This window comes from Glycine soja, chromosome 20 (genome assembly GCF_004193775.1).
Source record: "Glycine soja cultivar W05 chromosome 20, ASM419377v2, whole genome shotgun sequence".
In the NCBI taxonomy this organism is placed as follows: domain Eukaryota; kingdom Viridiplantae; phylum Streptophyta; class Magnoliopsida; order Fabales; family Fabaceae; genus Glycine; species Glycine soja.
Window position 1 is genome coordinate 42,666,344 of NC_041021.1, and position 60,948 is coordinate 42,727,291.

General features: G+C 32.1%; 9 protein-coding genes and 1 pseudogene across 20 annotated transcripts; 1 reads left to right on the forward strand and 9 right to left on the reverse strand.

The window, feature by feature from the left end:
- Positions 1-1,918: 1,918 nt before the first annotated feature.
- On the reverse strand, positions 1,919-3,948 carry LOC114403641. The gene has a single exon (XM_028366735.1). It carries the CDS (start codon positions 3,865-3,867, stop codon positions 2,485-2,487), a length of 1,383 nt encoding a protein of 460 aa, XP_028222536.1. The 5' UTR covers positions 3,868-3,948; the 3' UTR covers positions 1,919-2,484.
- A 5,921-nt stretch (positions 3,949-9,869) lies between these two features.
- LOC114402662 lies at positions 9,870-11,032 on the reverse strand (annotated as a pseudogene).
- Positions 11,033-12,410: 1,378 nt separating this feature from the next.
- Positions 12,411-13,274, reverse strand: LOC114402318 (3-hexulose-6-phosphate isomerase-like). Its single transcript, XM_028364836.1, has one exon. The coding sequence runs from the start codon at positions 13,241-13,243 to the stop codon at positions 12,629-12,631; it is 615 nt and encodes a 204-aa protein (XP_028220637.1). The 5' UTR covers positions 13,244-13,274; the 3' UTR covers positions 12,411-12,628.
- Positions 13,275-13,652: 378 nt separating this feature from the next.
- On the reverse strand, positions 13,653-17,382 carry LOC114402343 (protein phosphatase inhibitor 2-like). 3 transcript variants are annotated; one of them, XM_028364869.1, is made up of 5 exons: positions 17,321-17,382; positions 15,739-15,810; positions 15,438-15,550; positions 14,883-15,062; positions 13,653-14,176 (listed from the first exon to the last, which is right to left on the reverse strand). In XM_028364869.1, the coding sequence occupies exons 2-5, from the start codon at positions 15,741-15,743 to the stop codon at positions 14,004-14,006; spliced, it is 471 nt and encodes a 156-aa protein (XP_028220670.1). In that variant the 5' UTR covers positions 15,744-15,810; positions 17,321-17,382; the 3' UTR covers positions 13,653-14,003. The 3 variants fall into 3 exon arrangements, with proteins under 3 accessions (XP_028220670.1, XP_028220671.1, XP_028220672.1); XM_028364870.1 differs by lacking the exon at positions 17,321-17,382 and adding an exon at positions 17,160-17,299; XM_028364871.1 differs by lacking the exon at positions 17,321-17,382 and adding an exon at positions 17,120-17,217.
- A 1,144-nt stretch (positions 17,383-18,526) lies between these two features.
- On the reverse strand, positions 18,527-21,282 carry LOC114402859. Of its 2 annotated transcripts, none has more exons than XM_028365542.1 (3): positions 20,988-21,282; positions 19,478-19,614; positions 18,527-19,156 (listed from the first exon to the last, which is right to left on the reverse strand). In XM_028365542.1, exons 1-3 carry the CDS (start codon positions 21,077-21,079, stop codon positions 18,930-18,932), a joined length of 456 nt encoding a protein of 151 aa, XP_028221343.1. In that variant the 5' UTR covers positions 21,080-21,282; the 3' UTR covers positions 18,527-18,929. The 2 variants fall into 2 exon arrangements, with proteins under 2 accessions (XP_028221343.1, XP_028221344.1); XM_028365543.1 differs by having other exon boundaries at positions 18,527-19,141; positions 20,988-21,276.
- Positions 21,283-25,857: 4,575 nt separating this feature from the next.
- Positions 25,858-28,665, reverse strand: LOC114403086 (membrane steroid-binding protein 1-like). The gene is made up of 2 exons (XM_028365814.1): positions 28,292-28,665; positions 25,858-26,597 (listed from the first exon to the last, which is right to left on the reverse strand). The coding sequence occupies exons 1-2, from the start codon at positions 28,603-28,605 to the stop codon at positions 26,234-26,236; spliced, it is 678 nt and encodes a 225-aa protein (XP_028221615.1). The 5' UTR covers positions 28,606-28,665; the 3' UTR covers positions 25,858-26,233.
- A 3,101-nt stretch (positions 28,666-31,766) lies between these two features.
- On the reverse strand, positions 31,767-36,704 carry LOC114401173 (F-box/LRR-repeat protein At3g48880-like). Of its 5 annotated transcripts, XM_028363611.1 has the most exons (6): positions 36,570-36,696; positions 35,742-35,809; positions 35,463-35,566; positions 35,180-35,392; positions 32,986-33,390; positions 31,767-32,610 (listed from the first exon to the last, which is right to left on the reverse strand). In XM_028363611.1, exons 5-6 carry the CDS (start codon positions 33,342-33,344, stop codon positions 32,052-32,054), a joined length of 918 nt encoding a protein of 305 aa, XP_028219412.1. In that variant the 5' UTR covers positions 33,345-33,390; positions 35,180-35,392; positions 35,463-35,566; positions 35,742-35,809; positions 36,570-36,696; the 3' UTR covers positions 31,767-32,051. The 5 variants fall into 5 exon arrangements, with proteins under 5 accessions (XP_028219412.1, XP_028219414.1, XP_028219415.1 ...); XM_028363613.1 differs by having other exon boundaries at positions 35,180-35,566; XM_028363614.1 differs by lacking the exons at positions 35,180-35,392; positions 35,463-35,566.
- Positions 36,705-41,829: 5,125 nt separating this feature from the next.
- Positions 41,830-50,622, reverse strand: LOC114403787 (DNA mismatch repair protein MSH3). Of its 3 annotated transcripts, XM_028366943.1 has the most exons (13): positions 49,653-50,622; positions 48,520-48,708; positions 47,990-48,154; positions 47,303-47,401; positions 46,943-47,191; positions 45,831-46,067; positions 45,605-45,736; positions 44,793-45,053; positions 44,642-44,713; positions 44,066-44,215; positions 43,306-43,770; positions 42,672-42,964; positions 41,830-42,150 (listed from the first exon to the last, which is right to left on the reverse strand). In XM_028366943.1, the coding sequence occupies exons 1-13, from the start codon at positions 50,532-50,534 to the stop codon at positions 42,132-42,134; spliced, it is 3,213 nt and encodes a 1,070-aa protein (XP_028222744.1). In that variant the 5' UTR covers positions 50,535-50,622; the 3' UTR covers positions 41,830-42,131. The 3 variants fall into 3 exon arrangements, with proteins under 3 accessions (XP_028222744.1, XP_028222745.1, XP_028222746.1); XM_028366944.1 differs by lacking the exon at positions 45,831-46,067; XM_028366945.1 differs by lacking the exons at positions 41,830-42,150; positions 42,672-42,964 and having other exon boundaries at positions 43,399-43,751.
- A 1,192-nt stretch (positions 50,623-51,814) lies between these two features.
- On the reverse strand, positions 51,815-55,410 carry LOC114402810 (DNA-directed RNA polymerase III subunit rpc3-like). 3 transcript variants are annotated; one of them, XR_003664520.1, is made up of 7 exons: positions 55,182-55,410; positions 54,961-55,114; positions 54,623-54,741; positions 54,458-54,539; positions 53,310-53,393; positions 53,177-53,213; positions 51,815-52,089 (listed from the first exon to the last, which is right to left on the reverse strand). XR_003664520.1 is itself a non-coding variant. In XM_028365491.1 (6 exons), the coding sequence occupies exons 1-5, from the start codon at positions 55,248-55,250 to the stop codon at positions 53,326-53,328; spliced, it is 492 nt and encodes a 163-aa protein (XP_028221292.1). In that variant the 5' UTR covers positions 55,251-55,409; the 3' UTR covers positions 52,710-53,213; positions 53,310-53,325. The 3 variants fall into 3 exon arrangements, 1 of the variants encoding a protein (XP_028221292.1); XR_003664519.1 differs by having other exon boundaries at positions 53,067-53,213; positions 55,182-55,409; XM_028365491.1 differs by lacking the exon at positions 51,815-52,089 and having other exon boundaries at positions 52,710-53,213; positions 55,182-55,409.
- A 1,643-nt stretch (positions 55,411-57,053) lies between these two features.
- Positions 57,054-60,574, forward strand: LOC114401706 (pre-mRNA cleavage factor Im 25 kDa subunit 2). The gene is made up of 7 exons (XM_028364282.1): positions 57,054-57,332; positions 57,659-57,704; positions 59,220-59,313; positions 59,412-59,485; positions 59,598-59,684; positions 59,785-59,895; positions 60,086-60,574. Exons 1-7 carry the CDS (start codon positions 57,214-57,216, stop codon positions 60,155-60,157), a joined length of 603 nt encoding a protein of 200 aa, XP_028220083.1. The 5' UTR covers positions 57,054-57,213; the 3' UTR covers positions 60,158-60,574.
- The last annotated feature ends 374 nt before the right edge of the window (positions 60,575-60,948 follow it).

A 60,948-nucleotide genomic window follows, 5' to 3' on the forward strand; every position in this document is an offset into this window, starting at 1 on the left:
TGTTTTTGGTTTTCAAAATTTTATACAATACAGTGAAAAACAACTTCATTATTTTCTGTTTTCAATTTCAATTTTCGCTTCTCTAACACAAACTTAAATTATAAAATGAAAACCTTTGTTTATCTCAAAAAATACGTTCGGGAACCAATTGCGTGGTTATGAATAAAAATTATGTTTGATTGTTTTCCATTAAAATAAAGTTTACTTAAAATCACATTTTATTAGAAGTAAAAATAAATTAATATTTTTTTCATTAAGAATTTCACACCAAATTTCAACACACTTTCTTTTGATACAAAAGTTTTGACCACAAATCTACACTTCCAACCAACTTTTAACTAAACAATTTTACACAGGACCAAGATTATCCAAGATTTGCAAATGCTAATCCAAACGCAGCTTTCAAACTTTTTCTGTGCACTATAAACATGCTCCCGCATGCATAAAAGTGATGGTTAAACAACGATTAAGAAATTCCGTGTGTATCTATGGGAATATCTACCTAATTTTGAAACAATGAATATATTATTGTCAATAGATGGCTACATAAAATCAGTAAGAATCTTAGGTTCATATTAACCTATAATATTCAGATTTCATACCTCCTATAGGCATCTGCAAAGTATCAATTTCCATGAGTACAGTGGGTACCCCAGATCTAGATTAGGAAGAATGATAGAAAAGCGCATGCCAATATAATAAAAGTAGAAACAGACTCCTCAAATCAAACAGAATATATCACTGAACAAGAAAACTATCTCATAAATCCCACAGGCATTCTTTCATCAGAGAAGCTGGCAAAGAAATTATAAAACCATTGCCATAGCAAAAGTTCCAATCTCAACATAAAGGTGCTTCCTACTCTTGAAAATAGAAATTGGCTTAGGCATAATGGAGCTAAAACTGCTACAGATAAAAGCATTGTGGACTAATGGTTCAGTGTATCAAGTGAAAACAAGATAAATAAGATCAGCTCATTTTTTGAACAAACAATAATACATGAATTGTAAAGATTAGTTATTCTTCTCATTTTCTCATCTCAGCAAATGTGATCCATGTCTCACCCCATCTTGTATAAATGCCAATACTATAACAAGTGAAGACAGCCTCTTAACCATAATTTTAAATGAGTTAATTTGAGCATTTCAATGGTATCGAATACACAAGACAAAAGCAGCGTATCATTTGTAATGTGTACATGTACACTCCCAAAAAAGTGCATGTCATGCCAAGAGCATGACATTGACATATGATTAACTTAGTATGTATCTTCAAAGACTAAATTAGCATCATTTTGTTTATCTTGAAACACTTGATTGAACAGGAGTTTTAATATTTTACAACCAGAATTCCAATTGTCATACATCATTTCAGTTTCCTATGCAGTTGTTATGAGGAGAAAAGAAGGCTCATGCTGTAGTTTCTAGACATAGTAAATGTAGTGAAGCTCTTATTGGGGGAGAGAAACAGATATAGCAAATCCAAGCCAAGCTGCATTTCTAGTCAAAGTACAAAACATTTATGAACAGAAAGCATATTGCCAAGACCTAAAAATGTTTACATTTCTAGTCTCTGTTTACAACTGGACATTCTTATGGCAGAGAATGATGAGCCAATAAATTTATGCCAAGGCATAGCTGTGATTTATTTCTTCATTCATTTAACTCGATTCCAAAAACTAAATATAATGTCACATACACTTTACATGTTCATAATTATAGATAAATGCACCACAATTACACCAAATACAAGTGATACTAAGCATAGATCTTGAAATACTAAAGGGAGTTTGAAATTATTTTAACATACAATACTTGTACTTTGTTTCATCATTTTATGTTCATACACTGTCATCATGGAGGGAAAGAAAGAAAGCACCTGATGGTACAAATATAACAATGATATATAAATGTTACCATTAGGCAGAAAAAACAATTAAAAAAATGTTTATAAATGTTTCCAGCTAGAGTTTGAAGCACAGACAACAAAACAAAAAGTCAAAAGGATGATGAACAAACATGATAAGGCTCACCTTAAAGGTAAAATACACAGATGGCTAATCCAGTGCTAGACTTTACCATTGCATAGAATGTATCTGTCAAGATGTTTCAGCTGTAGATATACCTCTAATTGTCAAGATGTTTCAGATGGCTAATCCAGTGCTAGACTTTACCATTACAAACTACAACACATGTAAGTCTGCATGATATTTTGAAGGGAATGTGAACTTTCATATGACTTTGGCCTTTCTATAGTCAGTTTATTGTGTATGGTTCTTACGTCAAAAGCTTCAAAAGCAACATAAAACACAGTTGTACTTGAAAATCTGATATCTCCTAAAAGAATGATACCGTGTCAACTAACCTGCAAAACTTGTGTTACAAGTCCAACACAACACTCCTCCCAAAATGAAAGTATTCAAGTTACGATAACAGGCTCACTGAAACGCCCGATAAAATAGCACTCGGGAAAACAAAGGCTCAATCAAGAAACATATAAAACACAATGGCGATGTAGCATAAGGATCACCGAAGAGAACAATGCCCAGAGAAAGGTTGCCCACCAAGCCAAAAAGAAAGCCACCTCCTTGAAGAAAGCAAAGCCGGGCAGTAAATCATTCAACATCGTAAAATTTCCAAAGGAAACACCATCATCAATCTGAGACAATCCAAGAAAGAGAAGCACCAGCACAGGAGGGCCAAGGAATTGCAAAACCACAAGGCACAAGTAGTGATTATGCAGAAACATCTTCGCCCTACTGTAATCCAAGTCAGGAACCTTGCTAGCATGAAGCCTTTGGTACCAAGACAACAAAGCTTCATTCAGATACATCTGCAGGTTAGGCCTCAAAGCCACAATCTGCAACAAACCAGACCCCAACAAGCACCACTTCCTGAAGCTACCAAAATCAGAAGGCAAGAACCCCACATTCCCCACCAATTTCTCGGCATTACCAAATCCACTCTTTGCCGCACCATTTCCCTTATTTACAAAAATCTCAGCCAAAGGGGTGATCCACAACAAAGCCACAAATATAACAAGCATCTGATTTACATAAAGAATCGCACAAGTAAACCTCCCGCAAGTTATCATCGACAAATTGCAACGAATCTGATCAGTCCCAAGCCAAAAGCAACGTGCACTTCTAGAAGCAGGGATGAACAAAAACCCAGAAAGGCAACCCATCAATGCAGCAACGAAAACCCTCCAAAACCCATCAAACTGAACCCCAAAACGAAACTCCAAAACCAAAGCCAAACCCTCAGGAACAAACAAAAGCCCTAAAAAAAAACCCAAACCCCCCAAAACAACACTCAATTGCTTCTCGAACCTCCTGGACGCGGATCTCTCGAACGTGGTCTTGGCGAGCAGCGAGCCCCACGAGTAAAGACTCAAAATTGATAACAGAACGGGAACGAAAACGCCGTTGGAGAAGAACCCACGATTCTGGGGGGAATCGAGGAAGGTGTGGAGGAAAAGGGTGGAAAGGGCAGCGAAGGAGAGAGTGAAAGCGACGCAGTACTGATCGATGAAGAGACGGGACTGGAGGTGGGCGTGGTCGAGCGTGATTCTGAAGATCTGAGCATTGTTTTCATCGAAATCGGACTTGTTGTTGGACTTGTTCCGCTTTTTCAGTTCGGCGGCGGTTTTGGAAGACAAGGGTTGGTAGCTGTCGATGCTGCCGGGGCGGCGGATGGCGGCTCGGAGGCCATTGTTGGATTGGGGTTGGGAGTCGGGGTGGATGTAGGTCTGGAGGCCGTGGAGGAAGAAGAGGGGGATCTTGAAGAAGGCGAAGGTGAAAGCGAGGATTAGGGTTAGGGATGTGTGGAGCAATGGGTTCTTGTACAACAACACCAACTCCAGCATCGTCGTTACTGAGTTGCTCTTTCTTCTTCTTCTCTAACTCACTCTTGTTGATGTAAGCTCGCAGGTTGTTTTTTAGAATGAAGGGTAATATTGGAGTTTCATGCTTAACATTAGTTTTTTTTTTTTTTTTACCAAAGCATTTTATTATGCCTCGCCATTTTCGAGTTTCGTTAATATGTTTATTTATTCATACGAGTAATTTTTTTTTCTATTTTTTTCTACACATATTCTTCATTTTTGGGAGAAAATTTTGCATAAATAATAAAAATTTTCCTATAAATATTTAATACACCGAGAATCATATTCATATGAATAATAAAAATAAGTGACTTAACACAAATAATTAATATATGAAAAATAAAATTAAATTATTTAAGTAAAATTTTAAGTTCAATCTACTAAAATAATTTTTCATTAAATTTTATTTACTTATTGATTAAACTTTAAATTAGTAAGATCTTTTCATTCGTGAATCGAAGGATTAAAAAATATAAATAACAAACTCTACATGAAATTAATATATTAATTAAAAAATTATTTGTTTGTATAATTTTATTTTTACAATATGTTAATTAAAAAATTTACACCATCATGTGTAGCGGTTTGATATAATAAGAAAGGAATTTACTAACATATACATCATTAAAATATCTGTTCATTAATAAAACTTTCTAGTATTTGTTAACATATACCTTTAATTTTTAGTATTAGTATGTTAGCAAATTACATGTATTTTAAGATAATCTCTAATTATAACATGATAATGTAGTTATAAAAAAAAATAGTGTGCATATGTTAGCAAAATTTTTTAATAAATGATGTTAATATATCATAATGAAATTATCTATTTTTAAACTTAACTCGTTTTATAGCGAAAAAAGTAAGACATTTTTTTGAAAAATATTTCTTTTACATGGAAATTAAACTCAGTGGCAGATGTGTTAAAATAAATTCTCTACGGGCTAGTATTAGTTAGTTCTGCTCAATTACTTTACATGGTTATTCAAACAATAGATTATATCCAAAGTGCAATAGTTGCAATAAGGTTTCTCACACACTAATTATAAATTACGGTCTATAATATCTACGTTCTTCCCCTTGCAGACATGAAAAGATTATGATATATGTGTTAAAATTACTAATATAAACATAGGCTTAGTAAAAAATTCTAAAGTAGTTTAATTATTACACATTATATATCTGCATTCATGATAATGCGATTGTGTGTTTGTTTACTTTTTTTGCTTAAGAAAATGGTAAGTACTATTTTTAAGAGTTTTCATTTAAAAATATATAAAATGTAATATTTAATATTATTGGTATATGTTAACAAAAAAATTTAACAATTTTATTTATTTATTACAGTCTCTACTCTAGTATATTAAGTTGCACCGGTCTTACTCTCCTCTAGAGGTTACATTTGGGCCACAAAAAGTAACCCAGCCCAAGTGGGCATGCACAGTCAATGAGTCAAATGAGTAGCATTAAATAGCAATGCTCCATAGTCCATCGTACCAAAAAATTGATTACAGATAAAAACTTATTGAACAAGTAAATTTAATCTCTAAATATTATTATTATTATTATTTTATATAAATAAAGATAAAAAGGATAATAATTTAATATAATTAATTGTTTTTTTTTAACTAGTCATCAGAATAATGCACGAAATATATGTAAAGAAATAATATTATATTGTAATTTATAGTATTAGAATATATTTGTTTTACAAACATACTTTAAGCTGAGGTGACAGTCCAATAATTCTTGCAGATGGTGATGGAGTTCCAATGGGGGAAATGTGAATATGTGATTGGTCTGGTAGGAATGGATAAGAATTATGTCCATCAAACTGGATCCCACTGCATCCAGTGGAACAGAATAGGTCAGACATTGAGTTATTACTTAAATCATGTTAAATAAAATAAAAATGCATTTTTCGAAGAAGTTTATTTGAAGAAAAAAATATGTATGCCCATTGAAATTTATTTTATTTAATACTTTTACAAACATTAAATTTCATCAATCTCATCATAAAATTAAAATTCTTATTAACTAGGCCAAGTTTATAAATTGTTTAATACTTAGTTAATCAACTTACTCTTAAAAAATTGGTGAATCTCTTTTTATATATAAATGAAAATCCACTCATTTCAAGAATAAAAATCTATCAAAAGTATCATATAATTTAACAATTAGATTGATAACGTTTAATTTTTACAAAATTACATCATAGTATAGTTTTATTTTGTCATATTTAATTCGGACGTTAATTAATATTCTTTACGAGTTTATAAATTGTATTGTATGTATGAATTTTCATTTTTAAATATAAATATTTTCTATTAAATTCTTATGGTTTATTGAAAGACAAAATTTCATAAATCTATGTGAGCTGTGACATTAGCAAAGAAGGAAAAAGAAAGAAAATCACACTGATGACTTTATTATTATTTATATATTTTTAAAATTTTAAATTATTAATTAATTTGCTTTAATTGGTCACCATCCAATTGAAACCTACATAAACAGACCCTACGATTTTCTTTTAATAGGCAATACACCACCCTTTGAATTAAGGAGCATTAAACAACACAGTTGGCTTCGTAGGGCATTAATTTAAGCTCTATATTGACTTTACGTTCTTATGTTTGAATACCATTTTCTCTGTGAATTCGTTGGGTTTGTGACAGAATTTTCTTACGTCGTATCATATATTTTTAATGCAAAACTTTATATTTTAAGATTAATTTGAGTTCATATTTTAATCATATTTAATAATTAAAATGAACTTTATTAAAATTTTAAAAACAAACGAACACTTCCGTCCATTTTTTTATCTTCACATTTTGGTATTTCACTCAATTCACTCCTCGCGGTTCCCCAGATTTGAAGCAAGAAGGGAAGGAACCGTTGCTCCTAACATTTTTTGTGACTTCATCATTATAAGGAGTTTCTACAAAGAAGATGGAATATCTGGCACATGGAGGACGAAACACAATCAACATTGGAAGATCTTGATGAATATGGAGAATGTATTATTCCAATATAAAGCTTAACCCTTTGTCACTGTCATAAAGTACTTGGTCTTAAATTTTCCTTTTTTCGTCAAATTGAGATACCCTAATTTTCCCTCTGTAATAATCTTTTATGACCTGAAAAGTATATAAATGTTTCTATTTGACTTACTTTATTATTTTAAATGCTTTGATTGTTGTATGTCATAGTAAGTTGTTCAAATACGCGTGTGTAATAATTTATGATCTCACTCCCCCCCTTCCTTTTACAATGAAAACCCAGTTGTAACTTTGATACTTAATTTTCTATAAATAACACTTTTATATACTACTCATTTTGTAATATCAGATTTATACATAAATTAATTATCTTACATAAGAACTTTTTTCTACAATTGCACAGATCCATGTAAAATTATTCGTATATGATATATTTGTGTGGTAGTTTACTATTTACGGATAATTTAATCATATTCACAAAAATATACTCTCCATGTTGTACGAAATGTGTGCATGAACAATAATAATTGTTTTTTAAATCATCAAGTGGCAGCATCCATATGCTTGGAATTAGATTAACTAATGTTTCTTTTAATTACCTTTTCATTTTTCTAAAAAAATATAAAATAAAAATACAAAAAGGAAATAATTTTACTAAAAATAAATTAAATATCTTTAAATAATCATTCCAAAATAAATAAAAAGATATTACCCTTGAATCAAAATTATTTGAGTCTTTTAAGAGATGAGAGTACTCTAAATAAAGTAAGATGTAATATATATATATATATATATATATATATATATATATATATATTTTATCTTTTCTCCTTTAAGTGGCATATACTCAAATAAATATTTTCTATTCTTACATTTATATATGTACATATTGTATCATCCTATAATCACATAATAATATCTCAATGCAAAATTTTCAAGATATAATAACTCTTATAAATTATCTTTTTTTCATTTACTTTTCACATCATTTCTTTTTTAAAAATTCACATTTTACACTATACTTTAATTTAATTTATTTTTTTAATTTAATTTATTTTTTTAATTTTCATCTTCTTTATTTTTATCCTCCAAACCATACATAACATTCCTCTATTTTTTTTTCTTATTTCAATGCACAATACATCCCAAAAGTCACCTAATGTAGAAAAGGGCTTCACATCAAAGAGCGAGCAATGGTGTAGAGTTGGGGGGGTGGGGGTGGACTCACATTGAATTTCCAAATGAAGATAAGAGTGCATACAGTGTATTGCCAAACTTGGATTTCAAAGATTAGCCCTCCAACTACCTCTATGATCATAGGCAAGAGATTCATAACCCTTTACCTCCCTGTCTTTCTATTTAATCCTATTCGTCCTATAGCGTGCTATATGTTGATTGACATTAATGATAACATCATATCATATCATTTTTTTTTTGTACAGACATCAAATCATATACGCAACTATGAAAATATCACAAAAAGTTACTTTATCTAGTCTTCGCCTATTATTCTACGTATCCAGGCCACCATCATATAATCTTTGTGAGATCTTATCCAGAACTTGCATAAAATATCTTTCTTTTAATTTAATCCCTAGTAAAGTTTGCTAAGAAAACTTTCGCAGCACTTTAATGTAACGTCAAAAATAAAATCATCAAGCATCTAGCTAGCTAAGCTAGATGTATAATGTCTTGTTATCGAATTAATACTTTATTTAAATTCTTGCTCTTACTGCACATACGTGCATGCAAGCTTCTTTCTGAAGGAGAAAACCATTCAATAAATAACAATACCAACTAAATATAAGAATCACTAAAAAATAAAAAATAAAAACAGCAGCAAAAAATGAAAAGAAAAGGAGTGACCAAACATTGTCGCGATACAAGATAATGATTTGGATTTTGGACCAAAAGAAAAATACAAGATAAACGTTGAGAAGTTAAAATAACAAAAAATTAGAAACCAAAGAGAGACGGGAAAAGAATTGGTAATAAAAAAGAAAAAAAATAAATCCATAATCTTTCTTTGCTGGCAGATTCCCTAGGGGTACCCTAAACATAATTAATTCTCAATTGGTTCTTTATCATCCCCTCCTTCACCGCAAGCAACACTTTCTCTTCCATTTTCTAGGTCTGAGACACCCTGTGGGGACATACGTAAATCACCCGTTACTCCCTATATATGGCAACTTAATAGTGATATTTGGATTAGTCGGGAGAAAATCATTTATTTAAATTATATATTAAGAAGGCCTATGAAATGTGAAGGGATAAATCATTCCCAATTAATCAATATGTAAAAATAAAAACTTTTCATTTGAAGCCATTTTTTCAGTGTAAAATAAACAACGTAGGATCATTATCAATAAGTAATTGGAGGCATTAAATAAAGAATTTCATTAAAATGCATGGCAGTGTATATGCAATTCAATATACTTACAATAATTTTAAAAATTATACTTAACAATATATTTTTATTAGTTTGTAATGTAATTTTTTTTACACTCTCATGACATGAAAATTACATTCCTCAATAAATATCCAATGAGTTACATTTTAAGTTCGTATTTCAAATTTAATTTGTTGAAATCAAAATACGAGCTGTCTCCTCTCATTTATATTTAAGGACTTCAATTTCAGTACTGCACGAATTGTATTAATTTTTCCGGCCGTACCAAATAACACAAAAACATCTCTTAAAAAGTTTGGCTTACCTTTGAATATTATATATTAAGAAAATAATTTTAAAGAAATTTTTATTTTAATTTACTGCTATTATAATTCTTTTATTTAAATTATGTGTTTATTTCTATAATTTGAATTATGTATTCTTTTATTGTATTGTTCATGTACATGATTAGGCTTTTTTTATGATAGAAAAGAAATATTAACAATATACTTTATAAAATTTATTATTAATCATAAAATTCATATTGATTGTGTCTAAGAATAATGTGTTAGCTAGGTTTGTATATCTTCTAGGTATAAGAGGGAAAAAAAGAAGTTATCTTTGCGTAGAGAAAACATTGTTTTCCAAATATATACAGGAAGTGAAAAGATAAAACCACCCCAACATTAGCAAAATATCACCGTCGTGTAAAAGTAGTGGTATTAAATGAAATTGACAAGGGCCAAGTAGGGAGAACAAACAAAACGCCCCCCCACATTAGAATGGAGGAAAACGGCAAGGAACACATGCAAGCTAGGTTGTTCCGATTCTTCAGAAACTGACACTTCCAATTACAATAACTCACCTGCTCCTCCACCGCTGATCAATTCTGCACCTGATTTTTTGACGATCTCCTCTTCCTTCTTCTGCCCCTGCTACGACCCACTGAATCTGTCACAAAAAGGAAAAAAATAAATAATTAATGGGAAATGTGAATGAAGTACGTGGAGATATTTGTGAATTTGTGATGAGGATTGAGGAATATAAAATAGAAGGAAAGGAAGAGTTGGAATAATACTACTACTTTGTGTAGAAAATATCTAAGGTGCATATTCCGAAAATTTTCACGAATTACGATGTTGGTGTTGTTTGGTCAAACAGACTTGTGTTTGTGTGTCAGCACTACGCTACCTTAGTCGAGTCAAAGACTAATAATAATAATAATAATAGACAATGCATAAAATTTGTACTGTTTAAGAATCTTTTCATGTGTTTTTTTTTTAAAAAATTTCTTAACTAATAATCTAAACCTATTAGTGAGCAAGAATAATAATATCAGAAATGTACATCCAAACGCTGTGTTAGGATTTGATTCCCAGCTGGTAAGTCGTAAAATAAAAGAAAAGGAAGAAAGAGGGAAGTGAAGTGCGTGGTGGTGGGGGTACCTGCTGGTGCATGTTTCTTGGTTGTGGAATCCAAGGTGGATTCGGAGGTGTCGGGGAGGTAGCGGTCGAGGCGGAGGGGTTGGGGTGAAACGACGACGTAGTGGTGGAGCATTGTGCGGACGAAGGAGGCTTCCATGGTGTTTAGGTAGTGACGGTGTTTCTCATCGGTCCAAATCGACGTCGTTTCGGGGTCGTGGGTGGATTCCATTGCCTTGTGGGTGGATGCCATGGATACGGTGGCTTTATTAGTGCCCACCTGCTTTAGTTTTTTTTTTTTATATTTAAAACCAAAATATCTTCATACTTTCTTTCTTAACATTACTAATTATTAGTAATCAGCTACGGATCAATTCACCAACGACCCATGCCCAAAACCCAACATCACATCTCAAACACTGCCCCACCAAAAACTTTAACTTCTACATTTCCATTTTATTTTCTTTAACTTTTTACTTTAATCTCCATATACTCTCTCGACTAATTTAAAAATCATCTTAATATTGTTTTAAGGTGATTATCATTAAAAAAATAAATTTATGATAATATTCTTTTACACTATCAATTTATATACTGTTTATACTAAACCCGTTTGTTTATTTGTTTATTTATCACTAAGCTCGATTCTTAAGCTACAAATGCCGCCCCAAAGGTGTTCAAATGGGCTAAATTTAATTGTCCGTAAAAGCAAGCATTGCGACAATACATTTAGGTGTATAATAATTTTAGTTCAATTTTAATCAATCCAGAAATTTATTAGTTAGATATATGGTCTGAGCCATGGTGAACTTTGTACATTGTAAAACTGTGTATAATTATCATTTTAATTTATATTTTAGTCTTGATAATTTTAATTGATATGAATGATGTGTCGAATAATTTTTGTATTAATATAAAATTTTATCAAACACATTTTGTCAATCTTTAGGAAATTTCTGAATAAATAAAATTAAAATGTAAACGGACAATTACAGATTGTGTCAATTGTTCACTTCTTACTTCATAATAGTCTCGTGTGCCTAAAATACAAAAAAGAAAATAGTCTCATGTCTCATGAATTTTCTAGAATAAAAATTACAAAGTAATAGGATTTTTTTTTATCATTTGTTTTTATTTTTGTAAGTATCCAATACAGTAGATACTCTTATTTAAAATATAGTTAAATCCTAACTCATATTTCTCTCAATAAAAATTCAAATCATACTTTATTATTTTGTGACAGATTAACCTCTTTGATAAAACCAACTTTGGTTGTTATGATTGGTAGCAATGGTAGGAAAATTATTTGGTCAGAAAAACAATATTTCACTAACTTAAACATCCCAATAAAATTTATAACGTGACATTTATTGACCTCTGAAAGGAACGTGTGTTTGGTGAAGATTTTCCCAGAGATTTTTTAAAATTTAATAAAATTGACAAAAATAAATAATTGCTTTTTTTAAAATAAAGTAAGTCAAGCAAGACAAGGTGAAATAATTGAAACAAATATCTAAAACGGAGGTTAAAAAACAAGGTACGAAAGAGATGTGAAGAAGTTTGGTTGATTTATTCATTGAATGTGACTTTTTATTCGTCGTAGTTGATTTATTGTAGAATTCATCAATATGACGTTGTATCTAAATTCTTTGATCTTTTTGAAGGGATTTATATTCTTTGATTTGTAATAAAAAAACACACAATTGCACTCTGAGATAATTAATTAAAATGATCACAATTTCTCCTTGAAAAATATTTTAACATACTGGATCGCTGATATTTCAAAGGAATTTTACAAAAATTCAAACAGTTAAATCCCCGTACAATTTTTCATACAAAATTTGTGTAAATAGAATAATTTTCCTGGAAGAAGATATAACGACCACATTCACTCGTTACATAACGCATAGCAAGATCGAACGGCTGATATAATTTCATTCGAGATTAGTGTGGCGCGATCGAACGGCTTCAGGGCTCTCACCCAAGGCCTCACCCAACTTGTAAACAACCATCTCAAACAGAACAAACAGCGCCCCTTCGTACACACTTCCCATCGGAAGCAACGGTCGAGATTTCGCGTCCCTTTCTGCGTCCGCATCATCGGCCATGGTCTGCGCTGCCACGTAAGCCACAGCGTTGGCGTGTTTCACGCAAGACCCTGTCTCGGGCTGGGCAGTGAGGAGCAGCACCCTTCCGCCGTTGGAGCGCGCCACCGCGCAGAGGGCATCGACGGTGGAGAATCCGCCGGGGCCGGCAGAGGCGATGAGGAGGTCGCCGGCGGCTATGGGGGGTGTGGTCATGTCGAAGACAAAGTGGGCCGAGAGGCCCAGGTGGAAGAGGCGCATGCAGAGGGCCTTGAGCATGAGGCCCTCGCGGCCCACGCCGTATAGAAAAACGTTGCCTTTTTGAGAGGCAACGGAGGTGAGTTCGGTGACTAAAAGGTCCAGTGGGGCCGGGTATGGATGGGTGGGCTTTGAGAATATGGAAGCTATTTGGGTGCATATTTGTGTGCCCATTGAAGCTGCTTGGGAGATAGAATTACAAGCCATATCACTCTTCTTCTCTAGTCACTCTGAATAATGGATTTTTGGCTCTTTATATGCGTATGATTTTTTGGTGTATTGCGACTTGCGAGGGCCAAGAAAAAAATGAAAATTCTTTTCTTCTATAATTTATTCTTTTAAAAAAATTATTCTCCCGGATTTGCATAGTTAAAATTTCGTAAGTTTTTTTTATCAATAAATATTAATGATTAAATTGTTAATTTTTGTTAATAAATCAAACTCATAACATTTTTTTCCCTTTCTTTTTAAATTTTAATCATCCAACCAATTTTATATCTCCTAAAATTTCCTAGGCACAAGCATGGATGATTTGGTAGCTTCAGAAACAGACAATTCCTCCAAGAGAATATATATATATATATATATATATATATTGTTGATTTAAGAATCAATATAATTTATCCAATCATGCAGCCTTAATTACTTAAATGTCACGTTTGGAGTGTTACATCTTCGTAATCATCACTCTTATAATCTTATCACCAGAATGTTTGTCGCTTGCCAAAAGAAATCTAATTTGGCATATTACAGAGTCTACAAGAATCATGCAAGTTCAGATGAACATACCGGTGAAAAACAAAAAAGAAAAGATATTTTACACACAAAAGACACAATAAATACAATAAATCCTTCTGTTATTTCCATCCCCGCCTTACACAAAGGCTGATGAAACTAGAGTGGGTTTTATTTGATCATGTAGGAAGCATTTGGTTGTAGGCATTGATTGGAAGACACTTTTTCTCCTTCACGTAGCACTCATTGGAGAAGATGAGTCATTTTTCTTCTCCTCGATGGTAAGCTCAGCATTATCATCCTCGTCACTTCCATCCTCCAGAGAAGCCTTTTGTTGCAGCTCTTTGACTTTCAGGAATTCATCATAGTGGGCCTTTCTGTGCTCTTTAAAACTCAAACTTCTATCTGTTTAACAATCAAACAATATTCCCAGTGATGGAAACTGAGTTAGGGGCAGTTATGACAGTTACCAAGGAAAATAATCTAGGCCAGAATAGAATAAGTAATCTATCAATACAAAAAATTACTCCAGATCCTTGAATGATTTCCCCCATAATGGAGAATGAAAAAAAATTGCCCAGAGTTTCTCGGTGAGGGCCAAAGATACCTGATCTGTCCTAACTTACTCACAGACCGATAAACTTTTGTCTAATATTTACTAAATTCACTGTACTATACAAGCATTCCTTGTAGCTGTCTTGCACAGCAAATTTAAATTAACTCCCCTTTTTTACACTGAAATCTCATTAAATATCATGTCAAAATTAAACAGGTTGACTTATCTCCACCTTATCCTTCCATGTCACACTTAATTTATACCAAGTAAGGAAATAATATGATAAATTAACAACAAAGCCTTATCTCCCTGGGTGAGATTGGTTACATGGATTATACATACAATGTCATTTGACTCAGTTAAAAACTAAAGTTTCAAGAAATGTTATTTAGCATGAAATCCCTCAAAAGACTTAAATTATTGGTAGGAAAAATTGATCATCAACACCAAAATTCTCTCAAGTGCAAGAAGATATAAGAAATAATGATTGCAGTAAAAAATGAAAAAAAAGGTAATGATTATTGTTAGAAACACCAAATGACAACCTAACATTACCTTCCTCATCCTCTTCAGTTTCTTCTGCCTCATCCTCAGATGATGTCCAGCCATCAGATTGTCTAGTTCCTTTTCTGTTACAACATGCCCCATTCTTAAAACCAGTTTGTTCAGCATTTGCTGAGTGATCTTTATCACCATTATATTCGTCAAAATCTCCTTGTACAGGGGACGGAGAACCTAAAAGATTGGGTTATTTGTATGAAAAATAGCTTCATATAAAGCGACTTATAACATTGAGCTAAAGAGTAGTCTCGAGAATATAAAACTACAAACAAGTATATTCATCAAACTCCATAACAGAGAATTGCATTAAACCATTAAAGTAGTTTTTAACATATAGAAACCAAAGCAAGTGCAAGACAAACTAAATTTTAGAATTTAATAAACGCTACAAGAGTAAATGCAATACTAGAGTTGAAGGTAACAAAATATCTCATTTTTCCTGTTAATAATATTTCTATGGAAAGCCACATCCATACAAACATACTTATTCTGATATGTGCAAGAAAGTTTACAAGGATAAATGCAGTTTAACTGATCTTCTTTACATACTGTCATCATCAATCATAGGATGATACGGGGTCTTAGGTTCAGTGATTTTTTGCCTCACGGGCTTGTTTGCTTCAATTTCTCCAATATTATCCTCATTCCATCTTACACGTCCCCTGCAATGTGAAAACAAAGGGAAGACACATAATATTAAGATTCATCAGTTCATCTCAGAGGAACAGGTTTCTCATTATGATATACAGTATAAAATGATCTGGAGTATCCAACTTTCAATCAAATGAAAAAAAAATTCGTTTCCCAAATCAAATAAGCAAACTAATATAAACCAGACTGCTAGTATTACTTCATTTTGGCAGATGGAATAGCTCTTCAAACACCAAAAGTATGCAAATCTATCCTCAAGTGGCTTGGTCAACTGGCAAAAAATAATAAGTTTGTAAGTCCTTGAGGTTCCAAAGCAAATCATGAAAGAAAAATAAAAAGAAAAAAAGAGGAATGATGAAGGAAAGAGCAAGCAAAATCAATAAAGAAACAACACTCAAAACAAGTTAAAGAATGCCAAAGCAGTTATAAATATATACATCAACTGAGTATTTGATGAAGCAGCAAATGGAATACACAAGAAAACCAAGCATTCCAACAGAAAATAACCCAGCCATATCAACTAACAATTATAGATTTTCTGTTTACATACTAACATTGACAATTATTTAAATAGAAGGCAGTGCATGTGTACAGGAAGAAAAACCACACGGTTGATCAAATATGTTATAAATAAGACAAAGGACAATAAGTATTGCACTACCAGATAACATTCAAAATTTACAAATTACAAATAAAGTGAAATTAGAATTTGGACTGGCAAATTATTTCACGGAAAGACTGAGGTAATAATACAACCATATCTTCAGCTACAACTTCCAGTGATTAGTAAGGTTTTACTGCTGCAGCCATGAAAATTAAAGGAAGATGGATTATGTTTGGATTGATGGAAAAGGATGAAATGGAATGACGTTAGTTTTCATTTCATTCCATTCCAACCAATCTCCATCCCCACTCCCCAAAAAATAAAAAACTTGGGGATATGGGATAAAACCAACTTATTATTCATTAATCTTCCTAATGAAATGTACATCATCTCATCAACAATGGTATGGGAATGTTATTTTATTCCATTCCATTCCACCCACCATAATTAGGTAAACACTTTTGCACGAACTTAAAGCTCTACTCATCGAATCACATGAATCCGAAACTCCAGGATACCATCAATTAGTGATATGTTGCAACTATAAAATGAAATCCAAAACTTTGATCGCTAACAAAATTTTCCAAATCCGCGAAGCACAGTTAGGAATCTTTCAAAATTAACAATATTTCAGCAACATAAAATTAGCAAAATGGAAGGGATTGGGCATCATATTCCGTGCAGACAAAAAAAGAAGGGGGGATAAGGAGAAGCGAAGCGAAAAACTACCACAAAGAAAGAGCAACTTCATTATTACACGGTTAGAAATGCAAAACATCTGAATCAAACACTAGAATTTAGAGTCTAATCCGGGTGAAGAATAAACAACTAAAGCCGTTCAAGCACATACAAAACAATGCCAATGGCTGTAGAGAACTTCATAAATCATAACCAAATAGAAAATGCAACATTTCATTCTACTAATCAGCGCGTTTTATTGTTGATTGAATCATCTTAAGAGGAAAATGAGGTTTACATAAATTAAATGAAAAAATGGAGATCCGTGGCCAGAAAACCTTCGATAATTTTGATAGTCAAATTGAAAGCATGGAAGTGTACCCCAGGCAACGTCTAAAATCAATGAGAGACAAACTGGTGTTCCGTTTTTTTTCGGGAAATTGAAAATCTAAAATGTAAGTGGAAAAAACACGAGAGAGAGTGAGAGAGAGAGCTATACCTTCAAATCCAATTGCGGTGTTTAACTGGGTAGGAGAAGTTGCAAACTAAACGCTAATTAAAGTATAAAACCGTTAAAAAAAATAGGTTTAATAATAGGTAAAAAAAATAAATTAAAATGTACTAAAAAAAGATCACTTGAAAAAAAAAATATAAATCGTAAAATTATAATGATGAAATCACTGATTTAACAAAAAAATAAGGATAAACATACACTCACTTACTTCTTTATTTTTTTCCATTAATATATTTAATTTAGATTAAATTATAATTTTATCTTGTATAATTTTATTTTTATTATTTTTAAATTAAAATAAATAATTTTAATTTTTCCATCAATTTATGGTCCAAAATCAAATATTAACTTTAATATAATATATTAATACTAACATATTATTTGTGTAAAAGGTTAAATAAGATGAATATAAAAAAAAAACTAAATAGGAATAAAAAGATAAAATAATAAACTATTAAAAATCTTAACACTAACATATATTTACATAATACTTACATGATAAAAGGTTAAATAAGATGAAATATAAAAAAAAATCTAAATAAGAATTAAAAGATAAAATAATAAACTATTAAAAATCTTAATAGAAGATGAATTGATCACCTTTTATCTTTTTTTATTTTATTTTTTCTATCTCTTTGTTTTTCTCTTTTAAGTTGAATATAATCAAGGTAACTAATATTCGAAATATTAAAATTCATTCAAATTTTCTACAAATGTTTTCAGTTTTTATGATTTATTTTTAATTGTTACTATCATTTATTCTAGTTTTCACCACAAATTTTCAGGAAAAAATGCATTAGTAATATAAAACAATCTTACAATGTTATTTGATCAAATCATCATAAGGTAAATTTATTAAATTTTTCAATAATTACCTATTTACATCATCGTAAAATATTTTTAAGTATTTTTTTTTTGTTTAATAAACTTGATACTTCAACCCAAATATCACCACCATGCATTTATGAACCGTTGTTTTAAGAAAAAAAAAAAGGAAGTAATTTTCTATCGTTATTCAAATAAGGTTAGAAGAGAAGACAAATGTTGCACGAACTAATCACCTAAACTTTAGTTTATATTCAGACGAAAATCAGTTAAAGAACTTAACTTTAAAAACTAACTTTTTTTTAAGTATTATGGGAAGTTATACTTAAATATATAACGTAATAAAGTAATCTTTCTAAAAAAATATATAAAAATATGTGTATCTCAACTAAGTTACAAGAATTAATGGATTGAAGTAAGATAAAGTTTTATAGCTTGCTTAAAGACCAGCCAAAAGGGGCACGATAACAACTTCTACAATGTACACAAAACTAGAATTAAGAAGACATTTGGGAGTTTTTGTAGTAGGTTTCAATCGTAACTCCAGTAAGAGTTTGTAATGCAAATGCAATACATGGGTCTTTTAGTAGTTCTTCAATGGCAAAGTCAATAGAATAATCTAACTTTCCATAAACCTTTACTTCATTTTCAAGGGCTCTCATATGCTCTTCAAAAGTATTGTCAAATTTGCTATTACTTTCTGGCCCACCTTCAACTGCATCAAATATTTTAGTAGGCAAGCAACAAGGGTGTTCATCCATGTTTGTGATCATTTTACTCTCACATGATTGATTAATAGCAACTCGCCTGAATCTGCTTGTCTTAAGTTATCAACCTTAATTCCGGCAAGACGCTTTGAACCACGGCGAGGCAAATTGTACTCCTTCTTGTTGTATTTGCGCTTTCCATTTTGAGCCTTTTCAGTTTGAGGTTTTGACGGCGTATTTTCTGTAAGGTGTTTTTCTGGGGAAGCTCCATTATCTGTGCAACAGGAATCTAAACCACTTTCAGCTATGCCAAATTTCCTATGTAATAAACATAAATCATATGCAATATATGTTTATAGTAGTCACATGGATAAGAACAACTGAACAACCATTGACAAATAAAATCCCTAAATAATATTTTTGTTTCCTTTAGATAATGAGAGTTCAACACTTCACTTTGAATCAGAATCAGATACAAAACTTTACTGTGTACACATAATGTCTTAATTCCAGGAGTAATCACAAATTATTTGCGAGAGATAGTTTTATAGTTGAAGTTATTACTGTGAACTTAAAAAAAAAAGGTACATTGCTAAGAGTATACACTGACCAGAAAGATGAACAGAGATGGAAGTAGATGCTCCTGCATGTATAGGAGTTGGGATCTTATTGTCATTGACTAATGCATCCAAAGTTGAGCTTTGATCCATGCTAGGCGATGATGTTGGTTTCATGGTTCCACTATCACTGCAAGGTAGAAGAAAAGTTTCAGCAAGAGGAGATAACTTAGTATCACATTTGGTCGGCAAATAAAGAATATCATTAACATAGGTACAAGGGATACCCAAACCCATATACAAAATATGATAAATCCCTCTAAACAAGACCTCCACCTCAAACTGGTTATCTAATATTTTTGCAACTAATTGCATAAATACACAATAACCAGCTGGTTGTAAAGAAAAACAGAACTCCAAAAAAATCCTTCCACACCAAAACAACCCAACGAACGTATCAAAGGGAAGTTGATTCAAATTAAGCACCACAAACCCGTGAGAGAAGACAAACGCCTGGGTTGCATTGCCAAGAAGAAAATGGGCAAACAAAATCCTTCGATGATGGCTTTAGCCATGCCCAAGAGAAACATATGACATCATTGAATATACTGTCTATGTTAGCATCAATTTGCATTATGAATAAGATGGGTGATATAGTGCTCTGTTCTGGTATTTATTAAAAAAATTTAAGGCAAGATAACCAATAATATCCAATACGTTTCCCTTTTGGAATTAAAAAAATCAATAAGCTAATGAGGAATGTCACAAAAACGTGAATTATTTTCATGAAACTATCCAAGACAAATGTCAAAAGACCCGATGGCTTCATACCATTAACAAACCTCAAAATCTAGATTTAACAATTGTTGGTTCTCGTAAAAATAAAATAAAATTGTTGGGGAAACAAACTTCATACAAAACGACGATCAAAGAATAAAAATATACGAACGACACCACACAAAATAGCAGAAAACCACAACATTAATGTAGTTCAGCACCCTTTACCTATCTTACCTATGAAAGAAGACTTCCTTTACTTGATTCTCTCACGGTTATGCCCTCTTCTTCATATTAGAATTTTTCAGCTCAATTTTTTTTATTTATATGTTAGTAAATATTGTTTTATAATTTAAAATTTATAAATATATATTACTTATATTAATTCTATTTTATAAAATAAAATATTTATTTAAGGAGCTGTTACATAAAATTAGATTTCTTATATTTTCTAAGATTTTAGTGAGAGAGTTGATGATTCATGTTTTTTCATTAAAATTATTTTACTTATTTAATTCAAGGTTTTACATTTTTTTCTTATTTATTTATTTTAATTTTTCTAACATTATATACCTTTCATCTTAATCATAAAAAGAAGAAATAAATCTCTAAAATAAAGATAACATCTTTAAATCTAAAGATCTAAAAGATTATGTAAAACTTTTAAATCTAAAGATCATAAAGATTAGATAATATTTTTAAATTAAAAAAAAAATCCTAAAGTTTTGAAATTAAAAATTAGAATCGTTCGCTCAACAATAATCTGTCGCCCATGCTTATACTTACTTGAATGACGGGAAAAAACGCAGCCAAAGCCCATGTTCGTTGAGTTCATAGAGAACATGCAACTCGCCTTCGCATTTGGTGAATCCCGTCATCGTCGCCGGCGCACTCACACGGAGTCCTCATCGCCGGCGGCACTGTTTGTTGCTCTGCACTGTATTTTCTCGATCTCATCCCAAATCAGCAGAGTGGGTAGGGGGAGAGAAAAGGTGAAGTGAAAAAAGAGAAGAGGCTTGGGAACGTTGAAATGTGCGTTTTGGGGGAAAAGAAGAAACGCAATGCGTGTGTTTTTTCTTTTTACCACTGGATTTTTTTTATTCTGTTTTAGGGTAAACTAAAAACTATATTTAAAATAATACATCTAATTGAGGTACATTGATACAATTAATAATACTTAATTGTGTTAAATTGATACAAACCAATCATAATTTATTAATAATACTTAATTGTTAAATTTGTTTAGATACTGTTTTGATGTGAATTCTGATTGTATTTCCTCGTCTCCCTTGTGCATCATAGAGATGAGGGAAAACTAATGAATCAACAATCGACGCAACTTAGAGATGAGGGAGCGATTACAAACAGAATAATAATTTATGCAGCGGCGGAAAGTAATTTTGAAGTCCTTCCCCATTTTCATGCCACAAGTTTTCGTGAAGATAGAACGAAAAATTAGTATATTCTTGTTCCAAGATTTTCGCAATGGTATTTTAATAAATTAAAAAGGGTACGCTGATAAATTTCACATTATTATATTTTTGTTAAATAGTTCATCAAACAGCATACAAAATAAATAAAAAAAGTTGTCCAATAATTTAGATAGTCATTATTCAGTTTTGTTCCTCTTGTACTGTAACATGATCCGTATCAAACGTACCCATTCTATTGTCATGTTTCCTAATTCCCTATTTTAGTTTTTTTTTTTTTACAAAATATTTTAGTTGTCTTAAATAGCTTGATGATCCATAAACGTTAGGGATTAATTTCCTTTACACAAAAAAAGAAGAAGTTTGATGATGCCTAAACTTTAGGGATTGATTTAGAGTGTGTTTTGCTCCATTTTATTTCTGTTTATTTTCTCCCACAAAAATGATATTTGTTGAAATTAAGGTTAAATATTTTGGGTATTATTTGAGTTCGATTTTTAATAAATTTTCGGTCAAATTCGATGTTTTTTTTTCCTGATAAATCGAAAGATTAAAAAAGAATGGATGAGTGACTGCCTAAGTAATCCGTTGATGATTGTGCCAAGTTGTCAATTTTTCTATGTGAAAATTTCTTTGAAAATGCACGTCATTAATTTCATAAACTTGTTTTCAAACTTCAGCTTTGTCATGCTAGATTCATGTAAGCCGAGGTTAAAATTTCCTAGCCATATATGTCAGTGTTTCTCTTTGTAACGGCTGGTATACAAATTGACAAATCCCATAGCGAAAAGAAAAGAGAACAGTGATGCACACAAGTATACGTTTTAATATTTTTTTTTTTTGTATTTTAATAAATCTAATACGACTAAGGGGAGTCAGCTGGCATGCAGGCTGCTTTGTTAAATAAACAAGAAATTGACATTATTGTTTTAAATTTAGGAAAAAAACAACCTAAATTCTTGACAATGTTAGCTAATTATTGCATAATATTCTATTGACAATCTGCCATTGACTAAAACTAATCTACGCTCGATAGCTTGATCGAATCAAACACTTTAAAAGGTAATTTACCTGAGAAGGGTATCTACTTTGAAGTATATACAATATAGCGCTGAAAGTGGTTTTCTTTTTGGGTGAAAAGCTGAAAGTATTTTGAAGTAAGGATAGTTTGATTGAGGTAGAGAAAAAATCATCTATAGCACCTGTAGAGATTGTGAACGCTATTTTACATGGAAAATACATAATATTGATTCCAAAAATTTAAAGAGGTAATGGGTCCACAGGTAATATTGAAAGATTTTTGTTGCATTTGGATTGCATGTTTCGTGTGAGATAAGGAATTATGAACTCTGTCTCCTTGACTTTAAATACAAGGAGAATTCCAACAGTGCAACTAAAGCCGAAGAAGTCTTACTTGATACGTGAAATTTTGGCCCTGTTTTGAACATAACTCATGGGTTTCATTTTATTCAGCACACCTGTATTGACTGGTTTCTTCAAGTTAATTTTTTTACTCTCAATTCATGATTTCCAGCCATGAAGGTGTTGAGTCCCTGAATACAATAAAACAGATTAGATTGACTATCAGCAAAATGCTATATAAATTTTGAGATCCAGGGTATGTTTGGATTTCAGGTGGGAGGGTTTAAAAGTAGGTTTGAGAATAAAATTAATTTAAAATAATCTTTAATTTTCCTTCAAAATTATGTTTGAGAGTAAAATTTTATCTACAAACTCGATTTTGGAGAAACAAGACTTCAAATACTTTTGCAAACTTAAATTCAAGCCTGCACTTAGAATTGCCTATTAAAGATATTCACAAACGTACAAGAAGTACTAAAATTTTCATGGCACTTTGGACAACTTTAATTATTAGGTTTTTAAGAATGAGGACCGTGATTAAAGAATTAGAAGTAAAAAAGTTTATTAAAAAATGTTATTAATGGATTCCCACTGTGATTTTTAATGCATTACCACCACGATTTCTATCGAAACTCTAATTTTTATTCAAGAATTGGTCCCAATTCCTTGATATGAACTTAGTGGATGGTAAGTAATTAATGTTAGGAGAGATCAATCCTTTATTCTTTTTTTTTGTAACTAAAAAGTGTGAAAAAAGAAAGTATGAGGGAATCTCTTATGCATGTTAGCTGTAATACATTTCTTCATGAATTGAATAGGATGTCAGGATCATTCTATCTCCACAAATCTTTTTAGCAACTGTAGGGCGATCATGTCTAGGCTAAAAAAAATACACTGATAGTATCCTTGGTTGGATTGGATTGAAGTAGGTTCAAGCTCTGATTTTGCATTATTCTCATAATTTATACGCATAAACTAAATAAAGAAGTGTGGAGGTTCAAAATTTCGCGCAATCAACTTTGAAAACTAACTCCTATTAGGTATATCAAAATTCACATACGCATTATGTTCATACTTAACGTTATTGGCATCCTGAAACGCTATTAGCATTTAACACTAAATAGATATACGTAAACACTAATTTGATTTCATTTTTGTTTCTTCTGTTTTAATGTACACATACCATTTTCCCCGGCTCGTCTAGCTGGATACGAGGTTTTTGTTGACAAACGACAGGTGAATCCCTTCTCCCCACAAGTTTGCGTTCCAAAAAGAGAAAAGAGAGCATCCAACAAGTGAATCTCATTGAACACTTAGAAAGCAACAACAAACCATCCACTATCAATTTTTTGCCTTAATACAAACATGGGATCAGATGAAAATTTTCAATCAAACGATTTTGAAGAATTATTCCAAAGGTTAGTCCTTAGTTTATTCGTGGTACAGAGCAACCCATTATTAATAGGGATTGTACAATTGAAGGAAACCCACTACTCAGTCCAAGATATAATCCCTTTTTGATAGGGAATACATATTATTTTTTTGAAATATATTTAGATAGTTCAGAGTTTCAGACGAAGTTTTGGGATTAAATCTTTTCAATTTTATAGACACACAAAAAAAAATCATATCAACAAGAAATAATTACTTGATTTAAGATTAATATTATAGAATTCATATAAACCTTTTCATTTGAGTAAATCATTGTAAGATTGACAAAGTACTTTGTCTTTAAGCATATTATTAGGGTTCAATTTCAGCTTTATTGAAAAGACACGTTGGAGAGGACGATTTTTAGATTTCAATATCTTTATGAGAAATTAGTCTTTGACTCTTGATTGAGAAATATTCTAAGTTGAAAAAAAAATCTACAAATTTATTTTTGAAATTATAAGTATAATCACTATAGTTTCTAATTTTTCTAAACCCTTATTTAATCCAGGCTAATGGAGTATCTCACACCTTAGCTAGCAATTCAACTAGTTTCCCTCAAGCTTATGCTTTTCCTGTAATTCCTCATTGTATCCAACAAATTATTGAAATGGGAATAGTATGATTTTGTTGTTGTAAAAAAAAAAACCCTTATTCCTGATTTTCTAAATAATCGTATACTTCTTTTTACTTCATTCTTCATTATTATTAAAGATGAAGTAAATAAATTTTTACAATTAATAAAATTAAAATTATTGAGAATTTGAAACTTAGATTATGTTTAGATAATTATCCTCAGAAATAAAAGAAGTTTCTAAGTTAAAATTAAAACTTCTCTAAAACTTGATTTTAATTTATAGATAAAATATATTTAGAACTACTCAGGAAATTTACCTATTATCACTCTGGATATCTTGTATCTTAGTCTTGAATTACCTTCCTTGCTCCTCCCACCCAAATATAGAGCGTAGAAATCAAGAGAGCTAAATTCATAAATAGGGAATAATTCATCTAGAAGTTTGAAATTAACCTCTTTTAAGTATTTTTCATTTGACACTCCCGTATCCGCGCAAAGCTGTCCCAATGGCACTCGTCATTCTTGATACCGAAGACTATTTTCTTTTATGACATTCACACCACATAATTTTCGTTGTTGCTTTTATTTGACTTTTATGCAGATTTTTTTTTTGGATGTAGATGACGTTTATGCAGATGAAAGTGAAGCCATTCTAGCCGGCATATATATCTAGCTATAAGTTTTCAGTTCCAAAGTAATAAGTGCATCCAATTGAGAGCTATCGGCTTTAGAAAGCAACATCACACCATCCACTATGAATTCCTTGCCTTAATACATGCCATAGGACGAATTTTCACTCGGAATTTCTGGGATAAAAAAGCCACAGCACTTGAAGTCACTAAGCTAGACCAATGCATAGTTCAAAAGACTTACCCTTCATTTATTCTTGCCATAGAGCAACGTATTATTCAATTAAACAAAAGATCATTCATTACTCAGCCTAAGTAAGATAAGACCCCAAATGTCATTGCTCTGTTGCATTTAAATGGTATACATACTACGGAATTCTAAAAGAAGATCTAACTTAAAGTTACTCCCCTTTTTTTTGGATCCACACATAAATTTACCCGGCAATTCATTATTTATGAGACTGAATATTCAAGCAAAGGCACGGTGCAGAAGAGGTGGCCTAGACTATCTTCGAAAACTTGCCTTACATTTTGGTCAGTCTTTACTATGAAGTTCTTTTTTTCTCCATTTTCTGCAGGGGTATTTGTGGCACAACTCAGCCATTACTCTTTATCGGCATCAACATTTGAAGGGGTTTCATCACTTTTAACAGCTGGAGTTTCTAATTTGCCATCTTCAGTATCAGTAGGCTTGGCAGCAGCATCAATATCACGGGAAGTAGATTCTAATGGTTCACCAATGGACTCTGGTTCAGTTACTGGAACTTCTTCACTTTTAACAGTTCCAACCTTCACATACTTGCTCATAAACTTATATTCCCAGTCTTGTAAGGCATCAAGCTCAAACGGACCAAGACCAGAAATATCCCCAGTCAGATCTTTCTCTTCAAAAGACATCTTCGCTAAGGCTCTGCTAGCATCCTTGCCAGCAAATAGGGCATAAGGTCCACCAGGTCCATAAAACATCCTGGGAAGGACACAATTCCACATGATAAAAATAAGGGGTGTTAACACCCTATCAAATAAAACATATAAAGAAACAAATAAAATCAGCACATATTTCATTCTCAAATAATTGAGATGTATCATGTTGTCAAGCAAAGTCACATATCACATCAGTTTCTTGGATATCTCCATTTAAAGATTGAAGGTATACATTCTCTTAAGGAAGGCCAAGGTTCATACTCAATGTTGTGTCAAATGATGTTGTAATCACAATCAAATGAAACTGGCTAGAGCAGGGCCAAGTTTCATAGTTTAAGACTCGAGAAAGTCCAGCTGAGCTAAACTGGCTAGAGCAGCCCAAACATAAAAACAAATGATGCTTATTGTAATCAAAATCAAATGAAGCACATCGAGGACAAAATATGCACACCTGCTCATTAGGGGTATAAAAGGGTTAAAAATGGGTAAGTTTCAGAAGAAACAAGTTAGGTTGCAATGACAATGTTTTTACTGTATCTATAGACAATAAATGGGCAATAAGCACTTTCCATCAAAACATGCATAGATGTTCTTGTTTTCCTTTCACAGACATATTCATATAATCCTCAGATCAGAGATCACATGATACATACTGTATAAAAATTGTATGAAAATACTAGCTTATAGGAAAAGTTGATTTTGGATAATAAATGGGACACTCCAAGGCAACAGGACTGATTTAGAGATAACCCAAAAACATTACTTCCATAAGAAACTAATTGCACACAAATCCAAAGTTAGCAGAGAGAAGAGAGAAATTTCACATTTACAAAAGACAAACACTGATATCACACATTACTCAGCCTCTCAAAACAGTACCTTCCAACTCAATAAAATTAAGCCAATTAAAAATAAAGATCCTACGAGTACTACTACATTTTTTCAGCATTGAGATGCATCAACGTGTACACAAACATGTAGAAATAAGAAGTAAACAGTGAAGTTTCCACCTTCCACCCATTCATACCAGCAAACAGTAAGTTAATATGGATGGGGAAGTTGCAAAATGGAGTGTTAAAACTGAAAAAGAACTTCAACACAACCTAAAGTTTCTATAATTCCCGTGTTCAACCTATGCAATCCCACCTTCCAATTTACTCCTCAAACCACGGACAATGGCAGTTTGTTTGTTGTAAGTAAAATGTCAATTCGCACACTTCCCAATAAAAAAAACACCCGTTCCAATGTAAATCTCTTGACTGAATTTAATTTAGACACATGTCCTTGAATGGTTCAAAATCAATTCTTCTAAATTCCAAAGCAAAGTAGCAAACAGGTCCTTAATAATACGAGAGGCATCTTATCTTCTCTGCCACAGGAAGAACAAAAAAACAACATAAAGGAGCCACATGCAAAAAAGAAAAAAAAAACTGACCTTCACAAAAACAAAAGTAACTCAAAAGTTTCATATAGATTGATAGATTGATCATCAACACAAAAGGGCACCCGAAATAGCACAAATGGGGAAAAAGATTAAAAAAAAAAAAAAGACGGACAATATAAACCAAAAACAAGAAGGATAACCTAAAAAAACTCCAACTAGGAAAGGTAGGCATTGACTATTCAACACAAAACAAATAAATAAATAAAATACCCAAAACCTAAAATGAGCGTAGACAATCAAAATTAAAAAAATGCAATTTGGAACAAAGGGGTGGGTTTTGTGAGACAGTAAACCTGCTCTGGGAGACATCATAGATCTGGGCCTTGATGGCCATGAGCAAGGGCTTCTCGGGATCGGTGCCGTCGTAGGCCTTGAGCTCCTCCGCTGTGATCTCGCCGAGCTGAACCGGGGGGCGCAGAGGCGGCATCTCCTCCTCCTCCTCGACGTGGCGGTGGCGGTGATGGTGATCGTCGGAGGAGCCAAAGAGACCCGTGACGACGTAGTAAACGGCAAAAAGAAGCGCCAGCACCGTGAAGAAGGTGGAAGGAGAGAAGCCAGTGTAGGCTACGATGGCTTCCTTCAGGGTTTCCCACAGCTGCACAGCCATCACTCCGTGTTAGAGAGAGAGAGAGAGAGAGAGAAATTGAGGAGGCTGTGAAGAGAAAATAAAATAGTAATATATATAATCAACTCAGAATCTTCGGACCACAGGGTTTGGTCTTGAATTTCTTGTCGTATCTACGCACCTAACCCCACTGTTCATTTCGGCAAATTAATACATTTAGGGCTCAAATGGTGCTGAATACTATTGGATTTCTTTTTTTATTAGAGGTGAATAGGGATATGATAGCTTTTTTTTTAAAAAAATTCAGTTTTTATTTTCTCAATATTTTTCATTCAATTTTCTGTTAGTATTTTTTTTAATTTTTTTTTACCTATTTTTAGTTTCTTGTTTATATTTATTGCTCAAAATTAATTGTTGTTTGGTCAATTTTTACTCTGTAGGGTTATCTTATATTTGACATTGCTTCTAAACAATAAATATAGATGAGGAATTCAAAATGGATAAAAAGTTTTAAAGAAATTAAAAATAATGATGAAAAAATAATGAAGAAGTAAAAATTACTAAAAATATTTTGAGAGACTAAATATTATAATATAAAAAAGTGAGGAACTTAAAATTTAATTAATCCTTTTTTATTCTTATAAATATATTTTCGTAATAAAAAATCATGAGATTAATCCTTGAAATATAATAATCACTAAAATAAATTTTATCGTAAATTTTTTTCATAGTAAGATCAAAAAATCCAACTCATACTTAAGAAATTTAGTCATTTATCAACTCTAATGGAGCATGTTAGTGTTAGTATACTGGATTGCATATGATACATGTGATAAAAATATGATAAAATAAAAATTGGATAAACTATAATTTTATTTCAATATTTTTAGTTATTCTTCGTTAGTTAATAGTATAATTTTAAACACTCAGATTGAATGCGAAAAGCATCATGAGTGAGAGCAGTATATATTTTACAATAAATATAATAATAATTTTAACATTATATATAATTAAATTGTGAAATAAAAAATAACAAAACTTAAATTAAAATATACTTTACAGTATATATTTTAAAATAAATAATTTCATTGTAAATATAATATCATGTTATACAAAATATTAATAATCCATGATTTTTTTATTGGAACCAATACATGATTATTAAAAAAAATTAATACCTTTCAAAAGAATATTATCTACTAAGAAGGATTGAGACAAGCTAGAACGTTATCAAAATTTGTCTTAAAAATACATTGGTACTATTTTTAAAATTCAAATCCGTTCAAGTCAACCTTGGGTCCAAATGAAGAAGATATAATACACATTAATAGTAGTATAATTTGAAAATATAATTATAGAGTTCATTAATATAGTCAATTTAAATTTTAGTTTACTAATATTATTAATATGTATTGAAATTTTTTGAAAAAAAATACTTTTTATTCAATTATTAGTAAGATTATTTTAATAAATTAGTTTTGTTTTGAAAATAAAAACTTAGGTAAGTTAAATCTTAGGGTCAGACACTCGTTACTCATTAGGGTGAAGATAAATTTGATGACCCAAAAAATATTAATAAAATACTTACATATTATACAAAGAAAAGAGATTATCCATGAACAAAATAGACAGTTAGAAACTTGAACTCATTTTTTTGTGAGTTATATTCTTACCTTATGTCGTTGCACTTATCTATTCCATTTCTCCCAGTTATTTTTGCAGTTAAAATAATTAATTTGTCTCTCTAAATTGAACTATCCTCGATTCTTTTTCTTCTTCTTCTTGTAAAATGAACGATTTGAGCGAAGGGGCGCCGCTATGGCCTTTGGTATGCTTGCTTAAAACCTCGTATAAATGTATAATTAAGATATATGGTTGCTTATGTTTTATTATGTAGAAAAGAAGGCGAAATTTTGGAATAGAGCCAAGAGAGTATTGAAGGGATAGAAATATTGGCTGAGGCGAAAGAGGAAAGAAAATTTCGAGTTTTTAATTTTTAAATAAAATTAACTTACTAAATAACCCTATTAATTAACTAATTTAAGTAAAATACAATATAATTTGTGTCTAAATATTTTGATTCGTGTTATTAATGTGAGTAAACTAAAATTTAAATTAACTCGTGCCAGTAAATTCCTTAAATATTTTTTAATTGTAAAAACTTGTTCTTGATATTGACATTGTACTGGTTGATGAAGATCTTATAGCGCAAAATTTTGAGAAAACTGGACTGTATTTTGGACTGAATTCAAGTCAGGTTCAATTTTTTTTATCAAAATATAGTTGAGTCAGCTTCAAATGGTAAGTGTTGATCAACATTCAGGTACAAAACTCCTAAAATACATTATTAAATAATGAAATATTTAGACTGAGAGGAAAGTTAATTGGTTGCTATACCAAAAACAAAGTAGTATTGTTTCCAAAAAGATCTTGGATCCTATGTCAAGAAATTCATATTTTAATTTAGTAAGTAAATATTTATTATATAATACTACTGTAATAAAATAACCACTGAACTAAACGTTCAAGTATACGCTGCAAATATTCACCACTATTACCTGCAAATATAGAATGTAAACTAATGTATCTAAACTGCGAATGCAAATTGTTGCTTCTCGTTGGAGTTATTAAAATTGAAGTTACCATCGAAAATTGTGACTTTGTAGAATGGAAGTCGTATACAACTTCAATTTTAATTTTAATAAAAAAAATAAAAACAAGACAAGTCTTACTTGGTATGTATGACTTTGGACTTCCATTCTAGAAAAATTAACACAAGTCGGGTACAAGAAATGTGACTTTATTTTTGCAACTCATCTGTCTAATCTAAAACTTATCTCGTTTAGGTAAATGTTTTTCAATTTACATTAGTTCCATAAATTTTAAATCAAGTTATCCCCCAGGATAAAAAAGAATTCGATACATCCTATATACTTGGTGCATAGGTTAGATAATCTTAAACAAAAATTAATGATACATTGATATGTAATTGAATGACATAGCAAAAACCTGTACACTGTCAGTGAGTGGACTATTTACTCATTGCAGTGCAAAATTTCAATCTACGACAATGAACAAGAACAATAGTATTTGACTCATTCTGCAGTGATTATCCCCAACACTCACCCTGCACATGTAAATGTTCTCATTTCGAACCCTTAAAGACTAGTTGGCTACTTGTAAATGTTGAAACTAAAGAAGAATGGCCAAAAACTAATCTCCTTATATTCTATAAAGAACCATAAGTCTTGTCAAATTTTCATGATTTAAAACACTTCTCAAAATGAAACCAACTACAGAAACAAAACTTATTATTCCTATATACAGTTACAAGATTTGGCTAACTCCTAAAGGGTGCAACAGCATTCATTTGTAAGAATTAAACTTTGTTTATTTGAATCTACATTTAAGGTAGCAGCATTACTTAACAACAGAAAATGTGACATAAGCAGTAACAACTAGATCACTATCAGATCACTTCCGTTTGCTTAAAGTGAGAGAGACCTCACCTCATCTGTTTTCCAAAGCCCTTCCTCGTACTTGTACCACCTAATCAGTCCTTCATCAGTTCTTGTTCGTTGGCACATGACACACGAGTCTTCCATGCATGTGAGAAATTCACGTAATCGAGAAGCCTTCTGACGAATAGTCACATCAATTTCTTTAATGATTCTTTTTTGTTGAGGAGCTGGGAGGGCTTCCATCAGAACACAATGTGATATGTTGAGCACTTCCAAGTGTTGTAAGTTGTCAAGGATGAGAATGAGAACATCCTTATATAGCATGGAGCATCGAAGGCTCAAGATTCGTAATTTTGGAAGAAAAGCAGCAAGTGATGAAACAAAGAAAATGTCACATGGCCCCATGATCTTGAGTTCACTAAAGTTCTTGCAGTGTGTTGAGATTTCCTCCAAAATATATGGTGGATTTGCTATACTAGGCATTGTCAGGGACTCTAACTCTTTCCAGCCACGAATGGCTTTGCACATTCCTGGTTTCTTGATTCTGTTCCAAGCTGGCAGAACGAGTCGCCTGAGCTGTGGGCACCTGCAAAAGGGACATGATTAACTCTTTGGACAAACTACATGTGCAACCTCCATTTTGAAGGAATGTTAATAACCAACAATGGTTACCCTCCTACTCGTCTAAAAATTGAAATACAACTACTCTATCCTACTCATTTTCAAATATTTTCCAGCAATCCAGGGTAAAAAATCTCATAAAAGCTAGTCCTAATATAGTTATTGACCCAATATTAAGCAACATTAGGATGTCTGGATGTGAGCTTCAACGGTAGAGATGATCAATCAACATATCATATTCCACAAGGTTGTATACAACCTGTCTGTATTGATTTTATATGGTTCGTGCAACTTTATATGTTCAATACATAGATATAATGATTTTGAAAGTTGAAGTTACCTTTCAGCAGTGTATGTCAACTGTTCATCACTTACGTACAAGTTGAAATGGAAGATCAAAGTCATTATACTCTGCTGGCTGAGGCTCAGGGAAATCTTCAATATACGCGTTAACGTCCTATCAGATCGTCCATCAACATAAACAAATGGCTCTAATGGGATCTTGATGAAGTTAGATCTTAACATTGATAAATCTAGTGTTTTCCAGAGAAGTGGATCACAGCATGCCATGCGCCATGCACTACAAACACGAGAGATGCCGGATGTCAACTCAAAAATGTCAAGCAACTGAAAAATCTTCACCAAAATATCTATGTCCAGATCCTCCCATCTCCTTATGTAAGAATCGTTGTCTTCCATTATGCCAGTTTTCCAAATCTCTTACTGAATTTCAGTGTAAAGAAACCTACAAAAATCAGTGGTAAGTTTAAACCATTAGAGTGAAAAACTAATAGCAGCACATGAAAAGAATAGAACTTCCGAAATAAACAGAGGATAACAGCAATTACAAGCAAGCTTTTAAATCCCGGATAGCAACATGTATTGGCCAACCCCAAAAGCATTATAGTGGTATGGCCACCATTCTAAAAAAATTCATATGATTTTTATAATGTAAACAATATACATATAAATTCTCAAAAAATGATAAAAAAAAATACATTCAAAATTCATGATATTCATAATTAACAATAAAAAGTCATAGGTGTCTAGAACAAAACATAGAAGTAAATACCAACAAAAGTCAAATTCAAGTTCCCTAGATACTAGATAGGAAATAGGAATCATAAATCACCATCTTCTAAATCCAAATCTTCTTCCTTATCATGTTCACTACTGTGACAGCTGTAGATTTCTTCCTCTTCCCCCTTTTGTAACGCTGCCGAGAAGAGAAGGAGAAGAGATGGATGTCGCAGGAGGAGTGGGTAGCAAGAAAGATGAAAGGGCTTAGAGGAGTTTGATTTCATAACTTTTGAAAGTGTTTCAGACTTTAGAAGAGTTTTTTCATTAAATATATATAAGCAAAGCAGAATGATTTCAAAAAATACCCCTTCAAAAAAGCCCTAACGGTAATGCCCTGAGGTCATTTTCAGAAAAACAGAATAGCGGCACTATTCAGGCCGCCAGGCCCACTACAACTGCAACACTGAACTGCCCGACTACAGAGGTCCCCCTTGCAGTCAGGGCCTGTTGCGCTCCACCATGGCACTATAGCAGCGCTATAACGCACTATTATCAAATCTCAACCCTTATTATAAGCATCACCACATTGCCCCATTTTTTATTCAAGGAAATAAATGATATATTTATTTATTTATTAATTAGGGTCTTTTTAAGCGTTGGTCTTTTGTCTTTATCTTCAGTTTATGACACTTTTTATTATAATGATCACATTGTCACATCTTTGGAGCAAATAAATACATGATCAACTTAAATTCACAACTTTTATACTTTGCTCTTTGGTCTTAAGCTTTCAGACTTTGGTCTTCAGTGTTTTATCTTATGTTCATCACACTAATGTATTTTAGGGTTTTCATCCTTTCATGCTCCAACCTTCCTCTTCCAGTCAATATTTCAAGTCTCCATTCTACTAATACCACGTTATTTAAAGATAACAGATGGAGAAACATACAGATTTCATTTTCTAAACAAGATAATCATAAATTATAAGCCAGAAAATTTAAGAAAGGTGTAAATTTCATTTCAAGTTAAAAACATTGAGCATGAGATACTGGTGCTTCATTCACAAAAATGAAGATTTTAGCTCACAAATAACTAAATATACTCAATTTCTTAAGAAAATCTTTTGGAACATACCACTTAATCTCACATCACAAGTTTTGAGGAAGACAACTTTCTTTGTTATTCTACAAATTAATGGGAGCGATACCATTTCCTTATAGGGCATTTAGTACATAGAGTGACTAGAGTCTTCTTTTTTTATTTCTAAGAATTCATGAATTATGTTTCCTAGTAATCCTATTTTCTTGAGTATGGCTAAAACTCAACAATTGTCTTTAGTATGTTTAAAAGATTCTTGAGAATGTTATCTTGAGTATGGCTAAAACTTTCCTATTTTCATCAGAATCTTAGATTTCTGCCCCCTTCTATAGGAATATTTTATTGAGATTTGAGAAATAGTTAAAATAAAATCCTGGAAATGTTAGTTCCTTAGACTATTTTAAAAAAAATCATACCAAACTACGTGTGCTGGCCATATTCTGCCTTCACTTTACTGCCATAGGTTTCACATCACCTGGCCGCCATCGATCTTAACTTAACCGACATCTATCACCCGACCTGCACATGATGACATTCCATTTCCCCTCATCCACTTATCTCCTTGCCACGTCACCACGTGTAAGAATGACCAACTTGCCACGTGCTTGATAACAGAACAACCATTTTTCCTGCCAGATTCCACACTATATAAGATGTCCTTTCTTCAACAGGTATTCATCCATTCATTTTTTCACTCACCTCTGTCTTGTGACTTGGGCATCATAGCTTTCGCTGGTGCACCCTCACCATCTGCTCCGCCAAAGCCACTGTCATGCTCCACTGTCACCCTCAAGACTTTTCCACTGAACAATACGAATTTAACATTCCCAACTTAAGATTTCTATGAAACCTAAAAGAATGTGTCTACCAAACACCCCGTCCTAATATACAGTGTTAGTCATTAGTTAATTAAATAATTGACAGTACTAAGTTTCAGCACAAGTTCTGATTAATCTGCAGGGGCTAACAATCTTTTACCTTCACCCTGTGAGAAAATTGAGAGAGAAGTTCACACTCATCATCAAGAACCACCATGGATACAACCCCTGTCCATGGTCATTGAACTCAATCATTTTTGCCTGAACTTACAAATCAAACACAGATAAAATGCTAAATCACCAACATAGCATCTCCAAGAAGCAATTAATGATTCCCATAACCTCTTTACTAAATATCATTAAATCTACTCGATGATTCTCATGAGTAGGAATTTTTTTTTTTAAGAGATGTGAGAACAGCAAAGACGACCAAACAAAGAGTAGAAAACAACATTCACAAACATTCACTCAACAAACAAAACTTATCATTGAAAATGAAAATTGGATGTCAAATGAGTGGGAGAATGAACAATTAATCTAAACAAAATTAACAATTGGTACTCATTCAATCGAACTCTCTCGTACAATTACTCGTGTTTCACTCAGCCACTTACACCAACTTCAAAACTTTCATGTCAAAACAATTACTCGTATTTCACAAAAAAGCCTCAACGAAAAATCGTAACTATCACACACCAGATCTCGAAAGCAGAAACCGAAGAAGTCCAGGAAGGACCAATCAGCGCCAAAATCTTGAATTATTGATCAAACAAAATTCCAGACACCCAGAAATGAGAAGGCACAGAAAACAACTCTTGGAAACTAAAGAAATTCTGGGTCATTCGTTTAAGATGAAGATCTAATCCCCCGTTACCCCAAAATTTAAGCTTGTTATACACACAAGAACATAGGCAGATGTAGAAGTGCATGCGTGTGTGCTTTGTGATCGTTGTTTTGTGTAGAGTAAGAAGAGAGAGAAGAGACATACCTTAAGAGAAGAGAAGCAGTGTGCGGTGTGGATTTTGGCGTCGTTGAGTAGCTGAGTTGAAGCTGAACAAGTGCAAAGGTTCTGAGTTGTCCGTTCATGCTTTGCTTTGTGGTTTTTTTTTTTTTTTTTTAAATTTATATATAAATGTTACCGAAACATGTAAAATTGTGAGAAGAAAGGTGGATGTAGATGCGGATTCCAAGGGGGCGGTGGGAAATTACGGAAAAAGGCTTAGCTTAGGTCACGAAATGTCATTTCCGATCAAACAAAACAAAACTTTGTTTGGGAAAAAAAATTAATTGCAGTTAATTAGATATTTTTAAGAGAAAAAAGTGAACCCACAGGATAAAAATTTAACATCATCCGGTTCCAATATGATAAATTTATTATTTTTTAAAAATGATCATTTTAAAATAATTTAAATAAAAATTTGTAATTAAAGAATAATATTTTATATGATTAGACATGAAATTCTTTTTAATATTATTTTACTATTAAATTTTGAATTAGAATTTCACATTCATTCACAATCTATATAATAAAAGTTTGGATTGAAAAACATATTAAATAGTCACTAAAAGTTATAAATTAACAAATACAATCATTTAAGTATAAATAATTATATATGACGGTGAATTTGTTCGCTTTTATTGTATATTTTAAAAACTTATTATCAAAGTTCATATATTATCATACATAGTAATATATTTTTTGCAAGTAAAAAAAATAATGTGTTTCTTCTTCTTCTTTTTACAAGCCTACACATCTTTCATGGGATTTGGAAAGCAATTATGCGATAATAAACTCAATCAAGTAGGACAATATAATTTTATATAAAAAAAGGTAGGACAAGATAATAAATGTTTTATTCCAATATTTAAAGTAAGATAAAATGTCATTGATGACAATACAATTCTTTTTATATATCAATGTACATTAGTAATTAATTTCCTAAAAGTTGGCAAAAATATCTAAATAGAATTCTAATTTTGATTGAAAAATAACTTAAAAAGTTTGTATTTAAGTTCTTGAAAAAAATACATTTTCTCACTCGAATTCTACATAAGAAAATTATGTAAAATCTTGTTTTTTAAAAAATATTTGTAAAATTTAATAAAATCTCATTTATGTTATGAGTAATGATATATCTTCTTATTTTCGGACAAACCTTCCTATCACTCCAACTTTATGAAGAAAATGCTAAATGAAAAGATAAATATATTTAATGTCTTAAAAATATAAAATACATTTACTACTTCCACATAAAGAAAGCATGATATTTGATAGAAAATGTTGAGAGAAAATTTAAAATTATTCCTTTTATATACATCCGTGTGTGACATAAATATAAAAAAATATAAAACTTTCAAGTAAAATATTTATTTATATTCTTTTACATAGAAAAAATGACGTCAGAGGTGGTTTGGTTTCAGTTCAGTAACAAATGTTGTCGCGAGTTTGAAGTTGACTACCCACAATAACATAGCTACATACATCACATGCCAGTGAATCTATTGGATTTGTTTGCCTATGCTGATGCTATGTCTACCTCTCTTATCTATTTTCATCCTCACATTTTAATTTACAAAACTAAAATTATACTATTATATTAAAACACTGATTAAAAATTAGAAAATATTTTTTTATTAAACACAATAAAAACACATTAATAACTCTCTTTCGTATTCGCGTAAAAAAACACTTTCATGTTTTTAATTTTAATTCTTTGATCAACATTTTAAAAATATTCATTAACATTATCTAATTATATGTATTTTACCAACAGCTAGCGCCAACTTTTCTTCAGGTATGGACCTGTGGCTTTAATTTTTTCCCTTTTCAAATAAATTGCTTTTTGGTTTTAGGTTGTGCTCAATTTTGCCTAAAAATAAAGGTTGTGTTCGATTTCAGAGGCTGTGGGATCCGTAGAGTAAATTTCTCTCTTCACAATAACCATCTTAAACAAGAAAAATAGATTATTTGTACTTAAAATCGAACCAGAAATACTCACATAAGGGCATAATGATATTTGTGTCTTAAATTTAATTTTCTTGTTATTTTCACTCTATTTCTCACCTATTTTACTTAAAACAAACAAAATAACATGTTATTTTATTTTTATTCTATTTTTCTCTTTTCAAATAATCTCTATTATATTTTTATATATTTTATTTCTCTCCTCTAAACCAAATCAAATAAGACATTAATTGGTATCAAGTACAAGAAGAATACTGGTTTGCCTCGTTTTGGTGGATTTAAGTGCAAGGAAGGAAAAGATTGGGAGAAAAATATGTATAAAGAAAAAAAAATACATTAAATTATGTGATAAGAAATGAAGATAAAGATAAGAAAAAAGGTAAACAAAAAAAAACTTAGTATATATTCATGTTGTAATTTGTTAACATATTTCAATTAAAAAAAAAAGTGAGTGTACATTGAGAAAGAAAATGCAATATTATATTTACAGAAAAAATGAGCTATACATTGATTAATTTGTACAGTATTATTCAATTATAAGTTATCATAATATAAAGATTGTTAGTTTTTACAATAATTTTCTTAAAAATTATACCAACAATCATTTGATTGTTTGATGATACAATTTTTTTATATTATTAATATGTGACCATTAAATTCGAATTTATATCATAATTTATAGAACATTTTCCCTCTATCTTTCTATTATATATGACGTATTTTATTTCATTCTTCTTTTCTTATTTTGTATGAATTACTATATAAATTATATGATTTCTCAAATAAAATTATAAAAAATGCTCTTTTTATGCATGCAACAAACATAATTTCACACCTGACATAATAGTAAATTTGGAGAATAGGTGGGCAAATAAAGTGGAGGTAAAACCAACTATTTTGATAACATTATATTAATAATTTCTATATATTATTAATATAAAGAAACTTACATTGGTTAGCCAATAAAATAATCATTGCTGGTATGATTGTAAAAATGATTATTATGAAATCAACAAATTTATTATACAGATTTTTGTGATTGAATAATAATGTGACTATTTATTCTAATAAAAATAATAAAATATACAAATTTACATACAATTAATGATATATAAACATTCCATTATTTTAAATACTCAACCAATTTTTTTTATTTTTCTTTATTTCTCTTTTCTTATCACATCATGAACTCTACTACACTTATATTTTTTTTCTTCTATTTTTACCCTTTCAATAGTTGTTAAGATAGAGTATAAATGTACTCTAAAATCACATGCAAAGTTTAAATTGTCTTGACTTGACTTCTTTTAAATTAGAAGTTTTTTTTTTTTTGTTAAAAAATTCTTCCTATACTTCTTTAGGTCGCACAACCAAATTGCAACTCAAGCTTTACGTTTCATATCATATCTAAGGGATTCATTCTTTCTTTAGGGTGTATATTTAATTTGATTCTTTAATACGATATATTCAGATGAATTTAAATTTCCAAATTATTTAATTACCTTGCCGCATTGCCATGCATGGGATCCGATATTTAGCTTGCATGTTGTAGGTAGTGGTAATTCATACAATTCCATTCACATTGGACACTGGAGTGTCTACACAGTTTTTTTTAGCAAAAATGTAAATGTCAATAAACTTAATAAAGATACTTGTGATAGAAAATTATCAACAGTTTAGAAGGACATGCGAAATCATCCAGATTGATAATTGATTTATTTGTTATACTCAAACTGAAATATCAAGTTCAGCTATAGATTAAGCTGAATTGTGATTTAGGTGTTGTTGGATTCTACGCGGAGAGTGACAAAGCCCAGTGTCTAAGTTAGCCGAACTTTATCTTCAGGTAGTGAAACATGTCATTTTGTTCTTATCGAAATGAAGTGACCGGGTTTCAAGTAACATCTGTGGTTGATTTAAGATTAAAAAAAAAACGTTTTACTACATCACAAATCATAATCCCTCTATAGAACCCAGGTTAATTTTTTTTTTATCACATACTCTTTTTTTAGGTGTAAAAATAATAATTTGCATTTCACTGTTCAGGAATAGTCAATAGGCGTGCATATAAAAAAATGATTTCATAGCTTTGCTATAGGGGTCAATACTGATCGAAATATGATATCCACAATTCAATGAGAACCTACCCACTGTGATCAAGATAAATACATGTATTCCTGGCTCTTTCAATTTGAGAGAGGTAAGATCTATCTGCTAAACTTATTAATTATTATTGATTGATATACAAATCTACCAGAACCTGTGAAGACTTGAATGAATAGTTGTTGTTGATGAAGATTTTGATTGAATCACAAACTTCCCGTGCACGGTGACTACAATTGGTTTGTGAGATTAAAACATAAACCTTCCATCAGAACCTATGATATACACACCATTCCTATTTCATTTTCATTAATGGATGGTGACTGAGTAGCATAATAGTTGGTAAAGATTTTTTAAGTTATACAATTGATACTACAACACTCCACGACATAATTTTTCCTCTATCTCTATTATATCAACCACTTTATCACACATTTTCTCCTCTCCTCTTATTTTTCACTTTACTGTTCTAATTATCTGTCACATTTTATCAGACCTGATTGTTCTTATCTAATTTGCGTGTGCGTGTTTCTCTATTACATCAATCATTTTATCAAACTTTTCCTCTCCTCATTATCTGTCACTTTATTGTTCTTACTATCACATTTCCCACATTTAACACTTTATTCTTCTAAATGTGACTATTAAAAATGAGAAATTTAATTTAAACCATTAGATTAAAATTAAATGATTAAATTACATATTTAATTATAAATCAGTGGACTTTCTTTAAAAGTCTCACATACCCTTTAATTAAAAAGGAATAAAACTGAAATTTATAATTAAACACGAAATCTAAGTGCCAATCCAATAATTATAATTAAATGTTATTTTTTAATAACTAAAAACTCTTATCTGATATGCATGCTTAATTTTGCTAACAACTGCAAAGAGCTGAAAGAGATTATGACTATTTGCACTTAACATCGTTCGAAACTTTGGGTTGAAGCTTCCTTTGCATGAGCTACTGTTGGTCCTTTCAACCAATTAATCTTTGGAGAAATAGACATTTTACCTACTAACAGTTCTATTAGCCCAATCAGTGACCAGTTAAATTCGAGAAAATATTTTACAAAGCCCAAAGAAACACTACGAGGGTCACCCTGAGCCTGAGGACGACCATAAGCCGCACAGAATGACCAAGGGAGCCTAATTATTTTATACGAGACTAGCATAAACATATAAACTAAAAAGTTAACGGCTGAAATAAACATTTCAAAGGATGTAACATAGAATTTATGGTGTCAACATTGATTTTACATCCGTTGGCTCAAATTAGGACATCAACATACATGGCGGAAATTAAAATCTATTCCCAAGCGTAACCGAAATTAAAAAAATATAAACGAGGCAGGAAGCAGGTAAAGCAAAAAATTGGAAGGTTTAACTTAAACTAATCAGCAAAATTTTTAAGCAAAATATTTATCTACATCCTACAACGCTGGAGAAGACCCGAACCCTGCTTCTGCATGTAATCCTCACTTACACATACTGCATTGATCTGTTAATACACAAGCAAACTTCATTATATTTGTGATGAAAATTTAGAAGTACTCCTATCAACCACAACAAATCAGTTAGCTAATCCCTCCAAACATAATTACCAAAGTTTCTTTGTTACATCCTCATATATGTAGCTAATACAACTATTCTAATGGTAAATATATTATATTGATAATATGTTTTTTTATCGACAAATGTTAGTTGTTAATTTTTTTAGTTGTTAATTTTTTTGTTAGTGGAAAGACTTGAACCCACGACTTCTCACACCATCTCTTCTTTCTTCACCACCAAGTTAACCTTATAATTCCATTATATAGATAATATATGGCTAGAGAAAATTGAGTCAAAGGTCTAAACTGATAATCTTGTCAGCATGCATGCCCTCCTTTTCTTAAAGGGGAAAAGTACAGACATATTAGTAACGCTTAAGGGAGCTAATAAGTAGTAATGAGATAAAAATTAGATAACAATATTCATTCTTCTTTAAAATAATGGAAAAATAAAGACAAGGTACCTCACCTGCCAATTAATTTCTTTGCAATGCTTCTGGCATGTTCCAATAGATGAAAGCTTTTTGCCCAGTCATCATCTTGTGTTGCAGCTTTTAAGTTTAAATAGAAATCTTTGTAAGCCATATCAAACTCTTTATGTGGACGATCAAGTGATTGAGCCATAAGCTGTTCTTTTTCTTGACCAATCACCAGCGTGTCCAATAATAGCTCCTTTGTTGATCTACCATGTATTCTACTGTTTACTAGTGCTTCTAATTTAGAAGCCATGACAATAGCTCGACTGATGCAATGAGAAGGTAACTGAAAAGCATGATGTTTACAACTGTCTTAAGTGAAATTCAATATAAGAAATTTCAACAATATAATCAATAGAGAACTCAGCAGTCAAGCTCAGATGCTAAGGCAATCCCCAGATTTCCAATTCCAAGCCCTAATGTTAGTCTGGAATGAATGAACTAGCTCTACTGGAGGAAGATTTAGGCGTCACATATTCATTATCCACTAAAACAAAATCAACCAATTGCTCTGGAAGCAGTGCACTAATAATATATATATATATATATATATATATATATATATATATATATAAATTTTTTTTTACAGGTGTGAAATAGTAATATATAATTTCATGAATTTATTACCTGTGCAAGCTGGGCAACCTTAAATCCAAAACTCCTCTCTGAAACACCAGGTACTAGCTTGTATAGGTAAGTGACATCATGATCCAAGTTGGAATTTTTACTTGCATCATGTGAGATCAGATGTGACACGTGATATGCTGCCACAGAGCCAGGAAATTCAGTTGCCAGGCTGGCAATCTTGGGATAGTGAGTGACAAAGAGGACCATGCTTCTTTTTTGCTTCAGAAGATAATGCAATGTCGCATGAGCAATGGCCATACCATCATGTGTACTTGTACCTCTCCCAAGCTCATCAATGATAACCAGTGAATGTTCTGTGCAACTATTGAGTATATGCGAAGTCTCACTTAGTTCTTCTAGGAAGGTGCTTCTCCCTTGCTGAATACTGTCAGATGCACCCATCCGGGTGTAGATCCTATCCAGGACATGCAATTTTGCTGATGATGCTGGTACAAAGGAACCAACCTAAAGAGATCAGAGATATTTCAATAAAGCAACAGGTGGAAGGGACAAGGTTGTCAAAGAAAAGCAGTAGGTTAAATTTTTAGAGGGGGAAATAGTTCAACAACTTGAGCTGAGAATATAGAAAATTTGAAACAAAAAGCTAACTCAATTTCAAGACATATGATATATCAGAACCTTTTACAGAAAAGATAATTGGCTTTCAGTATTTACAAAGTAAAGCATATGCTTTACTGCAGAACCTCAACAAGTTGATAAATTAACGGCAGAAATATAGCACACACTGCATTGATTCTACCTGAGCCATTATAACAATCAGAGCCACCTGGCGAATATAACAACTTTTTCCCCCCATATTGGGTCCAGTAACAATCTGACAGTACTCTCCATCTGCATGCATGTTTGTATCATTTGGGACAAAATTGTCTTGTAAGGTAGTCTCCAAAACCTGGTAAGAAATGACTTACAATAATGAGCCTCCGGTTACCAATCAACAACGAGGAACTTGAATCAACTGAGTCAAAGTCAAAAGTATAGCAACCCCAAAAGTTGAGGGTAGAGTATTCAGGTTCTGTACACTGGATAAAGTTGCAAAAGTCATTTTAACTACATTTGCAACCGTCAAACAATTCTTCTGATGCACAAGCCAATGCCTAAGTCATCCAAGAACCAATTTGAAGGGAAAAAAATGCACATGATGGCGTATACTAAATACACAAACCAGTAAAACCACAAATATGACAGGCAAGTATTTGCAACTCAAATGGATTCAAGAAAACATTAATGTTACTTTTGTACAAAAGTACAACCAACAAAAGCCTTATTACACTAGGTGAGGAATTTCATACGAAAGTTCAAGCCATTGAATTCATACCGGATGTCTACCAGAAGAAATCTGTATCTGAACAGGCTCATGATCATCTACAAACACTGGGCAAACATAACCCTATCACAGAAAATAGAGAATTATATTACAAAATGCGAGAAACATTTGAAGGCAGCTGAAAATTCCTTTAAGAACAAACCTTATTTCTTGAAAGAATGGCAAGTGAATGCAGACAATCTAAAGCAGCTAGTGCTTGAACAGCAGCTTGGAACTCAGCATAGTGTTTACTGAACTCCGTAAGAAAGCTATTCCAGGCAGCTCGGCAGGCAACAGTGAGCTCCTCTTTTGCTAATGATAACTTGTCTAATGCTGTCAATACTTCAGGAGGGTGATACCGAATTGTTTTCTTTGTGCTATTTACCTTGACCCAGTTTGAAGGAACCTTTACATCAGTTGATAACTGCAGCCGAAATAAAATAAATGACAATCAAAACTTGTTCACAACCAAGCAATAACTCTATGCAAACATACTTTTGAACTCAATTTAAAATAGAGATCTTGCTCATAAACAAGAAATGGAAAATTGTAATTACCATCTTTATTACTTTATATAAGAAACAAATGGTAGTATTTATTTTAAGAGCTTAAAATATGTTTGGTTTGTCTTCCTTAAGAAGAGAAGCCAAGAAAAGGGTCTTATTATCTTATACCCTTTTTTGAGGGGTGCTGGTGGGGTAGGAGAAAGAGAACCATGACCATACTTTTTTTTAGGTTAAAATCGCTCCTTCAGTTTATCAATTTAAGAATTAAGAAAACAAATTTGGAGCACATATCACTACATAGTAATAAGAGAAAATAGTTCAGATCAATTAGAAAAATCAGATGCCAATAAGGCAGCAATCAAAAAATGAGAAAGTAACAAGAACTGGAATACCAAATGGAATTTTGTAACCAAAATGTCCAGCATCTGCAATGCTTAAATATTAAGGATTTTCCTTCTAATTAGACTACCTCAATCAAATGGGTTGTTCCAGAAATACTAATGAATTCCAAATTTTTCATTCCAAGCCGTTTGCGATAGAAGTCAATCATTGAATCTAGTTTTTCCACTGCCAGCTTGAAAGCCTCCCGAGCTCTAATGACCTGCACAGTAATAAAATCAATATGGTTCAAGATAAAAGTATAAAGAAGGAAATTGTAAAATATAATTTTTTTCACGCAAAAGACATTGGCAAACCTCTGGGAATTGTCCCTCGGATGCAATAATCAATTTTGTTAGATCTCCTAGATCAGCAGAGTCTATGTTTAAAGATGACAACATTTTTGCAGCATTTCCAATAACACTGTCAGAGGAAGCAGTCAAAATTAACTTTTTTAACAGATTAGGGCGCAATGTGTTATTATTCCCCTCTCCTATGTTAAGTTGTTGAAGCTGTTTTCCAGCAGACAAAATAGCTTGAATTACTGCAACAAACTGTATATAGACAAAAAGATTCAAGCAATCAATACCTAGCAGCTTTCTGGTCAATTAAAATTCTTCAGAATCAATTTCTACCCATCAAATATGATAAAAGAAGAATACAAATGCCTATAATTATTCAGTAGTAGTAATACAAACATTCTCAACCATTTCCTAGCACTGCACTGAAACTCAATAGTTATCAAACAATGAGACCAACTTCATGAAAAAAATATTAATTTCATTACAGTTTATCACTTTCTTAAACCTGAAAAATCCATACATCTTAAAAACAGTCTCAATCTTTCTCAAGGATCATGTATTCGTGTAAAGACCTCTTTATCAACTATGCCATGGATACAAACTTTAAATGCTCAAGTTCTAAAGATAGAAGCTAGTGTTTGTAAAACAAATTGGTATACTCTTCATATATTCCTTATATCTTAGTTTTGATTAAAGAAATGCTCATATTTTAGGCCCCGGCCTCATCTAAGTCACAATACTGTTACAGTTGGAAACACACTTGTAGCCTTCTACATTTTGTATGGCTTTTGAAATCCAGCCTTATCCTTGGCTGCTCCCACTCAAAGCCTCAAAGCATGTATTGTAGAATCCACAACAGATTCTTAGCATGCCTATTGTTCTTAAATTAAAAATGGAACAGACTCAAATCAGAACAGTTAAATCTTGCAATGCCCAAGCAAAGAATCTGGTCATTAAGTAATCAACAAAATCTTGTAGACTCAGATCAGCTCTCTTTCTGTCTCCCTATCGCATATAAAGCTCATGTGCGGAAAGAAATTCAAGGAAGATGAAGACAATCAATTGGGAAACAAAATATAGTGAAAATCTGAAATACAAAAACAGGCCAACAAGAAACCATTTATCACCTCAGATGGGGTAGCAGTGCAATGGAAAATTCTAGTAATTCCACGTTGTATATCAGGTGCTCGGCCAAGAGTTGTCAAAACCAGTGAAAGTGTGTATGCTAACTCAGGTTGCACAATTGCTACGTCAGGATCTTCCTCAACACGTACAAGATTCTTCACACTATTACAAGATCCCATGGACTGTGCAATTTCAGATACAGCATGAAGACGAGCAGAAATTAAGGTTTGATCACACAATGGGTGAGATACCTGTATCATGCAAAAACAACAATTAAAGAGGGGTCTTCTTTGGCTGATAAAGAAAGGGCGGTTGAGAATTCAACATTCAATGGTTGTATGAGGAATGGAAGCACCTCATACCCAATGCCTAAGAAGCCTGGAGCCAAATATAGTAAGAGTACGATTCATAATTTGCAGCAAAGAACCGATCTCAGATCCATCACTGTTATTTTTTAAAACCTGAAAATATATTAAGCATTCATCAGCAGTAAGAACTGATGGGAATATGAAGCTGGTATGTGGGGGAAAAAACACTTCTAGCTTATAGAAGAACACAGGTACCGAATAAATTTCACAAGTAGAACACAAGTATGGAATCATTCATCATCTTATGACCCATTGTAAAAGAATACAGCTAATTCATATTGTGGCCAGAAGCAACTGGCCAGTAAAAGGCCAGGAACCTTTATATGAATCTATTGGAACAAATACCCAAACCAAAGAAAGAAATGGCAGTTTAGGTTTTGGGTTGATAAGACTTTATTAATAGTGCAAGTTTATCCATGTACCACAGCAGTACTAAAAGGAAACAGTAGTCGAAGTGTACGTTTACAAGATTGATTACTAACTGAGATTGTCATGACCCTGAGATAATGGAGCAATACCGATTAGTTTGTACTGAATATTTATGTTTAATCTACACATAAGCACAGTTTGTGATTGCCATGCTTTGAAACAAATAGAAAAATTAAAGCATGCAACATGGAAGCATAAAATATGCTCCAGTCCTTACTAAACATTCTCTAGAAATGCAAAGTTTATAATTACCTCCAGTTGTTGAAGTGCATTGGCTGAGAGGGTCATTTCCGTATTGCTTGAGAAAGGCCTAATAGAAGCTCCCGAACACAGAATTCTTTCAAAACCAAATTCCTTCAAATGACGAATAGTTAAGGCCAAAGCTTGGACAGCCAAATCTGGCATGTTCATCACCTCCTTTATAATAAAAAGAGTAGAGATGAAAACAGAACTAGTTATGAGTAACAATAAATGTAAAGCTATCATCTGTGCAGTAGAATTAAAATTATAAGCACATGATCTGGGAAATAAAAAATTAAACAGAGTTAATAGAAAAGAGAGGTATACGAAAATGTAGCAATTGGTCATATTTGTCATAAACAATGATAACAGATTATGATGACATGGTCAATAGTAACAAGATAAATGTTGACTAAGAGAAAAATGCATATTAAAACTAACAAGAAATTTTGATTTTAAGAATTTCAAAAGCCTGCTACAAGAATATATATATATATATATATATATATATATATATATATATATATATCATTATTTGATACCTTGATTATTAACTTTTGACTTCTGTTCTCAGTCAAATCATTGCTTAGTATTGAATCTGATGGACTGTCTATGTGCATGTTCTCGTACAAGGTCATAACTTCAGCAAGAGCACCCCCATCAATGAAGCAATCTCGTGAAAAACGCTCCACACGAACATTTGAGGCAGGTCCAGCAAAATCCAGCAATAACTAATAACAGAACACCCAATCACATAATTGGGTCTAAGGGTGGTAGAAATTTTCTAAGTAGCTTATTATAGTAATTCATCTAGTAATCAATTAGAACATGTAGTCTGGATTTATTTTACACTATGAAGGACCCACATTGACTCAACTAATTCATCCCTAAATTGATGATTTATTTTACACTACGAAGGACCCACATTTGAGTATTAACTCAACTAAGTAGTCTGGATTAATTCACACCTTCCCCAATGGAAACACTAATGCAGTAAATTGTATTTATAGGTTGTTCAGATCAAAACATCCAATACTGGTAAGTGGTAAATTTAATCCTCTATTCAGAAAATCCAAAATTCCATTCATTGTATTTAACAAGAATCTAAATCAGATTGTCACACCAAATATCTGAATTAAGATAAGGGATTTCTATTGCCTAACCATCTCCCATGTTGGAACTTGAAATGTAAATTACAACTATAGGTAAATCAAGTGCTTTCTATACTTTCCCTTTATAATAGACACCCTTGCCTATGAATATTTTGCTTATTCCACCAAACATCAACACATGAAATGTTTTATTAAAATAAAACGAAATCAGTTATCAAAATGATTCCAATTTTAAATGCCTCATCAGTCATCAACTCATCATGAAGCACAATGTTAACAAACAGTATACTGACTGTACATTGCTACCTCTTCCAACAAGCAAGCCTTGAAGTCAGGCCAAGAAAGAAGCTACCTTGAAACCTGACTTCAAAGTTCAAACTAAATCCTGCACGCTCCATGTATCATCCATGGCAGCATGAAGCATCAACATTCCATCACTGAAAACCATGTCAAATAAAGTGCAGCAGCAAGCAACTACATCCTGAAGTTCCATTGCACAACACAATGAACCAATAACAAAACTCTTGAAATAAGAGCCGACTCAGTACTTCATTTAAAACTACCTTCTCCGTTTGCTTCGAAAGAGGGTCACCGAGAAGCAACTCAGCCGGAGACAAGTTCAGAACAACAGCCTCAAGCGCACTCCTCAGAAAACCATCACAAAACTCCCCAAAAACAACATCCCCGGTCGAAATCTCCACAGCAACAATCCCAATCCTCGCATCAACACCACCCTTCTCATCCAAAACACTCTTCTCCACAACACAGAGCAAGTAATTGCTCTCTCCGCCGCACCCATCCTCCGCTCCCCCCAAGTCCGGCGCGGCCTCGAGCGTGGCCTTGGTGTAGAGCGCGGACAGGCCGCGCTCGAAGGGGGCGGAGCGGTTGGAGCCGTGGGCCTTGATGGCGGCGGTCTCGGTCTGCTTGACAACGCCGACCTTGTAGCCGGCAGTGACGAGCCTCCTGACGTGGACATTTAGCCGAAAAGTTGGTATGCTAGCGGTTAAGAAGTTGTGGTCCATGTGTGCGTAAATGCCCAAGACTCTGGAGGCGTGTTCGGCGTCTTGGCCGAAGAAACGGTACTTGTAACCGACCTCCACCATGAGGAGGACGTCGGGGTGTTTGGCTTTGAGGTCAAGGACTTGCTGTTCGAGGGGAGTGTAGGTTGGGGGTTTGGAAGAGGAAGCGGGGTGTTGTTGAGGGGTGGAAGGTTCGAGAAGCTTCTGGAGGAAGCGTTGGTGGAGTGAAGGGGGAACGGGGTTTTGGGTGTGGGGGGAGAGTTTGGGGTGTTTGCGAGAGGTGGTGAAGTTGGAAGTAAGGCGGCGTTTGGCGGGGGAGAAAGTGACGGTGGCGGAGATTTTAGGAGGAGGAGGAGGAGGAGGAGGAGGGGATTTGGGTTTGGGAGCGAAGAAGCGGGAAATCACTTGTTGCTTTTGCTTTCCCATTGAGTACCGCACCTGGGAATACCGCGCGATCTTCTTGTCTCTTTCGTCGCCCAACGATTTCTATCGCTCACTTCACTGTCGCTGTTACTAACTTTCTTTCACGATAAGTCACGCAATTATGAAGGATAAGGATAATTCGATTAAAAAAAAATAATTTCAGTTAAATATTTTTTTTAGTAATTTTTAATATTTTTTAGAATGTTATTTGAATTAGTATTTTTTACCAACTTTTTTAAAATATTAATTAGTATTTTTTTTTAATTTTTATTTTTGATACATTTATTTTATTTTTTTAAAATAAATTATGATTTTATTATTTTTATATTATTTTATATTTTTCAGTCATTTTAACCATTAATTTTATTAAATATTTATAATTTATTAAGTTAATTTTTCAGATTTAAACTATTAATTAATTTTTTTAACTTTCAGTTAACTTTTTAGTCAATTTTATAAAATAGAGTCTCGATCAATTAAATCTTGTTAAGTATTATTGATACTAACTTAGTAACGCTTTGAGAAAATAAAATTTGAGTGTTTGCATTTTTTTCTCCCTATATTTCACATTTAATCTTTTATTTTTAGTTTCATCCTTTATCTCTTACAAAAATTAATTTTACTTTTATATTTTTAAAATGAGATCAAATAATCCTTTCATCAATTTAAAGTAAACACCGTTGATAATTTTAATAGAATAGATTAAAAATCATCACAAAACAAAAAATAATTTTAAAAACCTTTTTTTTAATATTTTTCACTGGACAAGATAACTAGTTTTGAATAAAATTATAAACTTTTAATTTTTCTTACTAAACAATTTTTAGTTTAAAAGGATTTTTTTAGCTAAAAATAATAAAAGTCGACAAACAACTTCTATTTATTTCTTAGTTCTAATTTTCAGCTTTAACTTATAAGTAGTTTTTAAGTAGAAAAAAAAAATCAAACTAAACTTATGTGAAATATCTCATAAAAATAGACACATAGCATGGGAATTCCTCAATAATGAGAAATTATTAAATAATTTCATACCACTTTGTTCATGATCTTAATCAATCTTAACGTGTCACTAATTGAATATTATTAACTATTTTTTGTAAATTAAAAATTCCAATTTATTTCACGACCAATCTGTTGTAAACCATTATATCCTCAATTCTCCACCATTAGCAACAAGCACAAATGCACAATCCGGGTAATTGATGCTCATAGGCCACACCAGAGAGTGATATTGGTATTGGCAAAAAATAACGAAGCTGATACATAACATAGACAATTGGGAATATGAATGCATTATACCAGAGAGTGATATATGGAACATTTTGCCACCTCTAAATAAAGTCATACAATAATATTTTAAATTACAAAATAATTATTTTTCAATTCTACATCTAAGAATAAAAACGTAATCAACTATATTCAGAAGTCATGGAAAAGCATCAGAGCATCATCGAATTTCATCAATGATGATCCTAGGAGCCACCAGACATTGCGTTGCCGTTTGTGTGTCTTCTGCAGTGGCCTTGGCTCTTTAAGTGTCTTTGGGAACATTTAGAAGCTGAAACAAATAGCAATAACATTTTAGTATGAACCAGTCTACAGATAATGAAACTCAAGGCAGGAAATGCAATTAATATATTGAAATAAATGTGAAGCACCGTTTGCTGTACAACATGCCACATTACCACCAAATACCAATTCAGCATTTTTTTTTCCATAATAGAACTTGAATGTAGCTTTTTATCAATTCTTACCGGTTGAGTAATTAACGCTCTCACAAATAAAATTACTCACCCATAAAGAATCGTGAGAACACAACAAAAATTATACCATAGGAAAAATAATAACAAACGTAATTCGGCACCTTTTGTCTACATCCATGGAACCGATTCAAAGTATTTCACTATCGCAAAAATGATTACAAGATTGTAACCCACCCCAAATACTTTATCACTCTACAAATCTGAATACCCCACTCAATGGTTACAAGAAATAATAACACTCTCACATAAAGACAATTTTCTTTCAACAAAGTGACTTTGTTTCACAATCTCTCTTCTCACACACTCTCTCCTCATGTGTTGTATTTTTCCACTAATTTTCTTCTCTATTTATAGTAAAGATTGTCACCAACTATAATAAATAAGGTATCTTGAAAGTTGAAACAAAAACAACTTCCAATACATCCATTGGACTGAAGTTCATTTAATAAAATACAATCTTCCACTTTAGATTTAAGTCATCCTTAGTGATAAAAATTCAATTTCCAATATGTATGTACTTTATCTTTTGACTTGAAATTCTACATTTTTCAATATTGCAAGATATTAAAGACCAACAAAAATACAATGATAAGGGCAAATCAATATAAATATAAAACCCCATGGAGGATGCGGAACCACATTCACATCCTTCCTTCTCGCCCTTGCCACATTGAGGTTTGCACAACAACCAACACATGCTTAAGATATTATAAGCTAATCTTGTAAATCTATTCTTATTTGGCGGAGGCCAATTCATAAACATATTAATAACCTCTTCATTCTTTTCTATCTAAGTCATTCTTAGGCTCAAATTTAAGGCAGCATGGTACATCTCGTCCAGTACATATTTCCAAAGCAGAGGCTTATTAACTTTCCACATACAAATATTTGATGGCCTGCCTCCCGTCACAGGTACTGTCTGCAAGGACAATTAAGTTGTGGAAAGATTAAATATCAAGACACAAATATCAACTGATTTCTAAAGTGCCTGTAAATATTGAAAAGATTGCTCAACCTTCTTATGCAAGTAGTTATCCTTCCATAACTCTTTTAGAAACTTTGAAGCTTTCCTTTTCTCTACCAGTGTAGATGCTGCTATCTACAAATAAAAGAGAAGCACTTAAAGGTCATAAAATTAATACAGAATTTGAGTCCATTGACTTCCTTTATTCTTAGTTTTACAAGAATGGAGGAATATGTAATCATTGAAATATATCAGTTTAGCAATCTCTTTTATTGGATTTTGGCACATGTGAAGCATCATGGAGGACTGTCAATGTGGACCAAGTTATTAGACATCCTAATCTAACAGCTTTTGCATCTTAGATTACTGGTTATCTGAATGTTAGTGAAACTCCATTAGAAAGCTCATGTGCTTTACACTAAATAGACACCAAATGCCTCTTACCCCAAATCATTATTCAAAGATAACTCAACTACCTAAAGAAATTTGACCTGAGTGAACAATTAATTACCTTGGCAGACTTAGCACCCGGCTTCCTAGTAGTAGTTTTCTTAAATGAGATAGAAACAACTGGCTCAGGGGCAGGGGTTCAACAAGTCGAGCCATCAAAAGTTTACAGAGTGTCTCTCGTACAACTTTGTAGGCACAGCATTTTCTGAAAGTACATGGTTTGAGATTGAATAATTTGAAAGGATTCATGACTTTGAGACATATAGTTGAGCTCAACCATGTTTTAAATACAGTACTTTCAACATATTATTCAGAACCAAGTATATGTTTGATTAAATTGAATATACTGTTCAACTATAGGTCTAGTACTATATCTCCCTATAACGAAATTTAGAAAGACTTATAATTCTTTGTCAGTATCATTACCTCCAATTGCAAACCAACTAAACCCTTTCCTTATGTTAAGTTGTGAATGATGTACCATTCCTATAACTCAACCCGAAGAGAACCACACTCCTAGTACATGTACCTTGACCCACTCCAAAGATACTCTTTGTTTTCATAGTTTCAAAAGTCATCTACAGTTCACTCATCTGATTCACCAAAAGGATTATGATTAAACCACATATGATTTAGTCAGTAGGTTACACAACTCTTAATTTGTGTAAAACAAACCTTTTTTAAGAATTAAATCAATTAATATAAGCAAAACCGTGCTCAAACTATTACATGCATCACAAAACACTTGCCTTTTCCTTGGCTTTCTCTGTCAACCATTTGTTTGAGGGTAAGCCTACCATCACGAAGCAATCCGACAAGCAGCTTCACACACTGCAAAACAAGTGGAAAATAGTTTCAGCATTTCAAGCCACAGTCAAAAAGCTTCAAAGAAACATAATAAGGATCAAGCTGACTTCTTCATCAAGCTTCCGCGACACAATGTCCAAGAATTTGGGAAACCTCAGCCGATGGATTATGTTATCAAACAACACCAGGTACTGAGTTCTAACTCTCAGTCTGTCTGCATCATCATCTGCATTTATATTTATTCAGAACATCATCATCGTGTCACTTTACCCACTAATGGAGCAGTATTTCATTGCATTACATTACATGAATTTATGAAATCAAGACACGGCATCAAAATCACTAAAGTTAGGAATTCGTTTTTTTATTAATTTTATTTTACTGCAACATGTTTGTTGCATGTAGATAACAATAATAGAGAAAATAATAGGGCTATGTATGTTACCATCATCTTGAGGAGCAGAAACAAATGCTTGGGCACAATTGTGTTGAACTAAGACAAGTAGGGAGTTTCTGACTTGGTCCTTAGTAAAGTCAGTGTAGCGAACCAACTGATCCAAAGTGAGAGGTCCATGGCTAAATAGCTTTTCGCATACTTTCTGCACAAAAATTCAACGTTAATGAATTGAATGCCAATAAAATCCGTGAAGATTAAGAGTTACATACAGCAACGATCTTGCCGAAGTGCTTGGTGATCAGGTGGACGCCGAATTTGATGCCGTGCTCTGTAACCATTTTCTTCTAACAGAAAACGGCGAAGGAGAAAGGCGCGGGAAGAAGAGGCTTAGGGATTTTATAGTTGTGTTATTTGCAGTGACAAATAATCTTATTGCAGTTTCTATAACTTCGTGGTTAACTGAATGGGTTTTCATGTAGTGATCGCAGGTTCGATTGTTGTCGTCTGATTATTTTTTTTTTAATTTGTATTTCCACATTTTGGAAGGTTTGTTTCAAGGTGTATACTGGAAATACTATGCTTAGAAATCAAATTATTTTTGTCAAAAAAAAGTTATTCTTTTTGAAAAAAAATCAAATTATTCTCTTTTTAACTGTATTTATTTATATACTTAATTTTCTTTAATATTTTTCATTTTCTATATACCCTTTTATTTATATTTCAAAATTGAATTTCAATCATTTTTTAAAAGAAGTTATCAATAGTGAAAAACAATTTTATATTAAAATTTTATATTAATCATTGTAAATACAAAATACAATTTATATATTAAAATATATTTATTTATTATGAATTTTAATCATATAAAAATAAACATTTTTCTTGTGTTATGCACGCTAAAATACGAGTTCAAAATAAATTCAAGTAATAGTATTTGAAAAGAATAAAATCACAAATAAAAATAAAATTAAATATTCAATTCGGGAAAAGTTACTTAATCCTTAAAAATGCTTTTATTTAAAACTAAGTAGTGGAATTGATTTAATTTTTAAATAAATCGCTTGCTTGAAATTTTAAAATAAATATATTGTTTAAAATTTTTATATATTTGATTGTCCATAAAAATTAATAATTTTATTCTTATTTAATGGCCTGTTTAAGAATATGAGATCACATAATTTTTTTAAATAAAATCCAAACTTGGAAATTGATTTCTGTTCTAACATGAAATATACTACTTAGATTAGAGTAATTCCAGATATTGTTTGTTTTGATGTTAATTTAAATTTTCTCAATTTTATTCTTAAAAGATGTTTGACTCAAAGTTTCATAGCGAGTGTCAACGTTGACATTAGTCCATATTTCACCACTCTTATAGTCTTGATAAGAAGCTTGTTTCGTTTTGTCAAAAAACTTACACGTTTTGATTTAAGATTTGGTTAAATTATTTATTTAGTTTCTATAATTTTATATTTTCTTTTTAGTCTATGTAATTTGAAAGTAGTTTTTTTAGTTTATGGTTTATATCTTAATTTTTTTTTTAGTCCATGTAGTTTGAAAGTAATTTTTTTAGTTCTTATAATTTTTATTTTAATTTTTTTTAGTTCCTATAGTTTGAAAGTGATATTTTTAGTTTCTATACTTTATATTTTAATTCTCTTTTAGTTCTTATTATCAAAATATAAGTAATATTATCAATTATAATTAACTACAAAAATATTAACAAATAATTTGAAATTAATTTATCGCAAGAAAATTTATAATTAAAAAATAGTTAATTATTTATAATTAATTTGTAATTAATTATTTTTATATATTTTTTATAATAAAGACTAAAATATAATTAAAATACAAATTATAAGAATTAAAAATATCATTATCAAACTATAGGACTAAAAAAGAATTAAAATATAAATTATATAAATTAAAAAAACACTTTTAAACTGTAGAGATTAAAAAAATACTTTTAAACTATATAAACTAAAAAAAATTAAATTTAAATTATAAAAACTAAAAAAATAGGAACTAAAGATAAAAATGGTGAAACAAATAACCTTAAGTTTTTATTTATTTATTTATTTATTTAAAAAAAGAAAAGAAGTTATGAAATAGGAGCGGGCCAGCGGCCCATGATCCAGCATGGTTGAGATCTAGCAGTGGCAGCGCCAGTATGAGAGACGGGCATTGAAATTGAAACAACATAACAGACCTAATCAATCAGTCATACGAATTTCCAGAATACAAATTCACACTCTCTTTGGCTCTGGTGTTGTGTTGTGTTGAGGTACTTGAGAAGAGAAAATGGTGTCGTCGCAGGTTGTGAATACGTACCCGTTGTCGAGCTACACGTTCGGCACGAAGGAGCCCAAGATGGAGAAGGATACCTCCGTCGCGGATCGTCTCGCTCGCATGAAAGTCAAGTACGTATCCAATCTCCTCTTTCTTCTTCTTTTCCAAACCCTAGACTAGAACACCCCCCCCCCCCCTCCCCCCGTACTTTTTTCTCTTGCAAACTACACCTTCTTAATTAGATTTTCTCGTAGTTAGTTATTTGAATACTTTAATTTTCTTGGAGACATGACATGGTTTTGAAATCAAGAGTTTTCTTCTGATCGAAAAATGAAAATGAAACTTAGAACTGCTCTTCCTCTTATATACTCATTTTACTCGTTCCTTGTCCTGTGTGCTACTCGAATTAGTTAAATGCCCAAACGGTTCTGAAATATGATTGTTTCCTTTGTTTCAGCTATATGAAGGAGGGAATGAGGACCAGTGTGGAAGGAATTTTACTGGTATGTTAAGTGATTTCTCTCTTTCTTTACTCTTTTTTTTTTTTAATTATAATTGTGAATTGGATTAATTGATTTCAATAAGTTGGTGAAATTATAAGATTAGTATGCCAATATTTGGTTGCGTTAATTAGCTGAATTGAATGATTGGTGATAGATGATGATACATGTTTGATTTTATCATGGTCTATGTTGCATTGTTTATTGATCTACTTCCCCCATGCAACTTTAATATTATTGAACCTAGTTGACTAGATCTATAAAATTGCATCAAGGGATGTCTTTACTTGAGTCAAATTCTTAGAGTAACCCATTAAAGTACACAGTGAGGTAATTAGGTAAATTTGGTATGACAACAACAACAATGTTACTGACCATTCAGTTCAGTTAAAAGACCAAAGTTTCAGCAATGTTATTTACCACGAAATCCCTCTTGACCACTTTCTCCAATGTCCTTAGCCTTTCTCTCCTTCTCTTCATAGGACTAAAAACCCTACAATCTACTCTTCTCATTGGTACCTCCTGGGGCTTTCTTTGTGCATGTCCAAACCACCTTAGTTGATTCTCCATTATGTTTTCCTCAATTGGTGCTACACCAATCTTTCCTCTATATACAATCATTTCGTATCCTGTATTTTCTTATATATGGTCACCATGCATCTTAACATTCTCATTCCTACTACCTTGACCTTTTCTCTTGTTGTCCCTTTAAAGACCAACATTCACTACCATAGAGTATAGCCAAAGGTATAGTACTATGATAAAACTTGCCTTTAAGTTTGGTAGTTATTAGTTACTCTGTAATCACACAAATAACCCCCGATGCATTTCTCCATTTTAGTCATCTCATTGTATCCTATCCTCATTAATTTCTCCATCATTTCGTAGTATTGATCCCAAATATTTAAACTTAGACACCTGATAAGGCATCTCTTGATAATTGCATGTAATAGAACATACATTTACTATAGAATATGGGGACTAATCTTTGTTGCTGTTTTTGTCAGTAATAAATAATTGACAAGTATCCAATCATGGGCATCTGAAATTCTATATTTAGATTGGATAGTGGTAATACTGTTTACATCTGACCATCTACAAATCTCATAATGGTGAGAGCCTTATGTATTGTGTTGCACAGTATGAGGGTGCGACAATAAGATTGTTAACTTTCGACCTGGTGGTCATGACTTGTGAGGTATAGTCATGGAAACATTCCCTCTCACCTAATAAATAGAATCAAATTTGACAAAGGGACTAGAAGGGCCCCACTAAGAGAGGGGGGGATGGATCCCATTTTTGGTGGGACCCCCTCTACATACATCTGATCAATTCTGCTCTAAAATCATTTAGGTCACTTACATTTTTACTTTTTCAATTACTTATACCTATATTGGTTTCTCACTGTGTTCTTGTTAATTCTCATCTATGGCACTACTTTCATAGAGAAAGACTATCTAATTCCCTTCAAGATTCTGCTCATTTTCCTATCTCATCTTTATGATTTTAAATTTGCAGGTACAAGAGCACAATCATCCTCATATACTTCTTCTGCAAATTGGAAACACATTCTGCAAACTCCCAGGTGGTCGTCTCAAACCAGGAGAGAATGGTAAGATCTTGCTTATTTTTTCTGAATATAATAGTCTGAAAATAGCAGCTCGTGATTATCTTAATGTACATTTTTGTGGGGTTATATGATGTTTACAGAAAATGAGGGCTTGAAGAGAAAGTTGACTAGCAAGCTTGGTGCTAATTCACCAGCTCTTGTGCCTGACTGGCAGGTATTATTACTTTTTAGATGTATGGACTCTGGAGAGACATGTTAAATTTGGAAGTTGGTGACTATCTGCGTGTTTATTGTTGTCATTTGCATGTATCCTTGGAAAACTGCAGATAGGTGAGTGTGTAGCAATCTGGTGGAGGCCAAATTTTGAAACCATAATGTATCCATACTGCCCTCCTCATATAACAAAACCCAAGGTAACTTGTGAAGACAATGCCATTAAATATCTTGCATTCCTGGCTTCCTTGGTCAGTTGGTCCATGCTTACAATAATACCATTGAATATCTTGTGTGCAGGAGTGCAAAAAGCTTTTCCTTGTTCATTTATCTGAGAGGGAATACTTTGCAGTGCCCAAAAATTTAAAACTACTAGCTGTTCCATTGTTTGAACTCTATGACAATGTTCAGGTATGGCACTTAATATGGTTCTTTTACTGGGTTGTGTAATGAACTCTTTATAATGTGAAGAATTGAAATGGTTAATTGGTTTTCAGTAATTGTTTAATGGAAAAACATGTGTATGAACTGAAGCTGTCAATCAATATATGTTGTACTTTTATTCCTTGTCATATGAAATTTGAGTATCGTTTGTTTGCAGAGATACGGGCCAGTTATATCCACCATTCCTCAGCAGCTATCCAGATTCCAGTTTAAAATGATCACTAATTGAACATAAATTTGAAGCTTACATGCTGATAATTACTACTTTCATTTGTAATTTTCGTAACTAGGAATTATCATTGCATAGACTGGCTAGAAAACTGAGTTTTGAAGTGAGTTGCTGAGTAGAGTAGTTATGTTGTGACATGGTTTGTCTGTATTTCATTCATTGTACTGTGGGTTGATGTCGGTTATCAACAATCAACCCAAGAGGGAATCAAGTAATCAACTAGTAGGCTATATGCATCTAATGCCTAGTAGAAATGAAGGTGATCAGGTAGTGTTTGATCTCATGTCTGTTGCTTCTGCCCTGCTCAGGTTGCCAATATTACAATAGGAAAGGGTAAAGGAATGGGCATTGGTTTTCATTACTAGTTTTTCTGGTGAAAGGCATTGAATGGAAAAAATTATACATTTGAAATTCAAACATAATCCTCGTGGCAAAATGTATAAAACAATGACTAAAATTTAAAATGTATTTTTACATATTAAAGACAGTTTTAACATATCCACTACTTCTGGAAGTTGTTGCTAGTAGTGCACGCTTGGTGAAGTTGTGTGCCAACAAATTCAAATAAGGTCACTTTCTTTATTACTTTTTGCGTCACCAAAGTCCAAAGGCATTGTGTGATTTCTTTTATTGATACTAGTGAGAAAACGCCAATAAGACAAATATGAAAAATAGTTTTGGGATGGAAGGAAGCAATTCCAAATTTTCAAAGAAAATAATTTTACATGCTAAAAATAATTATCTATTATAAATTTTAAAGAATAAATAGTATATGCATTAACAATTTCAAA

What these genes read in the sequence shown, in the direction of transcription:
- LOC114402318 (XM_028364836.1), bottom strand. Translation starts at nt 13,243, where the DNA reads ATGGCTTGTAATTCTATCTCCCAAGCAGCTTCAATGGGCACACAAATA.
- LOC114402343 (XM_028364869.1), bottom strand. An exon ending in TCCTATGATTGATGATGACA is followed by an intron (nt 15,063 to 15,437) that starts GTATGTAAAGAA and finishes CCAATCTTTTAG; the next exon opens with GTTCTCCGTCCCCTGTACAA. An exon ending in AACTGAAGAGGATGAGGAAG is followed by an intron (nt 14,177 to 14,882) that starts GTAATGTTAGGT and finishes ATTGTTAAACAG; the next exon opens with ATAGAAGTTTGAGTTTTAAA.
- LOC114403641 (XM_028366735.1), bottom strand. Translation starts at nt 3,867, where the DNA reads ATGCTGGAGTTGGTGTTGTTGTACAAGAACCCATTGCTCCACACATCC.
- LOC114401706 (XM_028364282.1), top strand. Translation starts at nt 57,214, where the DNA reads ATGGTGTCGTCGCAGGTTGTGAATACGTACCCGTTGTCGAGCTACACG. An exon ending in CTCGCTCGCATGAAAGTCAA is followed by an intron (nt 57,333 to 57,658) that starts GTACGTATCCAA and finishes CCTTTGTTTCAG; the next exon opens with CTATATGAAGGAGGGAATGA. An exon ending in CTCATATAACAAAACCCAAG is followed by an intron (nt 59,685 to 59,784) that starts GTAACTTGTGAA and finishes TCTTGTGTGCAG; the next exon opens with GAGTGCAAAAAGCTTTTCCT.
- LOC114403787 (XM_028366943.1), bottom strand. Translation starts at nt 50,534, where the DNA reads ATGGGAAAGCAAAAGCAACAAGTGATTTCCCGCTTCTTCGCTCCCAAA. An exon ending in GCACTGCTACCCCATCTGAG is followed by an intron (nt 46,068 to 46,942) that starts GTGATAAATGGT and finishes GTCTATATACAG; the next exon opens with TTTGTTGCAGTAATTCAAGC. An exon ending in GAACAACCCATTTGATTGAG is followed by an intron (nt 45,054 to 45,604) that starts GTAGTCTAATTA and finishes TTTCGGCTGCAG; the next exon opens with TTATCAACTGATGTAAAGGT.
- LOC114402859 (XM_028365542.1), bottom strand. Translation starts at nt 21,079, where the DNA reads ATGACGGGATTCACCAAATGCGAAGGCGAGTTGCATGTTCTCTATGAA. An exon ending in CGTTTTTTCCCGTCATTCAA is followed by an intron (nt 19,615 to 20,987) that starts GTAAGTATAAGC and finishes TCTACCTTGCAG; the next exon opens with TGATAGTGGAACCATGAAAC. An exon ending in CATCTCTGTTCATCTTTCTG is followed by an intron (nt 19,157 to 19,477) that starts GTCAGTGTATAC and finishes AAAGTGGTTTAG; the next exon opens with ATTCCTGTTGCACAGATAAT.
- LOC114403086 (XM_028365814.1), bottom strand. Translation starts at nt 28,605, where the DNA reads ATGGCTGTGCAGCTGTGGGAAACCCTGAAGGAAGCCATCGTAGCCTAC. An exon ending in TATGATGTCTCCCAGAGCAG is followed by an intron (nt 26,598 to 28,291) that starts GTTTACTGTCTC and finishes TGTCCTTCCCAG; the next exon opens with GATGTTTTATGGACCTGGTG.
- LOC114402810 (XM_028365491.1), bottom strand. Translation starts at nt 55,250, where the DNA reads ATGGTTACAGAGCACGGCATCAAATTCGGCGTCCACCTGATCACCAAG. An exon ending in TTCTGCTCCTCAAGATGATG is followed by an intron (nt 54,742 to 54,960) that starts GTAACATACATA and finishes ATATAAATGCAG; the next exon opens with ATGATGATGCAGACAGACTG. An exon ending in CGCGGAAGCTTGATGAAGAA is followed by an intron (nt 54,540 to 54,622) that starts GTCAGCTTGATC and finishes CTTGTTTTGCAG; the next exon opens with TGTGTGAAGCTGCTTGTCGG.
- LOC114401173 (XM_028363610.1), bottom strand. Translation starts at nt 33,344, where the DNA reads ATGGAAGACAACGATTCTTACATAAGGAGATGGGAGGATCTGGACATA. An exon ending in TTGACATACACTGCTGAAAG is followed by an intron (nt 32,611 to 32,985) that starts GTAACTTCAACT and finishes TCCCTTTTGCAG; the next exon opens with GTGCCCACAGCTCAGGCGAC.